Source organism: Peromyscus maniculatus, chromosome 9 (genome assembly GCF_049852395.1).
Source record: "Peromyscus maniculatus bairdii isolate BWxNUB_F1_BW_parent chromosome 9, HU_Pman_BW_mat_3.1, whole genome shotgun sequence".
NCBI classification, from domain to species: domain Eukaryota; kingdom Metazoa; phylum Chordata; class Mammalia; order Rodentia; family Cricetidae; genus Peromyscus; species Peromyscus maniculatus.
The window spans coordinates 42993436-43054292 of record NC_134860.1 but is presented as its reverse complement, the minus strand read 5'-3'; the positions used below and the strand labels follow the sequence as shown (position 1 = coordinate 43054292).

Sequence of the window (60857 nt, the reverse complement as noted above, 5' to 3'; positions counted from 1 at the left end):
TGAGAACATAAAAATGACTGGTTAGAAAAATGGAAGATTACCAGCTACAAATGACTATCAATAGCCTACTCTGTATTTTTGGCCAGACTCCTAAAGAGGAGCATATATTTTTATGAAAATTAAGAATATTTTAAATGTCTCATCTTGAAAAGTCATTTTATATGGAGATTACTCTAAGCACAATTTCTGTTCAATGAGTCATAGGTTATGAGTTGACTGCAAGAGAGATCTTCTGTTGACCTGTCCATTGATGGTGTGTACATAGGAAGTTTTGAACGCCGAATGTAATCCTGACTCTACTAGCCCAGCACACCAGTGACACAACAGAATAGTGGATCCCAATGCTGGTTTTAGGGGGGAAAGGTAAGAGATGGGATGCCAACTCCAAAGAGGAAGTAACTCTAGTTAACAGTAACTCTGGTTTATAGTCAGGCTCCCACTGTGCAGGACTGAGCCTTCTCCGTACTGTTACAGTAACTAACTAAGTCTGACAGGCTGCCTGCACAGTGCCTCATGGTACCCTGGAAATGGACAGCTCTCATTCCCAACAAGAAAGCACCTCGAGAGAGGACTGAGAAATGTCAACTATAAAGGAGCTGTGTTTGTGCTACCCTAAAGTCATCAGATACAAAAGGTTAAAAACACTTCTCTCTTCTGCACATCACACTTAAAATAGCAAAATGGGTTTTGTAGAACAACTTTTATACATATAGATAAAAACATGGAAAACTAAAGAGCCATCAAGTTACTTTGCTAATGCAAATTATGGGGTAAGTTTGAACAAATGTAAGAACAAGTCAAAACAGTAATTTACAATACCCTGAAGCCATCCACAAACTGCTTTCTCCAATGGATCTTCTAGGCAAAGCTGTCAGCTGAACAGCCTCACAGAAGCAAGACAACGTGAAACGAAGAAGTAAATGTCTCCTTCCAAATCACCGACTTTCTTCAAGCTTCACAGATTCAGTTTAATTTATGGTTTAAAAACAGATTACAGAAAATGTGAATAGCTTTTCACTGCTCTAGATACTAATTTAGAGGTCATGAGGATTTAATTGTTGATTCAAGGCACTTTTTCTTTTGGGGGTTTCATATTGAAGAAACAGTGCTACATTAGTTTGGTTTCTTAAGAGTCGACTTTGAACCATTTTAGACAAAGGTAAAAAGGGCTGGGCAACTCTGAAAAGACTGAGTCAACATCTGGCTTAAACAAACAACAAAAAGAAAAAAATGGAGATGGAAATAGAACACTACCCTTATATTTGAGTATCTGGTTTTGGAAGTAAGACCTCTTTCTTTGATCATTACAACATTTTTTTCTTGTTTAATATAAGGAAGGCAATTGGAAAGGAAGTATTCACTGGATTAGTAAAGTAGTTGGGGAAAGTCATGATTTAAAAATAAAGGGCTAAGAAATTTCAAAAAATGGTAATTAAGTTACTGAATTATATTAAAAAATGTGAAAGTTCTACATTTTGTTAATGTTTCTGTAAGAGGCTCCATCAGAAAAGTGAACTGTAAAATTACTTTAAATGTAATATATATATAACACAAAATGAGTTTTTAGGAAACATTAGGAAATTTGTTATAAATTATCCAAAATTTATAAACAAGTCCCCCTAACTTGCAGTTTGCTTAAAGTAATAACTTTACATCATACAAATAAATTTCAAGTATGAAAAGTGCATTATTGCAATAATACCTCTTTGCACGTTCAAAATTCTTGGTTTACAATAAAACCGTAAAGTGGTTTTTTTGTTTTGTTTTGTTTGTGTTGTTTGTAAAGTAAACCCATCACCCATCAGCGCCATCTACTGTAGAAGTCCAACATCTTAAGTGTTGCTCAACAAGTTGCAGAGAAACATGTCTGGAAGCAACATATAATTGAAAAGAAACTATCTGTGTTTTTACCACTTTACAATTATCACTAGGATTCTCTCCTGTCCAAATGGAAATTCACATCCGTGGAACAGTCCTCAGAGCTCAGCCATTCTGTGCTGCCGCCACTTGCATGTTTCCAAAATCATCGTCTTCTTCATGTGTTCTCTTCAGACTACCTAATGGTTGCCGAGTGATATAAAATAAAGGGAAAACTTACGTGAGCTCATGTTAAGACTACAGGCAGCAAAAATCTGTTCTTTCACTATGTGATATGTACAAGTGTCACAAAAACTTCATGCTTGAATTTAGGGCAAACTTTAGTCAGTTCTTTATGTTGCATCATGAAGTAAAGTTACATTGGCAACTTAATGTCTTAGGTAATGCTCATAATAAACATCCGTTTTAAAATAGAATGAAAAGTAGAACTTTTCAAGAGTCAGTGGTACATTAAATCTGCTTATCACCAACTTTATGCTGTTGAGGCAACGCGTAACATGTCGTAGGACACCACATCTAGTAGGCTAGTTTGCATTTGTATGATTTTTAGATATAATTTTCTGTTCACATAGTGGCTGTTATGAAGAAAAGCAGTTGAAGATATATTTCTGCTAAAGCTGTGGCTTTCTCATCCAGACTGATGGGTTAGGAGCAAGGACTGTATATAGCAGATAAAGAGATCTGACTGATTTCCTACACCAGAGACGATTGTACAGAAACATCCCACAAAGAAAGAAAATTATCTCTACATGGCTGCAGTTACATTGAGAAAGGGGTCTCCTGGAGGGAAAGCTGAAGGAAGAGTTAAACTGGCAGTCGGCTGTGCTCTGTGACTAACGACAGCCTGGCTGTAGATTTAGAGTTGTGGTAAATCATAATATAATTCAGAATGCAAATTCTAACCAGGTGTAAATATAGCATCAACAGAGTAAAAGTGGAAAGAAAGTCCTAAAGCTAAATACAGGTGATTGATAGGAGTTTCAGGTGCAGTGATGCACTTCTCCAGGAGTCCCCACTAGGGGTTGGAGAAGAGTGCACTAACCCTGCCTCATTTGAGGAGATGGCATCTAAGCTGTGTGGAAGAACAGAGAAGATGAATCTTACGCACAGCAAGAAAACCACTGCAGGAGACCATCCACTTAGTGTTTTGGAGGGTAGACACTAAGAGGAGCAATGAAACACAAACTGAAAAGCCAGAAGGGCTTTACTACATATGGGAACCTTTGCTACCTGTGGCTCTTCATGAGAACCATTAGATCTCCCAGTCTACACTTCTTCGAGAACAGTCAATGAAGTCTTTGGCAAAACAAAACATCATTACAAGTGAGAAAATAAATTTGACCACAATGTACAGAATATACCAGGATAATCTGGCTCAGAGGCTCGTGTTGACCTAACTAGCCTTTGTTTAAAGTACTATTTGGAAGGAAGTGTGCTTTAAAGATTCTGGCAAACATTACAGTGTTGAAACAGTGATTGGAGGGAGGGTCAAGATTAAAGAGTCAAGGATAACTGGGAAGCTGAGCCCAAGAAAGGAACATCTGGCCTGAATGGTGCATTCTGGACTTGTGCTTCAATGCCAGCTCAACAATAGGCACATAACCTGCTCTAATCTTACAAGAACTGTTACAAATGAGCAGCAAGAACTTGGAAAAGAAGATAAAAGGTTGAGAGTTTGCTTAGACTGTTACCTATGAAATAAGTGGATCAGAGGAGAGAGCAAAGGAGTAGGTGGGTGTGGTTGCACACACCTTTAATTCCAGCACTTGGAAGGTAGAGGCAGTTCTCTCTGTACCATGTGGTCCAGGAGACCAGACAGGTTGTCAGGTTTAGTAGCAAACACTGTAACCCACTAATCCATTTCACCAGCTAAGTGCCGGTTCACCCTGGTCTCCATAGCCAGTTTTGGGACAGCCAGTGCTACATAGTGAGACCCAGTCTCAGAGCAACCACCAACTGGAGGGATGGCGCAGCAGTAAGCAACACCAGCTGCTCTTGCAGAGGACCTAGGTTTGATTCCTAGTATTTACTTGGTGGCCTATACCCACCTATAAATCCAGTTCCAGTGATTTGCTGCCATCTTCTCATCTCTTCAGAAACTAGGCATGCACATGGTGCATATAGGTACATACATGCACGCCAAACACTCACACACATAAAATAAAAAAATAAAGCTTAAAAACAACAAAAGCCCAGGATAGTAGTTGTCAAAAATTGGGGTAGCTCACATTAGTTAATACTGTTGAACTTCAGTTTCATGCATAAATCATTTCTTTCATTTTGTTCTGAGGCAAGGTCTTATATGATTTTCCTGCCTCGGTCACCCAGTGCAGGATTATAGGTACATGCTCCCACACCCAACAACTACTTTTTTGTTTTGTTTTTGGAGACAGTTTTTTTTTTTTTTTTGAATGTGAAGTTTTGGTGCTCTGTAGACCATACTGGCCTTGAACTCACAGAGATCCTCCTGGCTCTGCCTCCCGAGTGCTGGGATTAAGGGTGTGCGCCACTACCACCTGGCCACTTTTTATTTTTTTAAAGCTTTATTTATTATGTACACAGTGTTGTCTGCATGTATGTATTGCAGGCCAGTAGAGGGCACCAGACCTTCTTACAGATGGTTGTAAGCATCATGTCGTTACTGATAATTGAACTCAGGTCCTCTGGAAGAACAGCCAGTGATCTTAACCACTGAGCCATCTCTCCAGAGCCCCCCAAAAACCACATTTTTTGTGTCAGACAAGTTATCCAAACTGTGCTTATTTTAATCTGTACAAGTTTTACAACTTAACAGACTGAAAATTAAACCAAGTAATACATGCTCTTCAACGGCTATTGTAAATGTCTCTGCGTTATAGTTTATGCACATCAGAGGTACATATACTGTTTATTCACTAGACAGCTAATCCTTTGAAACTGTAAATAGTTTATTCAGCATTTCTAAACAACTTACATTGCTCAGTAGTACACTGAACATTTATCAGATGCTTTTCTACTCCCCACCAGTACCTTTCTCTTCAACTTTCTGAAAAAGGAAACACCCTTACCTGTGGTACCAGAATGAACAGATAAGGACCTTTCTATCTGGAGTGGTGACATCATCTGTATTGTTAATTTTGCTAAGTAGATGGCTTCGTATTCCTAAAAATAATACCTTAATTAGTTCAGATATACATTTATATTCTTAAATACCCAAACAATGGTTAATGTGGACATTTGTATTCTTAGTTTACAGCCAAAGGGCTGGTACCGTAGTCTCATGAATGAAGTATGGTGATATTTTATTTGTGCTGAAATGTGATTTTACTTGTATGTTAATAAATAAAAGTGCCTGGGGGTCAGAGCTAATAGCAAGTCACAGCAGAAGTCTGGCAGTGGTAGCACACGCCCTTAATCCCTGATCGCATGACAGGCAGATCTCTGTGTGTTCAAGGACACCACCAGCATGGAGACACAAGCTTTTAATCTCAATACCAACCATAGAGACCTGGAGGTCTGTACAGACGGGCAGTGATGAAGAGGTCATGTGGTTAGGTTTACAACCAATGAGAAGGCAGAACAGAAAGTCAATAAAATGACAGACACACAGGAAGTAGGTCTCTTTCAGAGGGAAAGGAAGGCAGCAGCAGCAGCAGCAAGGGGTAAGAAAGAGTTTTAGTCTCAGCTCTTAGCTACTACTCTGACCTCTTGGGCTTTTAACTCTGTATTTGGCTCTGTGTTTCTTATTTAGTAAGACCGTTACATCTACAATGAAGGTTCACAATTCCTACCTGGTAACTGTCGGTTACTGATCATTAGAAATTCAGTAGTGCCAATAGCTCACTGCCAGACAGAATGGAAGTTCTGCCACTGGGGCATTAGCTATAATGGTCTCATTCTATGTTATAATAGTACAAGGGTAGAGGGACCTAAAACTTAAATCTGTAATCTTATTAAATGGTTCTAAGAATCAACAAAAACAAAATTCTCCTTTCCTAGTTTTCCTTGAACAAACTGTCCCACAGGGACTTCAAAGTCTTTGAAGTAGGGGACCACTCCTCCCTTCTGCAGTCTTCACCCAACACCTCTGAAAGCAGACCACCAGGATCTTCCTTTGTTAGTTTTATTTCCTCATCCTCTGCATGCCTGAATGCCCTAGTGTTCTGCCTTTGAAATGTTTGTTTGTTTGTTTGTTTGTTTTGGAGGCAGAGTTGCAAAGAACCCTGGCTGACTTCCAGTGTGCCATTTGGTTGAGATTGGCCTTGAAATCTGACCCTCCCTCCTCCTGGGCTTTTAGGTGTATGAGCATGGCAAATGCAACTCCATCAAACACTCCTTACCCTGCTACTGGAATCTGAACCTGAAGCCTTGTCCATGCCAGCAAGCTAGGTCAGAAGCAGGCTACCACTAGCTACATTCCCATCTTAACTCTTCATCCAATGCTTACACACAGGAGTGTGTCTCCTGATTACATGCATGTAATTGTGTACTTCCTCTCTATTCTTTCTAACCCTGACAGAATCAAAATCTCAGATGCTAGGATAGGAATGTAGTACTTGGCTAGCACGTAGAAGGTTATCAGTTTAATGCTCTGCACCAGAAAACCAAGTTAAAAAAAAAAAAACAACCCAACTCTTGATTTTACTCTGCAAATCACCCCTTGTTTCCTCTCTAACAGTGATGAGCTATCTTGGAGTTGTTCAATCAAAAGACAGATTCAGTCAGGCGGTGGTGGCGCAAACCTTTAATCCCAGCAATCGGGAGGCAGAGGCAGGCAGATCTGTGAGTTCGAAGCCAGCCTGGGCTACAGAGTGAGTTCCAGGACAGGCTCCAAAGCTACACAGAGAAACCCTGTCTGGAAAAAAAAAAAAGAGAGAGAGAAAGACAGATTCATCTTTATCCTCACCCCCTCAGAACCTATATCCATCAAATATCAAGTCCTGCCAGGTAGCAACGCTTTCAAATAAACCCAGTACCTCATCTCTTTTCCCTCTGCTACCACTTTTGTTTAAACCAATCTTTTTGTATTTATTATTCTTGTCTATATGTACTTGCTACAGCACACATGTGGAGGATCGAGTACAAATGTGTGGAGCTGGTTCTATTTTACCTTTACAGGGATTTCAGGGATCAGGATCATGGCCTTAGGCTTGTCCTGTAAGGTGGCAAGTGCCTTTCCTTACTCAACAATCTCACCAGCTCCCAGGATTTATCTCTCGACTTCTGTTAATTCCTTTAAATTGGTCTACTTGCTTATGGCAGTTGCCCTCAATTTTCTCTATAGTCCCCATTGAAGATATTAGCCAGAATGACCAGGTTTTCTCATCAGAAAGCACTTCTCTACTTGAGTGTCAACTATGGCAGGAAGGTTTCTACCAGCATCACCACGAATCCAAGAGTAACAAGTTGTGGGGTTGGACAGATGGCTCAGCGATCAGGAGGAGTACTGTCTGCTTTCAGAGGACCGGAGGGTCAGTTCTCAGCACCAAAATGGTGGCTCACAGCCATCTGTAACCAGTCCCAAGGCATCCAAGGGCATCAGGCACATACCCATGTATACAACTCACCTATATACATAAAAAAGTAACACACTGCACTGAAATGGTATGATGACTCTAAGGTCATTATGTAATACAGTACCTTCAGCTCTACTGTAGTCTTAGGAGACCACCATTGTATATGTGGTCCATTATGCATGGAAACATTTTGTGATCAGTGACTGTGTATTACAAAAATATGCTCAAGATATATTATCTTTTAAACACAATTATTCAAATATACTTAATTTCTATATATAATTAATTTTTTACATACTCTCTATATAATGAAAGACCCTAGCCCTTCAGGCTTACACCCCCAAGCCTCAGAAAAGAGAAACTTTAAGCACCAGGAAATGAGGAACTAAAAATCTAGTTCCAAGGGCAACCTGACTTAGCCATTGTTCAATCTCCCCTGCAACCATATAACAGTGTAAAAAGATTTCTGTTAAGAGATGTGCTCAACTGTGACTGGGATAGTTGCAGGTGTTCCAGGAAGGACCACTGTGACCTTTGTGTAAACTCCACTCCTGCCCTGATACCCGCCTTGAGGTTTCAGGAAGAATGTACCTGTTGACATAACTGTACCCCCTCTGTGATCACTCTATAACCAGACCATGATCTTGTGAAAGGAAATTGTATGGGAATTGTAATCTTGTGGGTTTTGTGGGTTTTTCCTTTATAAGCCCTTATGGGGCTGCAGTAAGATGCGACTCTTGCTCTTGGGAGCAGAGGAGCCCTTCTGTACAGAAGCTTAATAAATCCTCCTGCTATTGCATCAACTGGGCTGGAGTCTGGGTTCTTGGGGCGCCCACTTGAGACCCTAAACTTTGGGGTCCAACAATATTTGTGGACAGTCTTTGCTATGCAGCCCTGGATGCCCTGTCTTACTATGTAGAGCAGGCTGACCTTGAACCTGCAGTGATCCTCCTGGCTCTGCTTCCTAAATGAAATTATAGCATATGACCTCACACTTGGTTTCTTCAAGATATATTATTAAAAGGACTTACTTTACATCTGATTCTTACACACTGCTAAATTTTTATTCTGTTTATCATATTATATCCTACTTTTTCAAGTACAACAATATGCTGTAAAATGAATGTTTTCATACAAGGCCAAAAAGAAAAAAAAAAAAAAAAGCAAAGAAACTTATAACGTATGTATCAGGTTCAGCAAGACCTGAGACCCACCAGGCGGTGGTGACACATGCCTTTAATCCCAGCTCTTGAGGGGCAGAGGCAGGCGGATCTCCACAAAAGACAAAACAAAACAAATGTAAAACAAAATAAAAAAATTTTGAAGTTTTCTGTACTGTAAAATTGGTGTGTGTTTGGGGAAACTGGGCAGTGGTGGCACAGGCCTTTAATCCCAGCACTTGGGGAGGCATAGCCAGGTGGATCTCTGTGAGTTCAAGGTCAGCCTGGTCTACAGAGCGATATCCATATGATAGGCACCAAAACTACACAGAGAAACCCTGTCTCTATAAAACAAACAACAAGTAGAAAAAAAAAGGGGGGGGCGGGGTTAACACATTTTCTCCCCTGTATATAATTTTGCTTTGCTTTTATTTATTCATTTAAATTGACTGACTGAGAGAAGGAACACATTTGCAGTGTATGTGAAGGTCAGAGGACAATTTGGTTCTTTGCTATAGGCACCTCAGCCTTCTAAGCCATCTCCCCAGTCCTTCTCCATGTAGCCCTGGCTGTTCTAGAACTCGCTCTGTAGACCAAGCTGGGCTCAAACTCAGAGATCTGCTTGCCTCTACCTCCTGAAAGTTGGGATTAAAGGTATGGGCCACCACCGCCCGGCCTCTACCTTGTATTCAACAACACACTTTTAACCCATTTTAACCCATTTTCTTGATCATTTCAGCTGCAGCCCAGGCTTGCCTGGGATTCATGGCAATCCTCAAGGCTCAGTCTCTTGAGTGCTGGGATTACAGACATGAGTTACCAGGGCTGGTTTAAGAAAAAAAATACTTATAAGGGATGAGTGAAGTGGAACATGCTTTTAATCCTAGTACTTGGAAGGCAGAGGCAGGCAGATCTCTGTAAGTTCGAGGCCAGCCTAGTCTACATAGAGTTTTCCAGGACAGCCAGGACTACATAATAGAGAGAACCTATCTCAAAAATCCCAAACCAAAAGAAACCATTTAAGTAAAGATGAAAATTGGAATCATCAATTTAGTCAGATTATAGTAATATCAAGTATTTACACCAAATACTACACCAAAGATATATAGACAAGCCATTTTAATCCTTAAAAAGACTATAAACATAGTTCATTACCTGGAGTTGGTGGACAAATCCAGCATTAGGATTAATACAAAATCTCCTTTCTTGGACATAAGCAAATGCATCTCTGAAAACAGAGAAATTAAATTAATGTAAGGGAACTAGTTCATGAAATAATCTAATATTTTTCCATTAAGAATTTGAATTTGAAATTTCTCCTAAGGCTGGGGAAAGAGCTCTGTAGCATCTTAGCCATGCAAGGGCCTGGGTTCAATGCCCAATATAGCTGGAAAAAAAAAAACCCCACAACATTAAAAATCACCTAAAAAATGTGCCAAAGTAGGAAATCCTAGTTATACAGTTTAATACTATAGAGAGGTGGTACATTGCAGTTGATAGAAGCTAAACCAAGTAAATTCACAGTTCCTAGGCTCACCACGTATCACAGGGAAGTTGCTCAACTTTTTCTCGATGGTAAAACAGGTATTATAGTGCTGATTTTGGAGGACTACTGTGAAAGTGAGAGAAGTGTAAAGCACTTTGTGCACATAGCATACCTGTCACATGCTTCAAAATTAAATGAATAAGAACTCCTTTGTGTTGTAAGGCTTACCTGTGATATCTTGTAGTAAGTACAATGGAATCAAGAGATTATGGACATTACTGATTCCAAATAATAAAGATAACATCAAATATAGTCTATTGATGCATGTTAAATATTTTTTCAAGTACTTTGTATTGAAATCTTTAAAAAAATTATCAATCATTTTTGACAATTTCACACATGAATCCAATCTCCCCTACCTCCTATCACCTTCCCATCACTATCAACCCACCCTGATTCCTCTCTGGGGCTCTGGACCTTGCCTCTTCAGTCTACCAGTCCCTTTCAGGGAGTAATCATTTTTGGTGTTGTGACACTGTTGTGCAACAATTTCCTCCAAGGTGAAACATTCCTTCCTGCAGGGAAGCTAAAGCAAACAACTCAACAGCTTCAGGAAGTCCCGTAAACTGATCAGACTCACTAACTCCTAGCTCCAAAGAGTCAATACTGTTGAGAGTCACTCTCAGACAAGCCAAGCTACCTTGAAGAAGCGGATAAGCATTGAGCTGCCTGAAAGAGGTTTACACACAAGGACAAAGTCACATGGGAAGTACAATCTCCAACATTCACAGTGTTCCAGGTTCCCAGCTTTTGTGAGCTGTCAGCCAGGCTGGGGTGGGCTTTGGCGATGCAGCTGTCTTTTGGTTCATTTTTGCTTCTGTAAGTAACCCCTCACCCATATTTCTGTCAGTAAAATTCACTAGTTCACCAAGTTGGGTTGTGGTGATATCCATGCTTTGATCTGTCGTGGGCTCCATATCTGAGGTGAGTAGATGTGTGTTGCATCTTCACAGGAATAACCTTGTCATACAACATTTAATGTGTGACCCTGAGTTGGAACTATGTATTGGAGCCTGGTGGGGTCATTAATGGGTACATAACTGAAAGCAATGCTTTCCATTCTCCTTAAATCTATCAGAGGCAATTATTTAAAAAAATTGTATCCGAGAGCTTTGCTTGTGTCATGTATGTGTGTATGTGGTGCCTCCAGGAGGCCAGAAAAATGTTCAACCCCTTGAAACAGTTAACAGACAGTTGTAAGCCACCACATAGTGCTGGGTACTGAACCTGGGTCCTCAGCCATTTCTATAGCCCAGAGAGGTAAATACTTTTCAGTTTGGAAGTGATATAGAGCTGACAGGATTGCCAACTTTCCTAAGACTAAGGTAATATTCTACACTAGCTTGGTTTTTGTTACAAAGGTCCTAAATCTTTAAAAATCTATGTACTATGATTGTAAAAGATGGGTACTACAGACAATTTCTAATTAATTTTTCATTCAGTTCTTAATACGAGTGGGACTTAAGGTATTTTTTTTCTTAGACACAGTCTCAATTTGTAGCCTTGGATGTGCAGGCCAGGCTATGGCTTAAATTTACAGTAATCCCTTTACTTTAGTCTGCTGAGTATTTTGACTACAGGTATATTCTACCACACCTAGTATACATCAATTGAAATAAAGAACACCAAAATTTGTATCCAGAGTTTTAAAACTGAAACTAGTTCCCTACTGGCAAGTAGTTTTCCAGTTTTGAATAATCAATTATGACTATATTTAAAAAAGAAAGAAAGAAAGAAAGACTTAGCCGTAAAAGCCCAACTATTTCTATGAAGTCCATTTACGTGAGGGTGAGTGAAGGTGCTCACTCACCTGTACTTCATCCCGAACGTCTCCATGATGTATGCAATAACGAAGGCAGCACTGAAGACAGAGAAACAATTAGAAAACACGCTCACAACTGAACGTAAAAGACAAAGATTAGCTACCCTCATACCTTCTGGAGATACCTGCATTCCCATGGACAAGAACTTTTCCTGAAAAAGTTTAAAAAATAGTTAATTATCTGAAAAAAAACCAGAGTTCGGGCATAAAATATACTAAAACCACATTAAAGGCTGCAGTGAGTCTTCCTTAAATATTCTGTATCATATACATGCCACTTAGCTATTAATTTTCAAGTCTTTATTTTAATTATGTAGAGAATACAACAGACTGAGAGAAACTGAAAGTAGTTCAGTGGAAACTTTTAAAAAGCATAACAAGATGGAGTAGTGGGAAACATTGAAAATTGTCTACCATATAAAAATAGAATCTCCCTATCCTACATTTTGAGGAAAGTATCAACTAAAAGATAACAAACACTACTGCCTGGAGACACGGCTCCGGAGTTAAGAGCATTGTAGCTCTTGCAGAAGACCAAGTTTGATTCTCAGCACCCACATGGCAGCTTAAAACTGTCTGTACCACAGTTCCATGGGGTCAAGTGACCTCTTCCAGCCTCTGCAGCACCAGGCACACATGTAGTGCATACATACATGTAGGCAAAATACTCACACACATAAAATAAATAAATCTTTAATAGTAGAAAAACTATTTTTTACCTCCATTTTGTAAGCTTCCATCAATAAACTCTTTAGTCTGAGGGCAAGAGACAACACGTTACAGTAAAACATGTAGAATAAGATAAACATGTAATACAGTAAAACAAAAACAGGCTGAGTTTAAAAGATTCAAGTTTAATGTCAGCCTGAGTTATGGAGCAATACCTAATCTTTAAAAATCAAAACTCTTGGGCTGGCAAGATGGCTCAGCAGGTAAAAGTACCTACCACTAAGCCCAATGACCTGAATTCCAGCCTAGGACAAATGGTGGAAAGAACAGACTCCCAAAATCTGTCCTCTGATCTTCATATGCACACCATATGCACAACAATAGTGTTCATGCATGAGCACACACACATAAAATGTAATACAATTAAAAAAAAAAACCTCAGTGATATTTTTAAATTTTAAGTAATTCACTTTCTTTTTAAAGTAAACTTACATTTTTTCCAGCCATAATGACATAAAAGTGGTTTAAGATCTAAATTAATAAGCCTAAATCATAAGTTTTAAGATATTAAAATACTTATACCTACCATAGGGAAAAAACGTATTATGTTTTCAACTGGATTATCTGCAATATCCAAAACTAAATATCTGAAAACAAAATATTTATGGTAAGTATACTTTTGGATAAATCTCCACACAAAAACTTGATGTTTTAAAACCAAAATAACATCTTATCTCTTTATTATAAAAAGGATAAATTATAATCATTATATTTCTATTGATCTTCATGCAAGCAACTTATGTATGTGAGGTCTGTGTATTAACAATTTGACTTTTTTTCTTTTGAATTTTTTGAGACAGGGTTTCTGTGGGTAGTTTTGGTGCTCTGTAGACCATGATGCTGGCCTCAAACTCACAGTGATCCGTCTGGTTCTGCCTCCCGAGTACTAGGATTTAAGGCATGTGCCACCACTGCCCATCTAGTTTGACTTTTTTTAAAAAATATTTTATGTTCACTGATGTTTTGCCATAGGTGTTGGGTCCCTGGAACTGAAGTTACAGACAATTGTGAGCTTCCATGTGGGTGCTGGGACTTGAACCCGGGATCTTTGGAAGAGCAGTCAGTGCTCTTTAATCGCTGAGCTAGCCCCTAGTTTGACTTTTTAAGCTATTCTGTGAGCTCCACTTTCCTGTATATCTTTAATGTGTGAAGCTTTGTAATTTCTTTGAGAATTTCATACATGCATACAGTATATTTAGAGCATATTCATACCCTGCCCCCCATAAACCTCCCAAATAGAGACTCCACATCCTTCTCCAAACTTTCCACCTTTAAAAAAAACCTGCTTATTTCTTTTTTCCCTTTCATTTTCTTTTCTTTTCTTTCCTTTTCTCTCTATGTAGCCCTGACTGTCCTAGAACTTTGCCTCCCCAGTGCTGGGATTAAAGACGTATACTATGCCTGGTCTGATAATTCTTTAAAAAGACTTTATAATGTGTATGAGTGTTCTGCCTGCATGTATGTATGTTACCACATGCGTGCCTGGTACTCAAGAAGGCCAGCGAGGACACTTCGAAGTGAAATTATGATGGTTGTGAGCCACCATGTGGCTTCTGGGAACCAAACCCAGGTCCTCTGCAAGGGCAGTCAGTGTTCTTAACCACTGAGCCATCTCTCTAGCCTCTGATAATTTTTCGATAATCACAAAAAGTGCAAAATAATTTTTAAAGTATCACATCTCTAAGGATTGTGCCATAGATTTATGTTGTCTGAGGACATTTAAAGCCTTGCAACACAGCACCTGAATTTCAGTATAAAATGTTTATACTGTTATCTAGTTAAAACAAAATGTTTATCTAGTTAAAACAAAAACCGTGAAAGGAGCTAGAAAATATATACAAGTACATATACTCTTCATTCCCATTTTCCATTTCTATCTGAAGAGCAGAAGATGGTTCTCTAGAGTTCTGAAGGTGTTCCTTGCGTCTGAAGGTTCAAGGACATTTCAAAGGACGTCTAATGTTTGACTGAGGGAGAGGAGCAAAACAACAAAATGGTGTGGTGACTCAGGCCTGTAGCTGCAGCATTTGGGGGGGGGGGGGTGGCAAGGCAGCAAGACTACTGAGTTCCAGGCCAGCCTGAGCTACTGAGATCCCAGTTTCAAAAAACAAAATAAGGGAGTGGAGGGATGACTTAGCAGTGAAGAGCATGTGCTGCTCTTTTAAAGGACCTGAGTTCGAGTCCCAGCACTTACATCAGGTAGTGCACATCTGCCTCTAAACTTCAACCCCGGAGAGATTGATGCCAAAGGCCTCCAAGGGCACCTGCACTCACATGCACACACTCACATATCTACACACAATTGGAAATAATACATTTTTTTAAAAAAAAGTCTGGTGAAACACTTCAGTCAAGCAAAAAACAGCTAAGAGAATTCTTATCCTGGGATTTTATGCTAGAAAACAAAATGTGGTGCCACCATCATACTATGTTTAATATATTTTGCAAAAAAACTTCTAACTTCAACCTATCCAACATTACTTGTTTAAGGACAAAACTGTAGCTAAATTATGAAATCAGTATTATAAATCATTTTGGATTTTAACAATATGGAGTTTTTATGACCTTTTAGAGGTAACAACTTCAAACAATTCAGGTCTTAACAGAGAGATGTTAAGGCTCAGGATTAAGGGAAGCCCATGTACAAACCAAAGGGTCTATCAACATTGGGGACCTGCAGTACTCAACAGGTCTATGGTGCCATTTCCAACATCATCAACCAGTACAACTATCAACCTCCTAAAACCCCATGAAAAGTCTAGTGGAAAACATCTATTCTCGGAAGGATTTCCCAGGATTATAGAATGGCAGAGGACTGCACAGTCTTCTTGCTGATGTTCTGTTTACTTCCCAGGTTCGTCCTAAACCTAACATAATTGCCCCCTGAAAACAGGAGGAAGGCAGCACCATCTACACCCAAGTTGCAGACCCAGTAAGTACCAGGACAGAAGCCTTTAGAGGGAACACATCCAGCTCACAGCCAGCACCTTCTACCATCCCTGACCCAAGCAAAATCCATGCATCACTTTAGTTCCCTGCCCGTTTTGGATCTTGCCATCAACACCTCCAACTCTAAAACTGCAGTAAGTCAGACATTTCCTGCATGCCTAAAAATTCAAGACGCAGACATTCCTCACAATTAAAAACAACTCTAAAATGAAATAAGAAAAAACAAAACATAAAAATATTTAAAAATTTGGCTGGGTGTGGTGACCTATGCCTTTAAATTTAACACTCTGAGGCAGAGGAAGGTAGATCTCTGAGTTCAAGGACAGTCAGAGGTATGCAAAGAAACATAAACCTTGCCTTGAGGAGGGGATATTTTTTTCTTTTAATTTTCTGTAAGAGTACAGCAGAATGCAGCAATACTCACTGACACTTCCAGCTCCATGGGAGGCTGAGGCAGGAAGATCAATTTTGAGTCCAGTCTGGGCAGCATACTGACTTGCAGAAAGAAAAGAAAAGAAAAGAAAAATCTAACCATGGAAAAGTTGTATAGGATGAAAAACAGATTTCCTTACCATCCTGGACCATGATTTTCCCTCCTCAGAAGCAACTACTCAAGCTTCAAGGGTGTTGATTCAGGACTTTTCAATGTACATATAAGAATATATAAACTTGGGGCTGGAGAGATGGCTCAGCAGTTAGGAGCACTGGCTGCTCTTGTAGACCTGAGTTTGATTCCCAGCACCAACAAGGCAGCTCACAACTTAACTCTAGTTCCAGGGGATCTGATGCCCTCTTCTGACCTGCACAGGCACACACATGGTACACAGGTGTACACACAGGTAAAACACCTATATGCATAAAGTATAAATATTTTAAATAGTGAGACTACACATCTATATATACCCTTCTTTGCTCTTGTAATCACTAAGATCAACACAAATGTCTATTTCATTCCTGTTTAGTTACATAATATTCTAATAGATGCTCACATATTTGAGTGCCTTATGTATATAGGTTACACTCATTTTTACAACCAGGAGAACAAGCATTAAGATATTTTTAATATTTGGCTTACATATTCCAAGTTTAAAAAAAAAGATATTTTTAACAAATACTTTTATAGAGACACAGTATCTCTATAAAGATATTAAAGAAAACATTGGTAATAGCTATCTCCCAATAATCAGGGGGCTCATTTACCTTTTATCTTTAGCATGTCTTTTACCAATCATCTGTCTTATGAGTCAGTCTCAGTATGGAGGCCAGGCTGGCACTGAATTTATAATTTTCCTGCCTTACCCTCCTGAGTGGTAGGATTATAGGCATGTACCACTAAGCTCAACTTTATTTTTAAAATGAATCTAAAATAACAAATATCAAGACCATTAATTATTCAACTGCACTTATTAGAAGATAAATGATAAGCTGGGTGGTGGTGGTGGTGGTGGTGGTGGTGGTGGCGTACACCTTTAATCCCAACACTGGGAGACAGAGCCAGGCCAATCTCTGTAAGTTCAAGGTCAGCCTAGTCTACAGAGCAAGTTATAGGATAGCCAGGGCTGTTATATAGAGAAATCCTGTCTCAAAAAATGGAAAAAAATAATAAAAATTTTAAAAAATGAGGAAGTTAAAATTATATGAAAAAGCATTATAACTCCATCAGACTGGAAACAAATTTCCATATTTTATAACTTTGTCTTGGAGAAGTGCTAAGAGAATAGTCACTCATCCTTGATAGTGAAATGTAAACTGATCTACTGCACTGGAGGGCAATCTGCAACCTATTAAAATGTAATGTGCTCATATTCTTAGATACAACTCTACAAATTTACGCTATCAGTATATTCATGTATAAATTAAATGGCATGCACAAGGATAGTAATTAAATATTATATAGACAAACGACTATATAAGAAAATCTGCAAATACAGAAATATCCAATAAGACATTGACTGAAGTTGGGCATAGTGTGCATACAATCCCATATAAACCCTTAGGAAGCTGAGGCAAGAGGGTCATTCATCTAAGATAAGCCTTGGCTACACAAGACCCTATCTTAAAAATTAAAAAAAAAGAAAAGAAAAGAATGGGTGGGTTTTGGGGAGATGGCTCTGTGGGTAGTGCACCAGCCATGCAAGTGTGAGGACCTGAGTTCAAATTCCCAGAACCATATAAAAAGTCGGGTGTGGGAGCTAGAGAAACAACTCAGTAGTTAAGTGAACTGGCTGTTCTTCCAGAGGACTGGGGTTTGATTCCCAGCATCCACATGGCAGCTCACAACTGTAATTTCAGTTCCAGGGGGCTTGATGTCCTCTTCCTGAAGTGTAAGTAATAAAAATTAAAATAAAATAAAGCTAAGTATGGGGGCTAGAGTGACGGTTCAGTGGTTAAGAGAACAGACTGCCCTGGAAGATGACTTCAATTTGATTCCTACATCCAAATATGACAGGTAACCATCACCTGCCAAAAAACAAACAAACAAACAAAAAAAAAAAAAAAAAAAAAAACGGAAAAAAAGCAAGTTCCAGACTATTACACAGAGAAACCCTGTCTTGAAAAACAAAAACAAACCAAACAAATAAAACCCTGGTATCTTGAAAAGTAAAGCCAGGCTTGGAAGCTCACTTCCGTAAGCCCAGTACTCCTATGGCAAATGGGAAGAACAGACAGGGAACTCCCCAAAGCCTGTGGGCCAACTAACCTGGCATATGCTGCTGCAAACAAAAGACCAAGTCTCAACTCAGTTGTTCCTTAACCTCCATGTATAAGGAGGGTGAGGGTGGGGGAAGAGCAGACTCAGAAACTATTAAAACAGCCTCATCTATAGGAATTAGCTTATATGCTTCTGAATGGACACAATGAAGACATAACAGCAGATGCCTTTGGGGAAGGGGGCTGAGTATCTAGGAGGTAAGAGTACAGAAACAAATACATTTTAGTATATATCCTTTTAAACCTCTAGAATTATGAACATGATTTAAATTTTAAATACATTCTATTAAAATATATACCATATAGCTGATATTTACAAAATAGGTGGTTACAGAGGAAAGTTATATAGTGTAATAAATTTGAAACAAGGACACTGTGGGACAGGCAGAGTGCTTGCCTAACAAGCTTGAGGCTCTGGGTTCAATCCTAAACACTTCAAAGATCTGCAACAATAATAAAACATTACATGCTTTGACCTTAACATTTTTCTCTAAAGCACAGCATAATTCTTACCTAAACAACTGTTGAAAGTTTGGTTTAATAAAGTTTGCTTCAATATTTTGTCGTATGCAAATTATATGAGTTATTCCATGTTTCTGTAATATAGGTAGCTATAAAAAATGGGGAGAAATAATAGTTTAAAATACAAAACATCACCTTACAGTAATATGTAAGTTTGGAAACAGATAAGACTCGTATCTAATCTTTAAGTACAGAAGATTAAAACTAATTTTATGGTAATCGACCTGATGTGGTCCACACAACAATTCAATGATTCAAGATTAACACTCAAAATGTTCTCTAAAGTTTAACATGGACACTATTCTAGCACTTGATGAGAACTTAAAGATAATTTGTCAAGAAACCAGTACTATTAACAATCTTGACTGAAACCACTGAGTTTAGAATCATGAGAAACTAAGCTAGAAATCCCCGCTCGGCCAATGACTTGTGGCTCAGTTCTGTTATGTGAGAATGGAGAAAACACTACCTTACCTGAGCAGTTATAATTATACAAGGAAAGAAGTGTATTATAAAGTCTTAGTTTAAAAAAGCTGTGAGATGGAAATCCCATGTTGGAGTATGACCTTTATATGACAAAGAAAACCTGCTCACTCTGTCCCCATGTGACTATAAAACAAGGAGATACTGTCCAAAGGATGTCCAACATCAGGCTCCCAGAAGCACACTGTGTGATAAGAGCACCACAACTGTAGGAGCAAGTAATCCATGCCATGGTGTTTGATCAGAGGTGTCCAAACTAAGACCATATCATTTTCAAAGTTTTAAATGTTAACTGACAGCAAATTTTCTTGTCAGTGTAGATCAGAGTTCAGTTATCTTTGTATTTTCTGACTATACCCTGGGATATAAGCAGTAGTATTTAATGAATTACTGAGAAGTGTTTGACAGGATTAATAATAATCCAATGTTCTACATTCACATGAATACAACCCTCAAAATTAATTCAGCATCCTTAATTTACACTTAATGATCAAGATGGGGCTTCTGCATCTATTTAATTTTACTAATATGAAAAACCATAGGAGGACATAAAGAAATCTGCTGTAACTGGACATGATGGCAGAATCTTTTAATCTCAGCACCTGGGAGACAAAAGTAGGCTGTACATGTATCAACTTTGGTAAGATAAAAGGTAGACTTTTGAATCTACTCAGAAAAGAGAAAAGAGAGAACATGGATATGATAAGATAAAAGGGAGATTATTGAATCTACTTTTAAAAAGAAACCACTTGTTTTAAATAGGGTCAGAAATGAAATTTTTTGTCTGAATCTGTCAAATGTGAATGGACTAGACATTGTTGATGTAATGCATGACTGTATATATTGTATATACTTAACTTTTATTTATTTTAAACAAAAAAGGGGAAATGTGGTTGATATATTGTACACCCCAATAAACTAATCTGGAGGTCAGACAACAGAACAGCCACTATATTAAACATAGGTAGCACACGCCTTTAATCCTAGCATTCCAGAGGCAGAGATTTATGCAGATCTCTGTGAGTTCAAAGCCACACTGGAAACATCCAGGCATGGTGACACACGCCTTTAATCCCAGGAAGTGATGGCAGGAAGCAGAAAGGTATATAAGGCATGAGGACCAGGAACTAGAGCCTTTGTTAAGCTTTTAGGCTTTTAGCAGCAGCAGTTCAGCTGAGATCCATTCGGATGAGGACACAGAGGCTTCCAGTTTGAGGAAATGAGATCAGTTAAGGCACCAGCGAGGTGAGGTTAGCTGTGGCTTATTCTGTTTCTCTGATCTTTCCGTGTTCACCCCAATACCTGGCTCCGGGTTTGTTTGTTTGTCCCCACCCCCCCAAACCCAGGGCTTGCTAGGCAAGTGCTCTACCACTGAGCTAAATCCCCAACCCACCCCCACCCCCTGGTTTGTTTTTATTAATAAGACCTTTTAAGATTCATCCTATACAGCTAAATACAAGCTAGAGAGGAAGGAGCCTCAGCTGAGGAAAGGCCTCCTCGAGATCCAACTGTAAGGCATTTTCTCATTTAGGGATCAATGGGAGAGGGCCCAGCCCATGGTGGGTGGTGCCATCCATGGGCTGCTTTTCCTGGGTTCTATAAGGTGGGTTGAACAATGCAGTAGCAGCTCCGCTCCATGGCCTCTGCATCAGCTCCTGCCTCTGGGATCCTGCCCTGTTTGAGTTGCTGTCCTGACTTCCTTCAGTGATGAACTGCAATGCCTGCCTTTTGGTCATGGTGTTTTTTTGAAGCAATAGAAATCCTAACTAAAACACAAGTGGTGGATCTGAGTGAGGTCAGCCTGGTCTACAAAGCAAGTTCCAGGCCGGCTAGAGTTACATAATGAGACCGTTTCAAACAACAACGAAAAGCAAAGCAAAACAAGAAATCGCCTTAAGCCGGGTGATTAAAGGCATTCGGGTGATTAAAGGCATGCGGTGGTGGTGCATGCCTTTAATCCCAGCACTCGGGAGGCAGAGCCAGGCGGATCTTTCTGAGTTCGAGGCCAGCCTGGTCTCCAAAGCGAGTTCCAGGAAAGGCACAAAGCTACACAGAGAAACCCTGTCTCGAAAAACCAAAAATAAAAAAATAAAAAAATAATCGCCTTTAAAAGCTTTGAAGGCACATTAGACTAAGTAAAGCAAACCTTATCAGAATGAATTTCTAATGTAATAGCACAAAGAGTATTTATACCTCTCAATAGATGCATTTGTATTTAAAAAAACTTAAATACAAATAGACAAAAATTATTAATGAAATAAATCACTGGTTACCAAGCACCTGAATTTTTCTCTTTTATTTAAATGGTGTTTGAACGTAGTAAAGAGATATGCTTTAAGTAAATCAATCTTGAAAAAGAAATTTATTCCTTTAGGTTTCTTTATCCTCATTATTTTCATTGTTGAAAGGTACTTTTTTGGAGGTGGTATGAGAAGAAATTTGGGCTATATTAAGGTAACTCAGATTAAGATATATAAACACAAACACAAAGACCTGAGTTGGGAAAAAGATTAAGGGGAGTCAGTGGGGGACAGGAGAGGGTAACAGATAAATGTCTGAATATGAAATAGTTTATATACATGTAACAAAAATGTCACTGTGAGACCCATTATTAGGCATAATTACACATTCTAATAAGGGCACAACCAGCACTGGTCAACATTACATTATTAGGGCAATAGCTTTGCTGACACCATCTTCTAGGAAGTCAAACCTTTATTTGCTTATTCACTTTTATACCACCTACCCTTTCCAGCTTCTTTGTTGGTCACCTCAACTCTCTAGAACCTTCCAATTTCAAGATGACTCTGAAAATTATATCGTGGAACTATCAGACAGAAGTATACTGACTGATATTGACAGAAGTATCCTTGGGGACGTATTTGCTACTCAATGGTCCACACTATGATTAGCATCATCCCCATAATTCATACAGCTGAATCCCTTAGAAGATGGCAAGAACCACACTATATACTAAAATAACCCCTCCCCCCATTTTAACTGAGCAACTGCAAAAGTCCATTTCCAATCTGTAGTCTAGACTCTAGTCTTCTAAAAGAAGATGAAATATAAAACATGCACTCTTGAGCCAGGCAGTGGTGGCGCAGGCCTTTAATCCCAGCACTCGGGAGGCAGAGCCAGGCAGATCTTTTTGAGTTAGAGGTCAGCCTGGTCTACAGAGCAAGATCCAGGAAAGGCGCAAAGCTACATAGAGAAACCCTGTCTGGGGGTGGGGTAGCGTAGTCGACAAAAAAAAAAAAAGCCCTCTTATTTTGATAAAAGCCAACAAAATGTTCTATTTCCTCCTCTGATACTTTGAATGTATCTGATGTTATTCAGAAGATGTCTGGCAGATGTACCATTTATTTATTTAACTTTTCTTGATTCTTTGTGAATTTCACATCATGTATTCCAATCCCACTCATCTCCCATCCCCTCACATCTGCCTTCTGCCCTTGCAACCTCTCCAAGATGTAACATCTTAAGATGGTAAATAAATTACTAAAGATTGTAGGATTGACAAATCTGTCAAAAACAAGATTTCATGAGAAAAATTCATTATAAAAACTAACTTGTAATTTGTGTTGAAACACTTCAAAACTTTTTGTTGTTGTTGTTTGAGAAAGGGTTTCTTTGTGTAGTCTTGGTTACCCAGGAACTAGCCCTGTAGACCAGGCTAGCCTCAAACTCACAGACATCTGCCTGTTGCAGCTTCCAAAGTGCTGGGATTAAAGGTGTGTGCCACCACTGCCTGGCTCAAATCAAAACTATTAATGGTCCAGTAAATGTGGAAGTAGGTTCAAGTAGTATGAACATAGTTGTATATAAATGTTCCTTAATAAAAACTCTTACAGCCGGGCGTGGTGGCGCACGCCTTTAATCCCAGCACTCGGGAGGCAGAGGCAGGCGGATCTTTGTGAGTTCGAGGCCAGTCTGGGCTACCAAGTGAGCTCCAGGAAAGGCGCAAAGCTACACAGAGAAACCCTGTCTCGAAAAAAAAAAAAAAAAAGAAAAAAAAAAAAAAAAAAAAAAAAAACTCTTACTGTTGAAAACTTAACTGATAAAAAGTTGGTTTACTAAAGCCTCTTGGAGAACCTAAACTAAAGTTCGTACCTTGCTTTTCATAGCAGAAGAGTATGGGCCTAAGAACAATCCAGGCAAAACTTCCTAGGGGAAGAAAATACATATGTAAAGTTTAAACCTACAGCAAATACATAACATACAACTGGATTTGTCTGAATTTGCAGGGCTTTGCAATAATCTGGTTCATACTTTACTCAGGGAGCACTCATTTCCCAGCCACATTTAGCAAATTGGTATGAGAAACACAGGCGTACCTTTATAAATTCAAGTGAGATGTACCAAATTTAAAATTTATTCCAAAAAGCCAGATATTTGAAATCCTATATTGCTTTTTATAAGCAGGTTGGATAGAATCAGCACATTATATTATTGATGTTTGCATTAATAAAACCTCTCTAGCTTCTACCCTCTGCTACAACCTAAAAATAAAACAATCATAAAGAAAATCCTCCCTTTAGAATTACTTACAGTAAGTTTTATTTGGCCAGAACAAAAGCAATACAAGAGCCAGGTATAGTGTAACATATCTATAATCCCAGCACACAGGAGGCTGAGGCAGGAGGATCCCGAGTTTGAGCCAGGCTGGGTAACATAATAAGTTCCAGGCCAGCAGGAGCTCACACTTAGACCCTGTCCTCCCATCAAAAACAAGTAGTACAAGATAAAACAGGATCCAACTGTCATTACAGTAAACAACAGCAAAGGTAACTGTAATTAATCACCACAGACAGCACTGTGCCCATTGATTTCTTTTTGTTTAGAAATAGCATCTTATTATCTTATATTATCTTATAGCTAAGGCTGGCCCTGAAACCCAGGCTGTCCTCCTACCTCAGCATCTTAAGTGCAGAGATTATAGGAATGGCCAACAGCATTTTACAACTCTGAGTTATATTTTACTTATGTTTACATTCCCCATAGCATCAACTTAGTTCTCATATGTACTCAGATATTATATAATATTCATAACTAGGTAAATATGACAAACCTACAGATCATGAGGCAGCAGGTCTCCTTTGTGAAGTAAGCATTAGTTATTTAATAATGGGGGGCGTCTTAAATAAATTAAAAGTTGTCATACCTGCATCTCTCGTCTCATAGGATAAGTCCACTCCTTGAAAAGGAAAACAAACAAATAAAATAAATAGCATGAAAAATATCACGAGACAACCCAAGCCTCATAATCTAAGTTTGATTCTTGGAACCCAGGGGATAAGAGACCAGAATCCTAAAAATTATCCTCCAAATGTTCCCTGAGCATGTGAGGACACAACTCAAGTACATGTACACATGTACACCCACACACAAAATGCAAACAACACTACTTTTCTTAAAAAAAAAAAAAAAAAAAAAAAAAAAAAAAAAAAAAAGTACCATAAAGATGTGACCAAAAAATGAGATTCACAGTCAGCAAGAAGGCTAACCTGTAAAAGGCACTTGCCACATGCAAGCCTGACAACCTGATTTCCACCCCAGCACCCACGGACAGGTAAAATGAGAGAACCAACTTCACAAAGCTGTCTTCTGATTTCCACATATACTTGAATAATTTTTTAACACAGATTTTAAAAACACTGTGTGTGTGTGTGTGTGTGTGTGTGTGTGTGTGTGTGTGTGTGTGTGTGTGTTGCTGGGAAAGCAAGCCCATGGCCTTGTGCATGCTTGGCAAGTTTTCTACCACAGAGCTACCCCCTAAAAACAAACTACATTAAACTTGCAAACATTTACAACAATGGACCTACAGCTCAGTTGTAGAACTCTTGGCTGACATGCACAAGGACACAAGTTTGAAGCCCAGCACTGCAAATAAATAAAAATAGCCTGGTATGGTGGTCTATGTCTACAATCCCAGAATTTAGGGGGTAGAAGCAAAAGGACTGCCAGTTAGTTCTAGGAAAGCCTGGTCTCCACACATGCACCCCTGTAAACAGATGTCCTTGGTGACAGAAGTCAGATTAAAATTCATCTGATATATCTGGTGGAGTGAATGCCTATAAGGAGACACGGGATACATTTCTTCTTTTACTTTCTTTTAGTAAATTTAATTTTCTTTTGCTTATGTTGTCTGGGCATTTTGCCTGCATTATGTCTGTGTACTACTTGTGTGTCTGGTTCCTCAGAGGTCAGAAGAGAGTGTTAGATTCTCTGGAAGAAGAGTTACAGATGGTTATGAGCTGCCATGTGGTGCTGGGAATCAAACCCAAGTGTGCTAGAAAAGCAGCCACCACTGAACCATCTCTCCAGTCTCAAGTATACATTGGTATACTTACCTAAATATTCTTCAATCTTGATACAGCACTAGTCAGTAGTAATGAGTACAGTGTACCTACCAAAACTCATTGAGTTACACATTTAATACCTGTACAGTGCACTCTAAACAGAGCTGGATATGGCATGGTGGCACATGCCTTTAATCCCAGCACATGGGAGGCAGAGGCAGGTGGATATCTTGAGGCCAGCCGGATCTGTAAGGTGAGTCCAGGGTAGTCAGCCAGAGCTACAGAGAAACCCTGTCTCAAGAAAACCAACCAGATAAACAAACAAACAAAAACCAAAAAAAAACATAGCACTTAACCAAAATGACACACTATGTAACAAAAAGAATTAGACTAATCCATGATAGGAAAAATTCAAAAGTGAACCTGTCTTAGGGTTTTCATTGCCGTGATGAAACACTACACCAAAAGAAACTTGGAGGGAGGAAACAGTTTATTTGGCTTACATATCCTGAGTCATAGTCCATTGAGGGAAGCCAAGGCAGGAGCTGATACAAAAGCCATGCAGTAAGTGCTGCTTACTGGCTTGCTCCTCATAGTTTGCTCGGTGTGCTTTCTCAGATGACTATAGCTTATGTCAAGTTGATACAAAATTAGAGGCAAGCTCAGAAAACCTACTTTCCAAGAACAAGAATAAACAGAAGCCAATGCCACCCAAAAGCATCCCGGGAAAGGTGGCTCAGCCATCAGGACCAGAGCTCTGATCCCAGCTCTCATGTCACAGGCCAGGAAACCCACAAATCCACGTAATTCTAGCTCTGAGGTAGGTAGACACAGGAGGATTGCTTGGGTTTCCTGGCTTCCAGCTTTGCCAAGAAAACATGAGCCCTAGATTCAAGGCAGTGACCCTGTGCAGAATAGGCTGAGTGATAAAGGACTGTGTGCGCATACACATTCATATCCATTTATGCACACAGATAAGATTTTATAAATTCTAAAGATTTCTTCACAGCTGGGCATGATAGCACACATCTTTAATCCCAGCACTTGGGAGACGGAGACAGGTGGATCTCGATGAGTTCGAGGCCAGCCTAGTCTATACAGTGTTCAGGCCAGCCAGGACTACATAGTAAGATCCTGTCTCAAAAACAAAACAAATCAATCAAACAAACACAAAAACACCACATATTATTTTTATTGATTGTATTTGGAAATTTCACATCATACACCCTGATCACACTCACTTCCCAGTCCTCCCAGGTTTACCCCCTACCTTATGAAACCTCCTCCGAAAGAAAAAAACAAAATATAAGTCCAATTTGTGTTCCCATACACTCACTAGAGCATGGTCAAACTCCCAGTAGCCTGCCCCTTAAAGAAAACTAAGTTTTTCCCCACCCACACTCACGCCAGAAGCCCTCAGTTGTGGAAAGCTACACTTCAGCACCCTTGTCACAATGTTTAAGAGCTCTCTTCAAAGCCAGGCAGTAGTGATACCCACCTTTAAGCCCAGCACTTAGGAGGCAGAGGCAGGTGGATCTGAATTCAAGGCCTGTAGCTGGAGATTTCTCCAGTCCTGCTGGGCCGCAGCCATTACTAAGACTGTTTAGAAATTCGACTCCAAAGGCCAGCTTGGTCTACAGAGCGAGTTCCAGGAACCAGTGCTACACAGAGAAACCCTGTCTCAAAAAACCAAAAAGGTTCTCAATGGTTCCTGTCCAGGCTGTTACTTTTTGGGGGGTGGGGTAGGGTGGGAGTAGGGGTTGTCACAGAAGACTTCTATGTCCCTCTTTCTCAACTGTGAGTCTGCAATCATTGATGCCACCCCAAAAGTAGCTTCCTTGCCCTTTACAGTCAGAGGGCATGGATCATGGACTTTCATATGGTTTCTGGGGACAGCATGGACCAGGGACATCTGTTAATATTCTGATCTGCCCTTTCAAATTCCACCCCTTGGTGCCGCCCTGCGTCCTGACATAAAAGCCTCATTCTATGGAAAAATTCCTCTTCCTCGATCTCTTCCGCTTTTCCTCCCATGAGGTGTGCACCCTCTCTCTTTTCTTCTCTCTGTCTCTCTCTTCCTCTCTATTATAAAAAACTCTCCATGTGGATGCAGCGTCTGGGTTGTGAATTATTGGCCACTCCACCATTGTGTGCATCTGCATGTTTCCCTGCATGTGTGGGATACCGCGCGCCCCCAACAATAATTCATAACAACATCCACATGGTCTCTGGTGACAATACAGACAACGGATATCAACACAGCCCTCCCTGAAGCATGAGCCACAGACACCATCATAGTTCTCAGCGGCAACACAGCCCAAGGACATCAACATGGTTTCTGGGGCAATACAGGCTAAGAACACCAATATGATTCCCTGCAGAAATCCAGCCCATGGACAGCAACATGGCCCCCGGCAGCAGCATGGCCCACAGACATCTGCATGGCCTTTGGACAAGTCCGAAGCTGTAGTAGGACCCTGTGCATCCAGACACTTTGGCAGCACGGACAATTGACATCACCATGGCTTCAGGCAGCAGCAGCACAGACCACAGACATCCTCATGGACCTCGTTGGTAACACGTAGGCTTCTCTCACATCTGTCATCACCATAGAGTCTCTAGTTCGCCTCTTTCCACTGCACACACACCTCTCCATCCCTCCACCTTTTCCACCTCTCCATTTTATATTCCTTCCTCATAATGGCACTGGAAACTGTGTCACATAGTACATCCTTTTTCCCAAACAGTTTTACATGCAAATACTGACTACAAGTCGTTGGTCTGGTTCAAAGTGTCTGATTTCTGACAAACCATAAATACTGGTCCATTGCCAGAACTCATCATGGATATTCTGCTGCCCAGAATCAGGGCGATCCTGCTCTACCTCTGTGCTTGTAGCCTGCAGGCAGTACCACTGCCTCCACCAACATCTCCAAAAAGGGCAGGCTGCTCTAAGCTGGAAGCCAGCCAGCAGGCCCAGGACCACCCTACTCAGTGATGACATCTGGTTCTGAAGGACCGGCTCCTCCATGTACTCCAGCAGCTCCTAGACAGAGATGTTGGGGTGAACCAACTCAAACTGTTGGATCTGGGTCTGGATGGCAGCAGTTGTCAGCCTTCGAGGGGCTTCCACCACCCTACAGGGGCTCCAAAATTTTCCATTTATTTATTTATGTTTGTTTGTTTATTTTTGAGACAGGATTTCTCTGTGTAGCCCTGGCTGTTCTGGAACTCACTCTGTAGACTAGGCCAGCCTGGAATCTAGAGATCCACCTGTGCCTGCCTCTCCAGTGCTGGGATTAAAGGCACCTGGTTATAAAGACCAATTATACAATTTATGTACTTTATGTATATGAGTGTTTTGTCTGCATGTACATTTGCACACCAGAGAAGGGCATCAGATTCCATGGGACTATAGTTATAAATGGTTGTGAGCCACCATGTGGGTGTTGGAAACTGAACTCAGTACCTCTGGAAGAGCAGCCAATGCACTTAACCGCTGAGCCATCCCTCCAGCCTTAAAGACCAATTTTATAAGCAGACCCTTATTAAAGAATGTTTGCTGTATTTTTTTTTCCCCGAGACAGGGTTTTTCTGTGTAGTTTTGGTGCCTGTCCTGGATCTTGCTTTGTAGACCAGGCTGGCCTCAAACTCAGAGATCTCCCTGGCTCTGCCTCCCGAGTGCTGGCATAGAATTTTATTTTTTAAAGATTCATTTTTATTATTTTTATGTATTAGTGTTTTGCTTGCATGTTTGTGTGTGCACCATGTGTGTGCCTGGTTCCCTCAGAGGCCAGAAGAGATCATCTATCTCTTAGAACTGGTGTTGACAGTTGTGACTGGCTACATGGGTGATCCTCTGCAAGAGCAGCAAGTGCTCTTAACTGCTGAGCCTTTTTTCCTGAGTCTAGATAACCTGGATCCAGACTCTACTCTCTTATGGATAATGTATCTTAAAACAAAGACTGATTGTACAAAGTGACAATTATGATTCATGAGGTTAACAAAATAGAAGAGTATGTGATTTTTAAGTCAGTACAAAATAATATAACCAAACTTCATGTTCACCTGCTTCTTCATTTACCAGTAGATAATGGTTATCTTTTACATAGAAAAGTTTTAATAATTTAGGTCAAAGACTCTATCTTTTTTAGTGATGGTGTCCTTAATATCAAGTGTGATGTGTTACAATAATAAGCACACAGAGGGTGGCCATTCTGAAGATCCCTGACACTAGGCTGTACACACTGTAGCGGTGGCTGGCCTACTGGCCTGGAACTCAGAGACCCACCTGCCTACCTCTGATCCAGAGTTCTGGGATTAAAGGCATATACCAAAGACTTTTAAGTCATCTAAGAGCCAAACTTATTTTCTGAAGCAACTTGTTACAATCATAAAGAAAGCAATTAAAGAAATGAGTTGCTGACAGTGAGTTCCAGGAAAGGCACAAAGCTACACAGAGAAACCCTGTCTCGAAAAACCAAAGAAAAAAAAATCAAAATATGAATGAATGAAAGAATAAATAAATAAACGAGTTGCTAAAAATGAAAACTATTGTGTGTGGTTAAAGAAACAAAACAGATTAAAGGTGGTTGTGGCATACACCTTTAATCACAGCACTCAGGAGGCAGAGGCAGATGGAACTCTGTGAGTTCAAGGCCAGCCTGGTCTACAAAGGTAGTTTCAGGACAGCCAGGGCTACCCAGAAAAATGCTGTCTCGAAAAACCAAAAAGGGAAAATAAATAAATAAGAAACAAAACAGGAACATATATAGGAATGGTGTACAGATGTTCTGAGGGATACTTTTGTAGGAGGGAAGACCTCTCTATCCTCTACAACAGTGGTTCTCCACCTTCCTAATGCTGTGACCCTTTAATACAGTTCCTCATGTTGCAGTGACCCCAACCATAAAATTATTTCATTCCTACTTCACAACTGTAATTTTGCTACTGTTATGAACTATAATGCAAATATGATATGTGACTTCCCCCAAAGGGGTCGTTACCCCCAGATTCAGAACTACTGCTCTAGGGTGTGATAAAAATTGGGACTATGAAATAAACTGGCAATAAATAGAATAATAGGAGAAAGGCACACAAATTGATTATGTGCACAGGGTAAACATCCAACACAAGTGATATTTAGGAGAATAAAACTGAACATGATGGCACCTGCCTGCAATCACAGCACTTGGGAGTCTGAGGTAAGACAGTAAGAGCTTTAAGGTGTGGGTGTGCGTGCGTGTATACGCATCCTAAGAGAGAATACAAACAGATATGCATGGACTCTTGGAAGAACAGGTGATAGCTTGTGATAAGTCTGGGTGTGGTATCCACTTCTTGTCTTCTGTAAGTTACTTTTCTGTCATTTACTAAACTCCCTGAGAAGGAACTAAATTCCTTTTGCAAGATCTATCTATAGGTAACTGAAGGGCATTCAGAAAGCCTCTTCTACATCTGCTGTTTTTATATATCAAAGTAATTAGTATGTCAAACAGTATTTTGGGGTGGACTTTCCTGAAACTAGAAGAACTCAAAGCTACAGTACTTCTTTCAAGTACTTCCCCTCCCAAAAGATTTAGTTAGGTGTATAGAGATAGCTTTCAATACCGTTAAGCTATTAAGTTAAAAAAAAAAAAAATGAACACAAATGATAAAATGAAATTTTTACCTCTCTCTTTATTTTAGTTTTTCAAGACAAGGTTTTTCTGTGTAGTTCTGGCTGTCCTGTAACTCCCTCGATAGAGCAACCAGGCTGCCTCAAACTCAGGGAGATCCTCGAACTCAAAGGCATATGCAGCCACCACTGCCTGGCTCTTTGCCTCAATTTTTAAACAAAACCAAGATTTCAAAGTCATTTCAAACTGTGTAACTTTGTAGACAATAGACCATAACACACCATCTCCATATTTATATTAAAAAAAGTTATTAAAGGAGGGTATGGTGGCATATATCTTTATTTCCAGCATCTAGGAGGCAGAGGCAAGTGGAACTCTGAGTTTGTGGCCAGCCTGGTGAGTTCACAGTGAGTTCCAGGACAGCAGGGCTACCAAGAGAACCTGTTGCTATTAATAATAATATAAATCACAAGAGTGAAAAGCAAATTGTATAGCAGGAAGAGCATAGAAAACTATTTCCATTCACAGGTCACATACATAGATAACCTTATTTGAAGAACATCAAGCCTCACTGTAATAAGTATGAATCTTTGAAACCTAGAAATGTTCAGAGAAAATTTCATTTGCAACTATTCCTGTTGCCATCATCAGATCCTGATCTTCAAGAGCTGTCTTATCCTAACCCTACAGTTGTTTCAGATATGTCAGATATGGTTTGAATGTATTTCCCAAGGACCAAATGTTGAAATGTTTATCTAGGAAGTTAAAAGGTGGAAAATCAATACAACTATAGTGTGCTGGAGGGGCCTGTGAAAAGTGATTACGCTTAAATAATGTTATTAAGCATAAGCCTCATGACCATATCATAAGAGGCAGACCAGATGACTGTGACAGACAAGACAAACATATGGACAGGACAGATACAGATACAGATAGATACACACACACACACACACACACACACACACACACACACACACACACACACACACCATTTTTTGTCTCTTGTAATATGATACCATATACTATCTGGGCACTCTACCAATAAGACCATCAGCCTGCCTCTGACTCCTGAGTGTTAGGATTAAAGGTGTGCACCAATCTGATTTTTTGTATTATTTATTAAGGTAGGGTCTCTTGATGAACTTGGAATTCCTACTCTGGCTCCTCTTGCTAGCCAGTCTGCCCCTGGATCCCATCTCTCTACCTCCAATGTGCTGAGATTACAGGGAGCAACCACACTTCCCTAGATTTTAGTGAGTTCTGGGGACCCAAACTCTAGTCCTCATGCAACCATATACCATTATGGAAGGTTCAGCCTATCATGAAAAGAGACAATGACCAAAAATTGTAATAATTTCTATGAAGGTAGGTATAAAAGAACCAAGTGCTGTAGCTGTAGTAGTATGGGGAATTAAACTGGTCCGGAGGCAAAGAGAAGGGTAAGAGGAGTTGACAAAAAACCAGGAAAATCTTCTCAGAAGTATTGCCTAAACCAGGTGGTGGTGGTAGTAGTGGTACCCGCCTTTAATCCCAGCACCTGGGAGGCAGAGGCAGCATCTCTAGGCCAGTCTGGTCTACAGAGTGAGTTCCAGGTCAGCCAAGGCTATACAAAGAAACCCTGTCTCAAAAAAACAAAACAAACAAACAAAAATAAGTTTTGCCTAAACTTAAGCCAAGTTAAGCAGTTAAGATCCCTTCCCACATTTCTCTATGTAGCACTGGTTGTCCTGGAACTCACTAGAACCATGTAGACAAGGGCACTCTCAAAACTGGTAGAAATCTGCCTGCCTCTGCTTCAAGAGTAGAGACTGCTGGGATTAAAAGTGTGCACTACCACGCTGAACTTAAAATCTCTCTTCTTGAATTTCACTTTTACCAAAGCAGGATTTGGTTTGAAATTTTGGTTTTCTATTGGAAGAAAATGTTCTTGGTGCCTTACATATATCACTGGGAAATAGTAAATTGATGCTGTTAATTGGATAAAAGCTATCATTCCCAGTAAGAAGTTATAGTTTTTTTTCTCCCAGGGGATAAATATACTATAAACACAATAAAAGATGAAAAAAATTAAACTAGAACTAAGAATAGGGGAGGGAAGAATTAAGGGTATTTAAAAAGCCTAAAGAACTAGGAGTCAAGATTCCAAGGTCACTCACTATGTACTATGGTATGCCTTATATAACTCTTATTCTAAGTAAACCTCAATCTGTGTGTGTTCCAACACACAATGCCTGAGTGGAGATCAGAAGGCTGTGTGTGGGAGTTGGTTCTCTTCTTCCATCATATTCCATCACAAGGGAAATTGCTTGCAGAACTGAGATTATTGCTAATTGAAGACAAAAAGTATAGCCCTTATTCACATTACTGTATGTTAAAGAAAAAAAGTGCAAATTCTTCTTTATGATTCAACTTAAAATATACTCAAGTCTCAATCATCACTACTACAAATAAGAGAGAGAAAACTCCAAATGCCTGTAATTTACTTGGGAGATCAGGAGTTAGAGGACATCCTTGGATACAGCAAATTTCAGGTGAGCCTGGCTACACAAGACCTTGTTTTAAAATTAAAAATCATTTTTAAAAAAGTAGCTAGGTTTGGTGGCACACAAATCTCTCAGGAGATTGAGACAGGTGGACCTCTTTAAGGCCAGACTGCTGCAAACAGTGTCCCAGGACAGCCAGGGCTACAAACACCCACCACCACCACAACAAAACAAACACCAAAAAGTGAACATCAAATGGAGGCATTCAATAGAACTGAGTATTTGGTATAAATTCAATCCAAAATAAAGCAATTCCTTTTTTTGAGACAGGGTCTCACTGTAACTCCAACCGGCCTCAAACTTGCTATACAACCAAGGCTGCTTTGAATGCTCCTGACCTTTCTGCTTCCACTTCCCAGGTCGTGGAAATACATGAGTGTTGCAGCCATGCCCAGTTCCAAATACCTTTAAAGCACTTAGGGGGATTAAAGGGTGTACACGTTTAATCCCATTACTTGGGATGTAGAGGCAGGTGGATCTTTGTGGGTTCGAGGCCAGCCTGGTCTATATAGTGAGTTCCAGGACAGCCAGGGCTCTGTTGACCCTGTTTCAAAACACAAACAAAACTCTAGAATCCTTTCTTGAGCCTATTAAGTGTCACAGTTAAGAATCTTTGTCTTGTTACTAACAGCCTCTAGTGAACTCCAAGTTAACTGTGTCTATAACATAAAATAAATCCAACGGGGTGGGGTGGGGGGGCGCGAAATCTCTGCAAATGTTAGGTAAAGAAAAAATCAAGGTGGAGTGAAAAAGAACCCTGAATTACAGAATCGGGAGAAGGTAAAGGTATTTTGCTCTCAACAGTAACTTTCCTCCGAGGGTAAGATTCGTGATTAAAAGTTTTAAAATTCAAAGAAGCTAGCTTTGTGACTTTTTTTTTTCTGTTGTCATACTTTTTTGTGGGTTTTCTTTTGGTTGATTTTTTTTGACTTGGAGAACTAACTGTTAAGAGCGTGCAATTCCAGAGTTCACGCCTCCGGTCTATTCCACACGTGGGGCCATGTGTCCCGCGTGTGAACCTAACATCAAGCTCAGATTAAAAACAACTCCACAGCGTGTTGCTTTGGCAACAAAACTGAGACTGTCTTCAAGTAAAAGCTCACTGCCGAGGCGAGAGGCCAGGGGTAGTCTCCAGGTTGGGTTCTCCACCGGGACCTCACGGATGCCCCCCAGAGGAAAGGGAGAGCGTCTACGACGGTTGGGCCAGAGTCGCGGCTCGGCCGGAGTCCCGGGGGCGGCCTGCGGCGAGGCGGGCACTCACCTCGGCGTCGTCTTTGCACTGTGGGAGCGAGGGGAACTCCAGCTTCACGTCCTCCATGGTCCCAGGGCCCCGGCGGGTGGGCGCGGCGCGAGGGACGGCGGTGCGCCCGGCCGCCCCCCGGGCCGGCGGAGGCAGCGAGGGAAGGAGGGCGGGCGGACGGCGGGCGGACGCGCGGCGGGCTCACAGCGAACACTGGCGGACCACGGGGTCCCGGCGGCTGCGGCAGGAAGGCGGAGGGCAGGGCGACGCGCGGCGGGCCGCCATGCTACGGCCGTCTCCCTCCCGCAGGTCTTGGCGCCCCTCAGACAGCCGGGATCCGGCCCAGGCACGAGCCCATAACCGTCTCCTCCCGCCCCCACCCACGCGCCACAGCCAATCCCAGCCCACGCTCGCCGAGGGCCCGCCCCCGCCGCCGCCAGGTGTCAGCGCGCCTCCGCCCTGCCCGTCCGCGAGCGCGCAGACGCGGGGGGCGGGGCCTCCCGCGGGGCGGGGCCGCGGCCGGAGGAAGGGAGGGGAGGTCCCGGGCGAAGGCTGCCCGCGGTCAGGCCAGCTAGGCCTTCCCGGGGATGAGTCCCTTCGGCGGCGGTGGCGGCGGTGGCGGCGGTGGCGGCGGTGGCGGCGGTGGCGGCGGTGGCGGCGGGGCGGCGTGCCCTCCAGGACTCGCACTCAGAAGGAATGCTGCCCAATCCTTCTGGGAATCCTTGGGGGAAGTTATAACCCAAACCGGAAGAGTTCAGTTTAAATTCTTGTTAGACTATGCAGAAAACGAGAGACCCCATCTCCTTAGAAACAATTTAAAGTGGCCTCTTAGGAATACTCTCGAGTGTAACAACTCAAGACTATCCAGGAAGTGATAAATACAAAAAGTCGTCAGAAATGATAGCTCACTAAGATTTCTCCCTTTGAGTCAGATTTCAACACATAACATGCTTCTATGTGTGTATATCTGAGGAGCTTATGTTGGTGTTAGTTATGTTGGTGTTAGTTTTTAAACGTTAAGAATATACTTTCTCAGGATCTCACTATGTCCACCAAGCTGGGCTTTAAACTCACAAGAGAACTACTTGCCTCCTAGTCCTGGGATTAAAGGTGTACACCATCAGACCCGGCTAGAACTCCTGGACAACCTTGGGTCTCACTGAAGGGAACACTGGCTGCAAGGTGTGTAACTAACACTCTTACTACTTTTCATTGTATTTTTAAGAGTACTCTCTAGAGACCTTGGGACTTACTATTATTATTAAAAATCATAGCCGGGCGGTGGTGGCGCACGCCTTTAATCCCAGCACTCGGGAGGCAAAGCCAGGTGGATCTCTGTGAGTTCGAGGCCAGCCTGGCCTACCAAGTGAGTCCCAGGAGAGGTGCAAAGCTACACAGAGAAACCCTGTCTCAAAAAACCAAAAAAAAAAAAAAATCATCCTTTAAAAAAAGTGGAAGGACCATATGGGTACTTAACTTAGACTTCCTCTTGTCATGTACATGGATGGTCAACATACAGAAGTACAATTGTTCAATAAAGTAGATGGCCAGTCTGGGTGTTGCATATTCTCTAGCGCTGCATAAACTATCATTCAGCTTTAAAAATTAATCGGATGGCAGGTATAGTGATGTCTTTAATGGTAGCACTCGAGAGGCAGAGGCTGGAGAATGTCTGTGAGTTGAGGCCAGCCTAATCCACATAGTGAATTGTTCCAGGAGAGCCAGGGCTACATGGTAAAACCCTGTCTCAAAAAGAAAGAAAGGGAAAAATAAAGAATTACGTAGCTAGCCAGGTCATTTATAGTTGGTCCTTTGGTATTTATGAAACTGAAGTTTGGATGTCTTTGTTTAAACAATCCTTTAACTATAAATAATCTCAAATCTTTAGGCAATGATGGTTTCCTTATATAACTTTGATTGCCACATGAAATTAGAAAGGATTGTGTACAGGTAACAGAACTTCTGTTCTGAACATTTCTGATATTAACATTGCCTAAAGCAGACACTCTTAGCCTGGTATCCACCCGCAGGTAATTGCAGAATCCACTGGTGAGCCTAGGAAATAATACATCTCTAGAAATCATGTATATGCAAAACTATGTGTCTATGTAATACAGATTTTGCCTGGCTCCAGACCATAATAGCCTCAAAAGGAAACTATTTATTCCACATAAACCAAATTAACTGTAAGCAGTACTTCTAATCATAAAAAAAGTTAAAATTAACTATCAAAGTCAAACTGCAGTAGGTGAAGAGTAAGTACTTCTTGGAACATACAAATACATGTATGTACCCCCACACCCACACCACTAAGATGTATATAAGAAGACAATTTTGTGAACTTTGTGAGTACTGTTTTAAGAAAATTCAAAGCCTTATCTTAATTTTCAATTTCATCCAGGCTCTCAAATCATTTACTTACTGAACCAGAAAGACTAGAATAAATGTGCTCTTAGAAAAGACAAGAATATATGTAGGATAACTAAAACAGATTTTATTCCATTTTTTCAGGATGAGGAAAACAAATATAAAATAAGTCATAAGAAATGCTCTCCTGTACTATCTCAAACCATTTGAATGTTGTACAAAATGCTCACAAAGCAAATATGAAAAGCTTCAACATGTCTTTTGTAAATATTGTTGCAGTAAATGCAACATTAACAAACATACAACTTCTGTGTCAATTTTGAAAGAATTACTAAATTACATACTATTGTGTTGCTCATACATGTTTATTCACTTTTAATGAGATCACTGCCAATACATACATTATTTTCCTTAACTTTATTTTGACATTAAGCCAGTGTCTGTCATGCAGCCATCAAGAGCTGAGAGGAAATCACACAGGCTTGTAGTCCAGTTTGGACTCCAGCTTCTTGGAGTCAGCCACTTTCCTGACTGCTTTCATGAAGTCTTCCTGAACGACAAAGTCATGATCCGCACGAATGGCAAACATACCTGTGGAAAACAAACAAAACCGCTGCTGATCATGTGAATTACAGATGCACAAGAAAACCAAGCTGGGAACAGTGGCACATGCCTGTAATCTTAGCCCTTAGGGGACTGAAACAGGAGGATTGCAAGTCTGAAACAAGCCCAGGAAACATGTCAAGGCCTGTTCTCAAAAGGAAAGGTGAAAGAAAACTAACTAATCTTAACTCTGTGGAGTAAATGTGAAGATGTGTAGATTTACTGCTTCTGAGTAGTGCTAGCATATTAAAATTCACTATCTCCAAATCATTTCCATAAGTAGAATAAGCATTATTTTTTAAAAGAAGCCGATAACACAATTATCTGAATAGTTGAATCTGGATTGCATAGTGTCGGTGTCCAATGGTAATTCTTTTTTTTCTTTATAAAAAAAAAAAAGATTTATTTCTTTATTATGTATACAGTGCTCTATCTGCATGTTAGACTTTATGCCAGAAGAGGACACCAGATCTCTGAAGTTTCTTAACAGCACATGCAATGATTCTCCAGAAGAACAAAACCCGTGGGCTAGGGATGTGGAACAGGTTGGGTGTTTGCTTAACATATGCAAGGCCTTGGGTTTGATCTCCAGCAATGCAAAACTAAACAACCAACTTCCAATAATTTTGGTAATGAGTACCTGTCACTAAGCAAGGCTTAGGGTTGGAGATACAGATGTCAATGGAGTATACTGCCTAGACTGCAAAAGGCTGGGTCAACCATTAGCACCACATTTTCTAAGCCTATTATAATCCCAGTGCTTGCAAAAGGCTGGGTCAACCATTAGCACTATATATTCTAAGCCTATTATAATCCCAGTGCTTGGGAGGGAGAGGCAGGATAAACACTGTATACCATGTATTTCAAAAAGTTAGAACAAAGGATTCTAGGTGTTTTTACCATGAAGAAATGGTTATGTGTTTGAGGAGACAGGTAAATTAAATCTAATCTAAGATTATACAATATATACATGTATAAACATATATGGTTCCCATTAATGTGCACTTTCCATCAATCAGTTAAAACAAAAAAGTTTTTCAATGTGAGAGAAAAAAATGCACCTATCAAAATCTGATGGCATCAGCCTTTAAACTCACAGTACTGCTTCTGACTCCAGTTTCACCAAAGCCATCCTTGATAAAGCACTCTGATACAGATTTTGGAATATGATAAATTATCCTAGATAGTTCAAGTCATATGTTAGCTGCTTTATTAACTTTGAAATAGTAACTACAAAAACTACTGAAGACATGTCTTAGATTTGAATATTCTGAATGCAAAGTGAAAACTAATGATTCTGGCTAAGTGGTACTTCAAAGTCACTTGTTACCAAAACTAAAACTAGTATCAAAAAATCCAGAATTGTATTTAAAAACTTCATTTTAAACAAATTGCAGGACCACAAACTTTTAAAGTAAATCTTTCAAAAACCCATGGAACTAGTCCACTTTTAATTTAAAAGTTTTTTTTAAAGTTAATTTTTAATTTAAAAGTTGTTTTTTTTCCATTTTACATACCAACCACAGTTTCCCACCGCCCCTCCAGCCCCCATCCACTCCTTAGAGAGGGTAAGGCCTCCCATGCGGGGAGTCAACAAAATCTGGCATATCAAATTGAGGTAGGATAAATGAAGCCCACTCCCCCAATCAAGCGTGAGGAAGGTATCCCTCCATAAGGAATGGTTCCCAAAAGCCAGGAACTGGTCCATTTTGGTTCCAGCCAGTGTGCCAAACAGTCCTGCAATTCAGTCTTCCCACATCATGCTCGTGACCATCAGGAAGTGCTTGGGAGATAACAACCCCAAGGGCAGATTTCATCCACTGGGAGAGGAATGCTGGCAAATAAATGTTCCAGGCTCCATCTTCTAGCCACACAATCCTCAAAGGAATTCTGTGGTTTCCCAAAGGCTCCTCACAAGAAATCAAAATGGACTGCTACAGTGGAACTTTCTCCCCTGTGCTGTTCCGACCTGCTTCTTGAAGTCAAGTCTCAAAACCAAAACAAAACACAAAACACTGAAACCCTGACAAGGTGCAGCTCTGCTTTTAGGTAAACTTACAACTCTGTTATCGATGGTAAAAACACGCTTTGTACTCTCACCTGCTTCAGTACAGACATTTCTCAGGTCTGCTCCATTAAAGCCGTCTGAAAGCTTTACAATTGCTTCATAATCTGTTTAAAAAAAAAAAAAAAAGAAAGAAATTAACAAGATAATAGTAATAATAAAGACCCAATCTTGATTTTTGCCAGAGAAATGTAAATGGACTAGTTCATTTGAATTTGATTAGCATTACCCTTGCTACTATTTCACAACATTAACAACTAAAACTAAATAAAAATGCTGCAAAGTAAACCAGAATCAAGGAGACATACTTCTGAATCTTATTTATAATTAATGTATTCTAAGAAAAATTGGCTCAATGGTAGAGTACATGCCTAGCATTTCTAAAGTCAATCACTGCCCACAAAACAAAAAAGTCAAACAATAAAAACCAAATACTAGCACGTGGCGCACGCCTTTAGTCCCAGCACTCGGGAGGCAGAGCCAGGCCGATCTCTGTTAGTTGGAGGCCAGACTGATCTACAGAGTGAGATCCAGGACAGGCACCAAAAACTACACAGAGAAACCCTGTCTTGAAAAACCAAAAAAAAAAACAAACCAAAACAAATACTTTGGTGGCTAGTGAGAAGGCTCAGCTAGAATCACTTGCTGCCCTTGTAGAGAACCCATTGTTTGGTTCTCAGTACCCACAGGATAGCTAACAACTGAAACTCCTACACACACATGTGCACAGACATACACTCTGGCACGGACACATAAAATAAGTATTTAAAACAGTAACCATAAATGGAATGTACTTTAGTCATGGAGATCAAATGTAAACTATACTAAAGGCAGACATTATTTTATCAAAACACAACCTTTAAATGCTAAAGTAAGCATTTATTAGCTTTCTGATTTTCTTTGCTAACTCCAAGTTGTACCAGATCTGGAATAAGAGTAATAGTTAAAAGTGAAGTCTCAGGCCGGTGGTGGCGCACGCCTTTAATCCCAGCACTCGGGAGGCAGAGCCAGGCGGATCTCTGCGAGTTCAAGCCCAGCCTGGTCTCCAAAGCGAGTTCCAGTAAAGGCGCAAAGCTACACAGAGAAACCCTGTCTCAAAAAACCAAAAAAAAAAAAAAAAAAAAAGTGACGTCTCTATTTCCTCACAAAATAGACGTGTGTTGAAGAGCTACAGTTTGTGCTAGGTAGGAGTCTGACAAGAGATCAGAGAGGGAAACAACAGAGCACAGGCTACTCGGTATGAACAAATGATGGAACACCTCTGTCAGGCAATACCGACAGAACAATCTCTGTGCAATCTCTGGGTGATTAGTTAGTTAGTACTTAATCATGTCCATGTCACTGTAAGCTTCCTGAGAGCAGGGATTCCCAAGGATATCACAGTATCTAACATCTTTCGAGAGCTCAGTATTTGTAGAAGATACTTAGAATCTGGCATCCTTTATTTAGATCAATCTCTCCAGTTTAAAATCCTCATAGAAACAAAAAATGAGCAGTAACAGTCAACTATTTGTAGCTATTTGTAACCATTAAGTTGTAAAGGGTTTTTCTTTTTTGTTTGGAGACAGGGTCTTACTTTGTAGCCCTAGCTAGCCTGAAACTTTCTATGTAGACTCAGCAGACCTCAAATTCTCAAGAGATCTTCCTGCCTCTGCCTCCACAGTGCTGGAAAGCTGGGTGACACTATGCCTAGCTCTAAGAAATTCTCTTGTTTTAGTGGGAATGGTGATTGAACCCAGAACCTCAAGTACTCTAGACAAGCAATCCGCTGCTGTGTTGCCTGCCAGCCCATTCTAGAGGGTTTTAAAAGCTGTTGACCAACTAGACTAGATTCCCCTAGTTATGAAGTCAACAAACATTTTGTGCAAAAGGACAAACAGTAAGAACTGGTGCTTTGTGGGCTATCTGTCCTGTCAAAACTACTTCATCTACTGTTGTGGTGGGAAGACAGACATAATGGTATATAAATGGATGGTACAGACGTGCTACAACAAAACTTTTATTACAAAAAGAGCAGGCAAGTAAAATTCCACTCATAAGCCACATTTTGCTCTAGCCCAGTCCCTCGTTTACACAGGCACTTAATAACACAAATTTTAAATGTACTTTTGTGTGTACAGGTGCTGTGCCTGCGTCTTTGTCTGTGCACCACAGGCATGCAGTACCTTCTGAGGGCAGAAGAGAGTATCAGAGGCCTGGGAACTAGAGTTACAGGTAGTTAACATGTGTGTGCTGGGAATCGAATCCAGGTCCTCTGGAAGAGCAGCCAGTGCTCATAACTGCTAAACCATCTCTCCAGCCCACACGTGTAACCATTTTATACTTTTTCCTCTGCCTCAGATTTGTAACAAGACTTCCCCCTCTTCACTTGAGTTTGCACTTTCTTTTTCTGAGAAGAGGAAAGCATTCCAAGGAGTCCATAAAGTCCTAGCTTGACTGAGAGCCTGTCAGCAGCAGCCTGGATTCAATCTGCTCCTCCTCTAGGCTCGGAAACGAAAGGTACACTCAGACAGACAAAATGCCCTGTCAGTTCCTTTCTTTGTAGAGCTTTCCTAGCTGCATTTCAAGAAAGTGTGGAAGCCGGGTGGTGGCGCTAGCCTTTAATCCCAGCACTCTGGAGGCAGAGGCAGGCAGATCTCTGTGAGTTGGAGGCCAGCCTGGACTACAGAGCGAGTTCCAGGACAGGCTCCAAAGCTATACAAGGAAACCCTGTCTCAAAAAAAAAAAAAAAAAAAAGAAAGAAAATGTGGTAAACCTTTTCATAGTAAAAAAAAAAAAAAAAAAAAAAAAAAAACCTCTGAGGCTTTGGATGTAGATTGGCTGAAAAAGTTGCTTCCCATCATGCACAAAGCCCAGAATGTGATCACCAGCATCACATAAACCAGTTGTGTGGACACAGCCTTGAAAAGGCCAAGAGGTTCAGCAGTTCAAGGTCACCCTCAACTACACAGTACATTCTAAACTAACTACACTACATGCAACCCTGTCTTAGGAAAAAAGGAAGGAAGGAAGAAAATAGAAAGCTCGACCAAACACTCATCTCCAATTCCTGCCCAGCTACAGCTCTATTTCTTCTGCCTCCTTTGCAGAACTCCGTAAATGAAATCTTGGGACTGGAGAGGTGGCTAAGAGCACTTACTGCTCTTGCAATGGACCTAAGTTCAGGTTCCCAGCACCCACATGGCAGCTCACAACCACCTCTAACTCCAGTCCCAGAGGATCTGATTCCTTCTTCTGATCTCCAAGGGCACCTGGATACATCAAGTACACATAAACTCAAACAGGCACACATTCACAAACAGATAAATAAAACCAGTGGCCTCTCCTCATAATCACAATGAAAGAAGTTGAGGAAACTTTTACTGCCACCACGCCCAAATCCCTTGTGACAGGCTACCCGAGCCTGCGTAACCAGACCTTGAGGTCCACTCCCAGAACGCTGTATTTGCTCTACTGCCAGCACAGGACATCACAGCTCTCATTCTTCCGCCTCTAATACTTTAGTTTGTTTATTTGTTTGATTATGTGTGTCTGTTAGTATGGGTGTGTATGCCAAGGATTATTTATTTTGCTTTTTTCAGAGGAAATTTCTCTGCATAGACCAGGCTGTCCTGGAACTCAGAGATCTGCCTGCCTCTGCCTCCTGAGTGCTAGGATTAAAAGTGCGCACCAGCACTGCCTGGCTTCTTATTCACTTATTATATGTGTCTGTTAGTATGGGTGTACACACCAAGAATTACATGTGGGAAGCAAAGGAGAACTTGCAGGAATTGCACCACACAGTGCTGGATCAATCGCAGGTTGTCAGGCTTGGGGACAAGCTCCTTTACCGCTGAGCCACCTCACCAGCCCTCCAAACCTAAACCTTTCTTGCTTCTTTCCATAGTCTGCATCGTACACTGTATAGTTCTGATTCTTACCTCCATAAACTATATCCAGAGTCTCTTTTGTTTACTGATGGAATGACCGACTGAGTCAGGTCTCATGGAGCTATGGCTATCTCAGACTCTCTGTAGCTGAGGCTGATCTTGAATTTCTGACCCTCCTGCCTCACTTTCCAAGTGTGGGCAACACAGGCCTGTGCCATCATGTTTGACTTCCAAGTCTATTTTAAAGGACTTTAATGATATCTTAATAAATCTGGGAGGGAAGCTTTTACCACATCCCCACCATTTTTTATCTCTCATTGAATAACCTCTAATTTCTTTCTCTGTTGCTCTCCAGTGTGTCCCCAGCAGGCTATCAAAACATTTTTTTTTGTGTGTGTGTGAACTGACGTATGCATACAGGAAATGGCATGCCTAAAATTCATTTGCTTTTTAAACATGCAACAGGCAGCCGAAGTTTCAGATGAACAAGCCTGGCCAAGCCAAGAATAATACTGAAAGCAAAAATCGAAATCCAACTTTCAAATTAACTTAAACATGTACCTGTTGAGAACCAACTAAACTTTGAGGTTGGCATCATAATTTAAAGTCAAAGTTCCTACCTCATGGCCTCCATTGGCACTGCACAGTCCAGTCCCCACCATCCTTTCCAAGGCTTCTGCTACTGTCCACAGGGCCCTACTCTTCCAGAGCCCTGAGTCTCTTGCTTGCTCCTTGAATGTGCCAGGCACCCATCTGCGCAGGGTCTTCCTCCAGTATCTATATCTAATCTCTCATTTTTTCGAGCCATAGCTTAAACATGACCTCCTTGGGGACTAGAGAGATGGCTTAACAGTAAAGAGCCCTTGTACATACTGCCCTTGTAGAAGAACCAAGTTTGGTTCCAATAACCCACATCAGGAAGCTCACAACTACCTGTAATTCCAGCTCCAAGGGATCCAACACCTGACACCAAGGGTCTTCTGTGGGCTCCTGCTCTCAGGTGTACATGTCTATCCACAGAAGCACATGCAAACACTACATACATATATATACATGGCTCTCTTGGTAAAACCTTCAGCCTGCTAACCTCTCCCCCATTTCAAAATCTCCTGATACTTCTCATCTCCTCGTCTTTGCTCTACTTTCCTCCGCACCATTCATCACCATCTAATCTGCACTATCTTTCACGTACTTCATCTGTCTTTTGTGACGTAATGAGATCTTCAAGGCCAGAATGTGTTCCATTCACTACCATGCCACTCTTAGCATTTCTGACTCCTAGCACTCACTGTAAGCTCAGCAAAATGTACTCAATTAGAACCACCATGTATTTAATGTAAAACCAGGCTCAAGACGGGTGGGCATGGTGGCGCAAGCTTTTAATCCCAGCCCTCAGGATGCAGAGGCAGGCAGATCTCTGAGTTCAAGGCCAGCCTGGTCTACAGAGCGAGTTTCAGGACAGCCAGGGCTACTCAGAAAAACGCTGTCTTCAAAAACCATGAACAAAGAAGCAAACCGCGGTTCAGCAAACCAAGAGCAGTGTCCCATAATGCTGTGCTTTAATCACTAGACGTATGCACAAACAAAACACTCGACTTTCTTACCTATTTCACCGTGCTTTGTAATAGGGCCTGCGTGGATTTTCAATATATCTAATCTTGCTTGTTCATTTGGTAAATCGATATCTGAAAATAATAGGAAATTATTTTGTATTCCAGTTGTTGGTTTAATAAGATAAGAGGAAGGTGGATAAGAAGAAAAAAATTGACAAAGACAGAGAGAAACAGAGCAAATAAGAAATTAACTCACGTATTTTTCTATCTAATCTTCCTGGACGCAGCAAAGCAGGATCCAGTGTATCTGGTCTGTTTGTAGCCATGATCATTTTAACTCTATGCAGAGTATCAAATCCATCCATTTGATTTAGTAACTAAATAAAAAAATCAAGAGACAGACTTTACCAAACACATCCATGTATGTGCACATAAACACAAAATTTAATGAAATAATAAAATTATTAAATGATAAGTAGCTAACAGACGATGCCTGCTAGTTGATAACATTATCAGTTATATGAATAACACTAATAATTATGTTGTTCTAAAGTACTTCTGGCTTTGGTTCTTGTTTTGACACAGGGTCTCATGTACCCCAGCCTAGCTTCAAATTTACTATGCAGCTAAGGATGACCTTGAACTTCTGGTTGACCTAAGTCTACCTCCAAGAGCTGGATTACAGCCATGGGCACCTAAATTTGTTTATTTGGAGGTAGGGACCAAACCCAGAGCTTCATGCATGCTAGCCAAGAACTCTACCAACTGCACTATATTCCCAGGACCCCAATTTAAGATTTCTAAGACTGTATTTTAAGTCTAAAATACTGTATATACAGTCCAAAGTGAATGGTCTGACTGGTCCATACAAGCTCCAAGTTAGTCAGGCTACACAGAAGACAGCCTGTCTAAACCTGCCCCAGCGAAACTGCTCATCTTCTGAGTAGATCAATGTATTTGTGAAGTGATTTTCACACCACAACACAAAAGGGTTCAAATCGAACACCCCGTGCTACCTAGTTTCCATATGCAGCGAGGGTCTTGCTTTGTGTGCCTTCTTCTCTTCACCACCTATCTCCCCAGTATTAAACTAGTCTGCCCCGCCAGGCTGACTCCAGTGTGAAAGACGACCGGGTGGAAAAGAGCCGGAGAGCGGGAGCCTCTGGGTGTGAAGGGGAACTGCAGTCATGAACTCACAAACTACCTGCCCAAGATCAAGCCAGTCAATAATCCCACCCCCACTGGTGGGCTCCTGAGGAGGTACCGGTAACTGATGGCAGCTGGGAAACACTAACGACTGGTGAGTTATTACACAGAAAGAGACTACGAAGGTGGGACAGTGTTAGGAGTGTCTGGAGGGTGGGAAGGAAGGAGTAAGGGTAGATGTGAAGATACACTGTATGTATGTACGTATGAAGTTGTCAAAGAATTCAAGACTTTTTTAAAAACTCTATTTTAGTTGCCACAATCTTAGCAATAAAGAGTGGTTTTTAGAGCAGCCACAAGCATAAATGTATCTTATTTACTACTAACAATCTTAATACATGTTATTCATTCATACCATCACCAAAGTAGCACAAAGCCATATGCTTAAGAAATGATATAATTTGTGCATCTGAATAGCTGATCTATTAAAAAACAAACTATAGAATGGTGCAATTTTACCAAGTAGAATTTTGCAGATAACTTTATTTATTTGTTGGATTTTTCAAGACAGGGCTTCTCTGTACAACAGCCCTGACTGTCCTGGAACTCGCTTTGTAAACCAGGCTGGCCTCAAACTCAAAGAGATTCTCCTGTCTCTACCTCCTGAGTGCTGGGATTAAAGGTGTGCGCCACCACACCCAGTCCAGTAACTTTGCTTTTTAGTATCCATTTTTCTCTTCATTTTCCCTCTTTAACATTAAAACTGCACATTTGGTGGCGGAGGTGGTGCATGCCTTTAATCCCAGCACTCAGGAGGCAGAGGCAGGCGGATCTCAGGCGGATCTCTGTGAGTTCGAGGCCAGCCTGGTCTACAGAGTGAGTTCCAGGACAGGCACCAAAACTACACAGAGAAACCCTGTCTCAAAAAACAAACAACAAACAAAAAACCCTGCACATTTAGATGGTAACATATGTTTTAATACATGCGTACATGTGTAACACTTAAATCAGGTGAAACATATGTATTTCCTCACTTATCATTTCTTTAAGGTGAAAACACTACTTTTTCTTACTGTTCTGAAATACACACTAATTGATTTTTATAAAGATACCCCAATACCTAGCAGACAACACAACAGCTTGTTCTCGTCTACTTGGTGACCACTATCAACCTTTCCCATCTTTTCCTGTTCTTCAGCAATAGTTACTTCCCTCTTTGGTGTACGTGTGTAGATGTAATATGTATGGGGGGGAGGTGGGGGGGGCGGTTGTTTTGGAGGTCACAGTGGAAGCATGTCACCATACTGCTCTGCCTCTCTGCCTTATTCCCTGGACACAGAGTCTCTCATTGAACCTGAAGTTAGACCGGCAGTAGTCGAGTAAGCAGGTCCTGGTAACTCTCCTGTCTCCACCCCTCATTATGCTGGCGTTATAGATGCACAACTGCCAAAGTCTTTTAAATGAGTGCTGGGGATTTTATCTCAGGTCATCATACTTACAAAGCAATCACTCTTCCCCACTGAGCCATTGAAAATAATAAGCCATTTTCTTATTAGGAATTATGACATATGAATGTGTTCATTCCTGGCAACATTTCAAATTTCATGTTTTAATTCTCCATCTAAACTGCTATAAACATTTTCAACTTCAAATATACAATCTTCACTTTTTCATTAATAAGTTTCTTTACATATATCCTCTTTACCAAATATTACCTCCATTAAAGTTCTCTGAATCTCTCTGTCAGCTGATGTACCCTCAGAAAACCGACGGCCACCTAAAGTAATAAGTTTGGAAACACATACACATTACTCTTTTGCTCTGTGCCCATCATTAAATAAAACAGAATGTAATAGTACCCAGGTTAAAAATACTACACAGAAATTAAACAGAATTATACTAGGTGAGAAATGACTTTAGAATATTTCTGGTTTTATTAATGTTCAAGGTTATTTACTAAAACTGGTCCCGCTCTCCAACCTCTGAGAAGTCCTACCAGGCAGGCAGTACTCTGGGAATGCCCACTCACTGTGCTACCGATTTCATACAAGTCATAACTACTGGTCAGGCAGGAGGTTCTTTCAGTTTTTAAACAACTTCCTCTAACACTTAAAAAAGATAAAATTTAAGATAAAATTCAAAAGGTGTCACTCTTACCAATAGCATCTATTTCATCCATAAAAATGATGCATGGCTGGTGGTCCCTGGCATAATTAAACATTTCTCTAATCAAACGAGCACTTTCACCAATGTATTTGTCTACAATAGAACTAGATACAACCTGATTAAAAGAAAAATAATAGTATATAAATTAGACAGTTCAAATAAATTTCATTTCAATAATTATAAAAGAATTTCCCCATACCTTTAGGAAGTTGCAGTCCAGCTGGCTAGCAACAGCTCTGGCCAAGAGTGTTTTCCCAGTGCCTAGGAATATCAAATGTAGTTAGGTTAAAAGCATAACCACTTTTAAAAGCCTTTCAACAACACAGTCTTGGAGATGGAGAGATGGCTCCGTGATAAAGAATGCTGCTCTTCCCAAGGCCCAGAGTCCAGTTCCTGGCTCCTCGTTAGACAGCTCATAACTGCCTGCAACTCCAGTTCCAGGAGAACTGGCCTCCATGGGCACTCACCTACATATGGCCTTCACACACACAGATACACAGACACATAAAACAACAACATACCCCACTGGCAGTAAATCTTCTAAAACTGAAGCTAAATCCCAAATAGAATTTCCATTTAAAACTCTAAAGTAATTTACTTGAAATATTAAAACTTTTAATTTTAACTTGAAATATCTCTGATTTTAATTGGGAAATAACTGTAAACAATAAAAGTATGACACTGGTATATATATTGTAGAATGATTAAATCAAGCTAATTAACATATCTATTAACATATTTATTACTTTGTAGTGAAAACAATTAAAGTCTATTCTTTCACCAATCTGGAAATATCTAATACAGCAACGGCTATATTTTTTTGTAATCTGTAAACTCAGTTCATCTCTCTTTCCTCAGTCCCTTTAAAATAAACTGTTCTCTACAATTTCAACTTTCAAAAATGTCCCACCCAAGTGAGATCAAGTGGTATTTGTCTCTCTGGGCCTGCTTGCCTCACTCGGTGTCACTGCAAGACCCTCCACGGTGACACAAACGACAGGACTAACTTCTTTCTCAAGACTAAACCATATTCTACTGTGTACATAATCCACATTTTCTTTTCCTTTCATCAACTGATGGATACTGAGGTTTTCTTATCTTGGCCATTGTAACTAGTACTACAATGAACATGGGTGTGCAAATGTCTCTTCAACATACTGATTTCAGCTGCTTTTACATACACGTGCCTGAACACACACACTCATACAGGATTGCTAGGTTATATAGTCGTTTTATTTTTAATTTTCTGAATAACCCCATACTGTTTTCTAAAATGATTGTATCAATTTACATTCCTATCAGTAATATAAAATTTCTTTTTTCTCCATATCTTTGCCAACATCCTTATTCATTACATTCATTCACTCCTTTTTTGTTTTGTTTTTTTGAGACAGGGTTTCTCTGTGTAGCTTTGTGACTTTTCTAGCACTCGCTTTGGAGACCAGGCTGGCCTTGAACTCACAGAGATCCACCTGCCTCTGCCTCCAGTGCTGGGATTAAAGGCGTGTGCCACCACCACCCCGGCTTCATTCACTCCTTTTTTGATAACAGCCATTCTAACAGGTGTGAGAGAGTATCTTCATCTTGTAATTTTAAGCATAATGAATACAGAACTTTAGAAATAAATAAAAAATTATTCTTACAATTATGGGATATGCACACTAAACAAATATTTTTTTAAAAAATTATTTATGCCGGGCAGTGGTGGTGTGCACCTTTAATCCCAGCACTCGGGAAGCAGAGACAGGCAAATCTCTGAGTTCAAAGCCAGCTTTGGTCTACAGAGTGAGATCTAGAACAGCCAGAGCTACAGAGAAACCCTGTCTCAAAAAAACCAAAGCATAAGGAAAGCAAGCAAGCAAGCAAGCAAGCAAACTAAGTTAGCCCTATGAAGAGGCCAGTAAGCAGCATTCCTCCATGGCCTCTGCATCAGCTCCTGCCTTCAGGTTCTTGCTCTGTTTGAGTTCCTGCCCTGACTTCCCTAAGCAATGAACTGTGACCTGAGAGTTGTAAGCTGAAATAAACCCTTTCTTCCCTGAATTGTTTATGATCATGGTGTTTTATCACAGCAATAGAAACCCTAAGATACACATATTCAAAAATAAATTTTTTAAAAAAATTCTAATTTCACTTGATATCTCAAAGTTTGTGACTAACAAGTTGTACCACTCATTTCAATCATTCCAGAAAAACTGTAGGCTAAATAATCAATTGCGAGTCTGAATAATCAATATTTAATCACCACAAACTGTCCTTTCAAGTAAAAACTATTTCATGTAAAGCCTCTCACTTAGATGGCACTCAAATAACTAAATGAATGTTTCTCCTAAACACATTATATTTTTCAGCATGCAATCACACAACATACTTATTTATTTTTCCTATTTCATTACACAAAACATTCCTCAAGGATGAAAATTTAATCAATCCTTTTTACCCCTCTAGGAGCAACACTTCAGAGTGAAACTGCATTTCTGCTGACACTGCAGGTACATGGCATTCAACAACAGTGACTACTAGCAGTGTCGAATGCCAGTGTTGGACAACCCAACCTACAGTGCCTGTACCATCAGGAGATGTCAACACTAGGAACAGTCAACTAATGTATCAGTCTGATGACAGCAGTTCTGACTTGAAGGCGCCATCAAAGTGTCTTGGGAATATCCATATTCATGAATTGCAGTTTAAGGACTATTGTCTATAGAATTACATGCCTGGAACAAGACACAGAGGGACCAGCAGATGCACAACCCTTACCTCACTCTCAATCTTAGTAGAGTAGAGACTGGAACTGCCTACATTAAATTCCTAGCTGACTACTTTCTCATTCCTTCATCTATGCCTTTATTGAAGAGGTAGAGACAATTTGATACCAACCTGGTGGTCCATATAGCAAGCAGCCTTTTGGAGGTATTATTCCCACACGCTGAAATAATTCTGGGTTTGTAAGAGGTAATTCTATTACCTGAAAAAGAAGTTGCATGTTTCTTAAACAGTAAAAATTTTAATATATTTTAAAATATTTAAAGTCTAATACCATGCTATATAATCTATAAGAAAACTACACTTCCCATGCTGTACAAAATGACTTAAATAGTTTTGGTTTTATTTAAGATGGAGATCTCTTAAAATTAGAAAATGGTTGGCTTTAGCAAGCTATATTAGATTATACACAGGTATATACTTCATAAAAATATACTAGAAATGCATACTTAAAACCTGTGCCTTTATCAGGTTCACATTTTGCCTTAATAAAAATTATACTATAAAGAAGTCAGAGACGCTGGGCCTGGTGGCATCCACCTGCAGAGGGCTAATGCAGGATGACTGCCATTCAAGTCCTGAGTGGATAATGTACTGAGACCCTGTCTCCGGAGACAGTGAAAAAGAACTAGAGTGCAGCTCAGTGGTGGAGCACCTGCCTGGCACACAGGAAGTCCTAAATTGAATTCCCAGTATTAAAGAAATAATATTAGCCAGTTGGTGGTGGCCTACGCCTTTAATCCCAGCACTCCGCTGGCAGAGGCAGGTGGATCTCTGGAGTTTTGAGGCCAACCTGGTCTATAGTGTGAGTACCAGGACAGCCAGGGATATACAAAAAAATCCTTTCTCAAAAAACCAAAATAAATAAATAAAATAATAACAGTAATAATCAGCAAAGAATAAAAATATCTTTAATAATTACAGAATACGACACAAAATAGTTATAAACTAAGGAATGTTTTTGATGTCATGAATGGTCACCGAGAGAAAAGATATAAATTTCCTCTGTTGGTACTGTGTCACAGCCTTAAACAAACACCAGCTCTGTTTTCTACTCTTCAATTCACATCAAGAAAAATAAAGAGCTGGACAGAGACTCGGTTGGTAGAGTACTTGCCTAACATGCCCAAGGCCCTGGGGTCTATCAAGGAGGAGGAAGAGAAGGAAGAGAAAGAAGAGGAGAAAGAGAGGAAGAGGAGGAAGAGGAAGAAGAGGATCTGGTCATCCAATTTATTTATAGTACCAACTACAGGAGTACCAACAACGTCTATGTGATAATTATGCCTGTAAAGCATGGTTAGGACAAACAAAGGTGTGAAAAAAACAAAAACCATCTACATCTAAAACATCTGAGGATAAAAAGCATGCGCGTGCATGTGTGTCCTCACGTATGTACGTGTGCACTTGCACATGATGGGGAGGAGGTGCATGTGCCACACTACACTTGTAGGCATCGGAAGAGAACTTCATGGAGTCAATTCTGCGTTCCTCTTTTATCTGTGCCCCAGAGATCACACTCAGGTTACTAGGCTTGTATGGCAAGCATGTTTACTGGCTAGGCTAGCTTAACAGCTCAAGGAGCCTATACCTTAATAACTGTTTCAGAAAGGTTAATGAGCTGAGGTCTAAGAATTATGAACCACTATGAACTACTCATCCAAGAACTACTTCCAACCCTTCTCAGTCATTCCTAAACACTTAGGCTTGCATCAGGAAAAATATATCAGTACAACAATAGAATTTCCTGGGTTACGAGGCAAGGCAATCCTAATCTGATTCGTCACTTAAAAGCCGGATGGTGCCGGGCAGTGGTGGCGCACGCCTTTAATCCCAGCCCTCGGGAGGCAGAGGAAGGCGGGATCTCTTGAGCCCAGCTTGGTCTACAAAGGGAGTTCCTGGACAGCCAGGGCTACATAGAGGAAACCAAAAAAGTTAAAAAAAAAAGGAAAAAACAGCTTAAAAACTTTAAGTCACGTCTATAGCCAGTCTTTTCCTAATGAGCAACAAATAGTTTGAATAAGATAAAAACATTTACAGCAAAGGTAACAACAATTTCCTATTGTGCGGAGATGTTAACATTACTGGCTTTCTGGAAAAACCACACAGCATGTTACCTGACATACTCTGACCTAAGTACACTAAAGACAGTGAAAACTATAAATGGCAAGGCCATTAGATTCTATCAATTATTCTTCACTCTCCCCTACCTTTTTTTTTTCCACAAAAGGGATTTTCCTAACACCAAACATCTCCAGAAAAACACACACCAGCTACGTCTATAGCTAGAAATTCACTGCTACTCTAAGTCAGAGTTTCAAATGTAAAATATGCAGAAACTAAAAAAAAAAGATTTTATATCCTGTTTCCCTCTTCAGCTATCCTAAAAGCAGTAGTGCAGTAGTCTTAGATAAAGAAATACAGCACTTACCTCTCTTAACTCCCGAATCTGTTCTGATAGCCCTCCAATCTCAGAATAAGAAACATTTCCAGGATCCTCATGAGACATGTTGTAAACCAAAGGATCCACCTCTCTTGGCAAATACCTAAAATGGAAAAAAAAAAAATCTTTTCTTTCAAAAGACTTATTTTCTCTCAGCTTATACAGTAAGTATAAACAATTTACTTATGCAAGCACCTATAAGTACCTTAAAGACATTTAACTTAATAAGAAATAAATAAATGGTAAGAAGTAATAAAATCTCTGATGACTCTACAAGTCATGTGTTTTCAGAAAACCTTCCCTTTGAAAATGAAAGGCAAATTAAACAATAATAAGAAACCCACCTCATTATGGTTAGTGTAGTCATATCCAAAGCAACTCTCGTTCCTGGCTTCAGTTTACTTTTATCAAGCTGGTTTTATAAAACAAAAAAATTTTACACCAACATTTAAAAAAGGAAACATTACTCAACATTTAGTCACTGACTAAATTAATTAAAAGTGTCTAGTTCTTTATTAATGACCAGACCAAGAGTGGGCTCTCATCTCTGGAAAGTTTCTGGGTGCCCAAGCTCAGGGATTTTTAGAGACAAAACCTTAATTACATCAGTGCTGGCGGATGAGGGGAAGGGAGACTAGTGAGGGACTTGGAGTTGCCTAGTAACATCTGCTTCTTTTCCAAGGCTTATCAGTATCTTCCAGACACTACACAATACATTCAAACCATGGTCAAGGTTGTGAACCGTAAATGTGGCTGTTAGGGGTAGAAGGCTGAGAAATGACCAGGCAGGCACAAAATAACACCAGGAGAGGATGGTGTTGCCTTAGTGATTTCAAAATGAAGTGATGGGTAAGGACATGGCTCAGCTTGTAAGAGCACTGTTTTCAAGAGGGAGGACCCAAGCTCACACCCCTCACTTCTGTGAAAATCCAGACATGGCTACTGGTGCCTGTTAGTAAGTGTTGGTAAGTGGAGATAGGCAGATCCCAAGTTCACTGGCTGGCCAACCTAGCCAAGACTTCCAGTTCTCTATGAGAGTCTGTCTCAATGTAGTAACACGGAGAACCATGTTCTGCTCTGGCCTTCCCATAGGTGCATCAAAATCACATGCATACATCTCTCTCTCTCTCTCTCTCTCTCTCTCTCTCTCTCTCTCTCTCTTACACACACACACACACACACACACACACACACACACACACACACACCACTCATGACAATGAAGTAAAAACAGGCAAAACACTAAATATAATGGATTAAGCATTTAAAAAACAGTCTTTATAGGAAACTATTTCAACACAATCAAGAAATAGCTTAGAAATGCCAAATTTTGGCATCTAGAGGGCCTTGAAAGGAATACAAAAGCCCTCCTGATTAGGCTATAACAAAAATATATTTTCATTACTAGGGATTGAACCTCAGGTCTCTCACATGCTTGTCATGTATTCTGCTACTGAGCTACATCCCCAACCCTAGGCCTATAAAATTTCAAAATGCTTATTTTACATATATGGGTGTTTTGTCTGCATATACACTGTTAACACGTGCGTGCCTGGTGTCTGCAGAGACCAAAAGTGGATGTCAGATCCCTTGGGAATGGAGTTCCAGATGGTTGTGAGCCCCTCTGTAGGTGCTTGGAATCGAACCTGTGTTCTTTGGAAGAGCGGTCAGTGCTCTGAACTGCTAAGCCATCCCTCCAGCCCCTAGACTTGTAAAATTGGATTAGAATATTACCCAGTTATATGCCGAAATCCTAAGAAAGAGTTACTATCAATGGTAATACTACTCTAGACTCTTGCTGTATCAATGTTTTAAAACCTGAAATTGACATAATGGCATATACCTGTTACCCTGGCACTCAGGAGGCTGAGGCACCAGTATTGTTAGTTTAAAGTCAATATGGGCTACATAGCAAGATCCAGTTGCATAAAACAAAACCAACACTAAAAACATAAACTCGATATGAAATACTCAGAAAACGTTTTCCAGTCAACACTTAAAACACTTCCTAAAGAATAGAATGGTATATAGAGTGCAGATGCTACTGGATCTAAGCTACTTGGTGGTATTTTCTAACGTCTGCAAAATGAAATTCAAAGTTATTTCAACTTGCCTATTCTGGTCTAACTGACCTCCTATAAAATTAACTACTGTAGAGTCTCTAAGTAACATTTTTTAATATTTTAAATGTAAAACACAGGTAACTGAGAGCCTAACACTTTTAACCCTCTTCAAGAAAGACATTATATTAAAGCAAATTTTTCTAGTTCTAAATTGATTTGATTTCTAAGTACTCACCTCTGACTTAGACAATGTGAAATGGTAGGGACTAAGAAATTCCAGGAGCAAAAGTTATGACTTGGATCCAGGCTTTGCTAATCATTTGCTGTGTCTGAACAAACCACTCTTGGGAGTTAACCAGCACAACGCCTGACCAGCCTATCTCAAGAATTAAGTGACTTTCATGAAAGTACTCCTTTCAGTGACAAAGCCTTATGAAAGCAGAAAGTATTACCTGACGTCGACAACCAACGACATATCTTGGTCCGTTTGTTGCTTTAACAATGACTAGAAGAAAGAACAAATTGAAAAACGAATTTAGAAAACAAGTATTTTTTGTCTTATTTCTGACCTCCAAGAACACTGCATACAAAAACCTAGCCTATGGAAAACACCACCTTCTTGCACTGCTGTGGCTAGCATACAGGCACTTCAGGGCTACCCTGACAGCTCATCAAATCAAGGCACGTACAGCCAAGCCCACTGACCTGACTGAGTCCCAGTTCCCGGGTCCCACTCGGTGAAAGGAGATCACCAACTCCCCCACAAGTTGTCCTCTGATCTCCACAAGTGTGCTGTAGCACATGCACACACACCCTCACACACATTCACAAACAAAGAAATGTAACAAAAATTAAAATAGCTCCCCATGATGGCGCAGGCCTTGAATCCTGGCACTGGGAAAGCAAAGGCAAGCAGACCTCTCGTTGAGTTCAAGGCCACCCTGTTCTACACAGTGAGCTGCATCCAGAGTTACAAAGCGGTATTTGGTCTCAGAAATCAAAATAAGATAGGCATTTCAAAAGTTGGGAAGGAGCTGGGGATTTCTGTTTTTGCTTTTTAACTGATTAGTAAGTTAATCCACTTACATTTTTCTTCTGTTAACTGCTTAAGCACTTCACCCACAATCTAAGAAAGAAAAAAGTCACATTACCTTTTGCCAACAGCTTAAAAAAAAAAAAAAGGCAACTTACTCACTCACTTTCAAACTTTATAACCTACCTGCCCAACACTTTGTAGTGCCTTGAGATCATTTTCAGACTTTTCATACTGCTTGGTAAGTTCTTTTAATTGTTCCCTTACTGAAATAATAAAAGGTCAACATTTTAAATTAAGCAATAACTGCGTTAAAATGTTTACTTATGTCTCTTCACTTTCATACCCACTGTATCAAACCACAAAATATGTCATCCTGCCACCTTCGGATTTGCTACAAAACTAAAAGATAATCCGTAAATCGGACCTTTTACTGCTACACGGGATCACCTGGCTTGCTCTCTGGTTGCCTATAATGTAATATAAAGTCAACCAACGCAGTTCTTCACCGAATCATATAGGCTGCGGTCTTCTCCCATCTAATTCAACTATGCAGGCTTTTCAAAACGTAAATGCTCAGGGCGGGCAAACCAGGCACCTAGTATGAAGCCTAAGGAAAGACCAGAAAGGTTATCACGGCCACTCTTTTAGGCTTCGCGATTGGCTCTCTGCTCGGGGAGGCTTCTTGGACCCAAGCGTCTTCCCGTCCCCGGGTCCGGGGACTCCAATCCTGCTCTCCTTGCACCTGGGCTATGTCTCCAGCCCAGTTGACCCTCACTCCTCTCGTCCTCCCCTCCCCTTCCACCTCAGAACCGTGCCTGTTCCCTATGCCACTGGGACTGGGACTGGGCCATGTCCACGGCCGAGGCGGTGCTGCACGGGGCGGGATGACAAAGCGCCTTGTCCCTGGACGCAGGCCTTCCCAAGCCGGGCGCTCTGTTCTCGGGCTCGGCCGAAGCCTCCGCTCTGTCGGAGGTAGAAGCGGATGCAGGCATGAGAGACTTTGGAAAGGTTCACTCACGCTCCTTAAGACGGCCGTCAATCTCCTTGTGCTCCAGCAGCTTCTTGCGGTAGTCCTGAAGCGCCTTATCTCTAGGGTCCGCCATGATGAGAAGCCGTCGCTCATAGGGGATGCCGGGAATGGCCATGGCAGCCCGGGCGGGGGAGGGGGCGGGGCGAGGGCGCAGAGGCGGTCCGGGGGCGGGACCGAGGCTGGTCCCGCCCCTTCCGGTGGGCCCACCTCCTGCTCCCGGCGCACCTAGAGCGGCCCAAAGCCAGGAAAGCGTTGAAGGAGGCCTCCGGCCACACTGCCCCCTACAGGCCAGAGTGAGCAAAGCCGAGCGCGTTGGTGAACGGCCTTGGTCTAAAGTCACTGCTTTTTCCTAGAACCGCCGAAGGCTCTGTGATAAACTGAAAATGAAGAGGAAGTGACAAGTGACGACCTTTTTTTTTTTCCCTGAGACCATGACTTGTAACCCAGGGTGACTTCGCACTCACCCTGTAGCTGAGGACTTGAACTCCGGTCCTCCTGCTTCCTAGTGGGACTACAAGCGTGCCTTGCACGTCCAGTATATGCTGCATGGAAATCGAATGCAGCGTCTCTTGCATGCTAAGCAAGCACTCTTCCAACGAATTACATTCCTAGATACCTCCTTTTTCTTTCCCACATAATTTATTTTTATTTATGTGTCTGTGTGAATGCCACACGAGTGTGAGCCCCCACAGAGGCCAATAGAGAGCATGGTATCTCCTAGTACTGGAATTACAAGCAGCTGTAATTTTTTTTAAATTCTTATTTATTTTATTTTATGCACATAAATGTCTTGCCTGCGTGTATGTAAGTGCACCACGTGTGTGCCTGGTGCCCGAGGAGACCAGAAAAAGCTCCATGATCCCCTGAAACTGGAGTTGCAGATGGTTGTGAGTCACTATGTTGGTACTGGGAACCCAACCCAGATCCTCTGCGAATAGCAGCAACAAGTGTGCTGGGTGGTGGTGGCACATGCCTTTCTTTAATCACAGCACCTGGGAGGCAGAGTAGGCGGAGCTCTGTGAGTTCCAGGCCAGACTGGTCTCCAGAGTGAGTTCCAGGACACCTAGGGCTGTGACACAGAGAAACCCTGTCTCGAAAAACAAAGCAACAACAAAAAAGAGCAACAACTATGCTTACCCTCTGAGCTACTCTATCTTATAAATTGTTATTCGCCAGCTGGAAATATAACATTGGTAGAGCACTTCCTTAGCATACAGAAGGCCCTGAGTTTAGCCACCCTAAAAGTAAATGAATACACTCTACAAATACAGACTTTTGATATCATCTGCATGTGCAGAAGTAGGCAGTTTCCAGTCACTCAATGAAGTAGTGACCTGCTTATGATCTGGTAAAGAGATTAAAAATGATTTAGGGGCCAGAGAGATGGTTCAGTGGGCAAAGGTGTCTCTCATGGAAGCCTGGTGGCCTGAATTGGATTCATGGAATACACTTAAAGGTGGCATGAGGACTCACATGTACAGATGCATAAACACTTAATCATAAAATTATTTGAATGGAGGGCTGAAGAGATGGCTCCTCAGAGATTAAGAGCACTGGCTGTTCTCCCGGAGGTCCTGAGTTCAATTCCCAGCAACCACATGGTGGCTCACAACCATCTGTAATGAGATCTGGTGTCTTCTTCTTGCGGGCATATGTGCAGACAGAACACTGTATACATAATAAATAAATAAATAAATAAATAAATAAATAAATAAATAAATAAATAAATAAATAAATAAATCTTTTTAAAAAATTATTTTAATGGAATAAATGCTACAATGGAAATAAAAGTACTATTATGGGACAAGGAGGAGAATGAATTTTGAACACATCTAAGATCAGAAGGTGCCCACCATGCCACTGACTGGGGAACCTTCTGAGTAGAATAAACAGCAAATGCAAGGTCCTGAGGTAAAGAGCTTGCCTCACTTCTAGCAGTGAAAGGAGGCCAGCAGGATTGGAAGGAAGTGGGCTAGAGATGAGGGCCATAAGATGAAGTTTCTGCAGTGACTGAGGTAGGAACTTTGTAGTCTGCTAGGACCATCTCAGTTTTCTGCGGTGGGGCGTGGTGATACCTTTGTAAAGTCAGCATAATTGTGCATACTTTAAAAAGGTGTCATGACTGTAATAGACAACATAACTAAAGATGTTAATCCAGCATGGGGCATGTGGTTATTGTGTTCTTTGACATTGTTCTTAGGCCAGGAGTATAACATTGATAGACCACTTGTCTAGCTTACAGCTGGGTTTAACTCCCAGCACCCTAAAAATAAATGAATATGCTTTACAAATACATATTGAGTTATGTGAATTAATGTCCAAAGTGACAGAGGCCTCCAAATGTATTTGGATAAGATGATGTGGCTATTCTGTTAAGTGTTCTGTTGTATTTTTTCTAAATATGGGTAACTTAGGCATGGATTGTCCTTTTTCCCACCCTGTTACAACTATTCTGATCAAATGAGGAGGTACCTACCAATCTGTGTCAACTCTAACATCAAGAAGAAAAGACAAGGCAGAGTATAAAAGGCAGAATAATTTGGCATAGTTCAACAAAATATATGCACACAGAGGCTGGACAGATGGCTCAGTGGTTAAGAGAACTGGCTGCCGGGCGTTGGTGGCGCACGCCTTTAATCCCAGCACTCGGGAGGCAGAGGCAGGCGGATCTCTGTGAGTTCGAGGCCAGTCTGGGCTACCAAGTGAGCTCCAGGAAAGGCGCAAAGCTACACAGAGAAACCCTGTCTCGAAAAA

The 60857-nt window shown here is 40.8% G+C and overlaps 2 protein-coding genes across 2 annotated transcripts; both read right to left on the bottom strand.

Annotated features, from left to right (window-relative positions):
- Positions 1-1866: 1866 nt before the first annotated feature.
- Styx (serine/threonine/tyrosine interacting protein) lies at positions 1867-35378 on the bottom strand. The gene is made up of 11 exons (XM_006994166.4): positions 35024-35378; positions 24461-24493; positions 23410-23463; positions 18805-18902; positions 13157-13217; positions 12621-12657; positions 12014-12053; positions 11890-11940; positions 9689-9761; positions 4926-5019; positions 1867-2057 (listed from the first exon to the last, which is right to left on the bottom strand). The coding sequence occupies exons 1-11, from the start codon at positions 35078-35080 to the stop codon at positions 1984-1986; spliced, it is 672 nt and encodes a 223-aa protein (XP_006994228.1). The 5' UTR covers positions 35081-35378; the 3' UTR covers positions 1867-1983.
- A 2096-nt stretch (positions 35379-37474) lies between these two features.
- Positions 37475-58248, bottom strand: Psmc6 (proteasome 26S subunit, ATPase 6). The gene is made up of 14 exons (XM_006994167.4): positions 58092-58248; positions 57257-57336; positions 57124-57163; positions 56490-56542; positions 54319-54386; positions 53963-54077; positions 51649-51736; positions 48971-49032; positions 48763-48886; positions 48321-48382; positions 45716-45836; positions 45511-45591; positions 40073-40144; positions 37475-37960 (listed from the first exon to the last, which is right to left on the bottom strand). Exons 1-14 carry the CDS (start codon positions 58216-58218, stop codon positions 37842-37844), a joined length of 1212 nt encoding a protein of 403 aa, XP_006994229.1. The 5' UTR covers positions 58219-58248; the 3' UTR covers positions 37475-37841.
- Positions 58249-60857: the final 2609 nt, after the last annotated feature.

Bases quoted from the DNA above. Each gene is read 5' to 3' on its own strand.
- Styx (XM_006994166.4), bottom strand. From the start codon at position 35,080: ATGGAGGACGTGAAGCTGGAGTTCCCCTCGCTCCCACAGTGCAAAGAC. The intron at 12,054-12,620 runs GTAAAAAATAGT...AAACTTTTTCAG, and splicing joins TGGAAGCTTACAAAATGGAG to GAAAAGTTCTTGTCCATGGG. The intron at 5,020-9,688 runs GTAATGAACTAT...TATTATTTTTAG, and splicing joins GATTTGTCCACCAACTCCAG to GAATACGAAGCCATCTACTT.
- Psmc6 (XM_006994167.4), bottom strand. From the start codon at position 58,218: ATGGCCATTCCCGGCATCCCCTATGAGCGACGGCTTCTCATCATGGCG. The intron at 54,387-56,489 runs GTAATACTTTCT...TTATAAAACCAG, and splicing joins TCGTTGGTTGTCGACGTCAG to CTTGATAAAAGTAAACTGAA. The intron at 49,033-51,648 runs GTTGGTATCAAA...TGATATTCCTAG, and splicing joins CTTGCTATATGGACCACCAG to GCACTGGGAAAACACTCTTG.